The sequence below is a fragment of the Olea europaea genome, chromosome 6 (assembly GCF_002742605.1).
Source record: "Olea europaea var. sylvestris chromosome 6, O_europaea_v1, whole genome shotgun sequence".
Taxonomy (NCBI): domain Eukaryota; kingdom Viridiplantae; phylum Streptophyta; class Magnoliopsida; order Lamiales; family Oleaceae; genus Olea; species Olea europaea.
In genome coordinates, this window is record NC_036242.1 from 8,843,624 (window position 1) to 8,915,712 (window position 72,089).

The 72,089-nt window shown below is 32.7% G+C and overlaps 4 protein-coding genes across 6 annotated transcripts in view; 1 reads left to right on the forward strand and 3 right to left on the reverse strand.

The window, feature by feature from the left end:
- Positions 1–8,586: 8,586 nt before the first annotated feature.
- LOC111395113 (G-type lectin S-receptor-like serine/threonine-protein kinase At4g27290) lies at positions 8,587–11,995 on the reverse strand. Its single transcript, XM_023021123.1, has 5 exons — positions 11,349–11,995; positions 10,691–11,304; positions 10,247–10,494; positions 9,398–9,608; positions 8,587–9,048 (listed from the first exon to the last, which is right to left on the reverse strand). The coding sequence occupies exons 1-5, from the start codon at positions 11,963–11,965 to the stop codon at positions 8,810–8,812; spliced, it is 1,929 nt and encodes a 642-aa protein (XP_022876891.1). The 5' UTR covers positions 11,966–11,995; the 3' UTR covers positions 8,587–8,809.
- Positions 11,996–24,135: 12,140 nt separating this feature from the next.
- Positions 24,136–28,601, reverse strand: LOC111395724 (G-type lectin S-receptor-like serine/threonine-protein kinase At4g27290). 3 transcript variants are annotated; one of them, XM_023021859.1, is made up of 7 exons: positions 26,893–28,592; positions 26,623–26,754; positions 26,373–26,491; positions 25,521–25,731; positions 24,938–25,175; positions 24,708–24,858; positions 24,136–24,610 (listed from the first exon to the last, which is right to left on the reverse strand). In XM_023021859.1, the coding sequence occupies exons 1-7, from the start codon at positions 28,172–28,174 to the stop codon at positions 24,317–24,319; spliced, it is 2,427 nt and encodes an 808-aa protein (XP_022877627.1). In that variant the 5' UTR covers positions 28,175–28,592; the 3' UTR covers positions 24,136–24,316. The 3 variants fall into 3 exon arrangements, with proteins under 3 accessions (XP_022877627.1, XP_022877629.1, XP_022877628.1); XM_023021860.1 differs by lacking the exon at positions 24,136–24,610 and having other exon boundaries at positions 24,719–24,858; positions 25,035–25,175; positions 26,893–28,601; XM_023021861.1 differs by lacking the exons at positions 25,521–25,731; positions 26,373–26,491; positions 26,623–26,754; positions 26,893–28,592 and having other exon boundaries at positions 25,035–25,123.
- Positions 28,602–32,616: 4,015 nt separating this feature from the next.
- On the forward strand, positions 32,617–36,524 carry LOC111395114. Its single transcript, XM_023021124.1, has 5 exons — positions 32,617–33,054; positions 33,386–33,505; positions 33,614–33,835; positions 34,724–35,479; positions 36,216–36,524. Exons 1-5 carry the CDS (start codon positions 32,617–32,619, stop codon positions 36,522–36,524), a joined length of 1,845 nt encoding a protein of 614 aa, XP_022876892.1.
- A 34,260-nt stretch (positions 36,525–70,784) lies between these two features.
- The window catches only part of LOC111395115 (G-type lectin S-receptor-like serine/threonine-protein kinase At4g27290), a 13,074-nt gene continuing 11,769 nt past the window's right edge, over positions 70,785–72,089 (reverse strand). Inside the window, exons 12-14 of the mRNA XM_023021125.1 lie at positions 71,528–71,765; positions 71,296–71,446; positions 70,785–71,202 (exon numbers count right to left, since the gene is read on the reverse strand). Of these exons, the coding sequence (XP_022876893.1) occupies positions 70,909–71,202; positions 71,296–71,446; positions 71,528–71,765 (683 nt within the window). The 3' untranslated portion in view covers positions 70,785–70,908. The remainder of the gene's footprint in view (positions 71,203–71,295; positions 71,447–71,527; positions 71,766–72,089) is intronic.

Genomic DNA, 72,089 nt, shown 5'->3' on the forward strand with positions numbered 1-72,089 from the left:
TTTTTTTAAGTACTGTTTTGACAGACGAAAATATATGAGAAATTTTAAAATAAGTTTCAATACTTGTCCAAATATTCTTACATTATGAAATGAAACAAACTTAAAATTATTAACTAAACACAAATGCCAAAATTTTGAGTTTATAAGCTAAAAAATTTAATCAATACATGATTCGAGGAGGGATTTTTTTTTTTTTTTTTTTTTTGATCGGTATGATTTGAGGAGGGATTTATTTGGTTTTGTAGCAATATACTTTTGAGAGAATCCTATAAATTTAAAAAAGAAAAAGGAGATTTGTTAACCTCTTTATAATTAATTATTAAAGTACCGATATGACAACATAGAAATTTAGAACCAGATTAAATGTTGACAGTGATTTGACAAATATAAAGATTTTCAAAATTGTATTAGAAATATATTTATAGTGGGATGACTATAGAAAATTTGTATGGATCTATAATGTTTAAATGAATAAATTTAATAAGGACAATATTGAAATTTGACGTGGATGAAAATATTAATTTTTCATAATTTTAATATTTTAATAGAGATGTATATAGTGGGATGCATATATAAAAATTGTGGATGTAAATAATGGTACCCTTTATTTATGCAATAATTAATTAAAAATTATATTTCATTAATTAAATATAATAAAATCACAATTCTATACCTTTGATCACAAATTATTTCTCAATCACAAATAAAATTTTTTATAGATAAATTATTACATGATCATCTATCAACAATTTTATATGTCACAATTTATTCATCGATCATGAGTAAAAAAATTTTTAGGTCATAATTTAAAATTTTAAGTTGCATATTGTCTATTGGTCATAATTTATCTATTTCATTGGTCATACATTAACCAATCTGTTGGTCATAACCAAACAAACAATTTTTGAACACCATTTTACTTCTCCCTCCAATAGCACTGTAACCACCATCGCTGTCCCTAGACATACCACCACTACCTCTCGTAACAACACTGCATATTAAACAAACCAACACCAACCATTTTCAACTAAAAACCACCACTACCACTTTCAGATCCACCACCACTAGGACCACCATCAGATCCAACAAAACCCGTTCCTGCAACAAAGATCTATCGCCATCCCTACCAACAAAAATATAGACACCACCTGATCTAACAAAACCACCATCACCGCTAGATCCAAAAAAGCCATCGCCAACCAACCACCCCCAAAACATGGCGATTATCGCGATGAAGCATGTAGAACAATGTCTTACAGGAAAGCATGGTGAAACTACTGCTGCAATTAGATTAGTGTCTTTGGATCTGAAAAATCAAAGGCCCTCTACGCTACTACCATAGAGACATTCACTCCACCGCAGCTGCTTCATCTTTACGACGATGTCACAATGCCGGAACAGTGGATGGTTAGTCGTCGGAGGCAGAGCCAAAATGGGTGATATAGAGAAAAACGAGAGATGCCACTATCGTTTGGACACTTCTTCAACTGCGGTGGCATTATTGTCGTAGAGCTCTCACAGTGCCATCAACATAGGTAGTTTATCGATCGCCAGAGAAGAGATCAAAATGGGGAAAAGAAAGAGAATGATTTGGGGTGGATTGATATAATTAGTAATATATTCATTTAATACTCATTCGCTGCCATTTATATAAGCTGGCTTTTCTTATTTTTTGTTCCAATTATGCGGTCTCATTTCTTTATTGAGAATAATTTATTTTGTCTGTTTACAAATACATTCTTATTTAATTTGTGTAGTTATAATCAATTTTTTCTACTTAATCTAAAAATTTTACAAATATAAATAATGGTAGATTAGGAAAAATTTTGGCAAAAATTTCTTTTTTCAAAAAAATTAAATAAAATTTTTTAATCCATTTTAAAAAAAAAAAAAAAAAAAACAAGCCCATATAAATGGAGTGGAGGGAATACAATATTAAATCTTAATTATTATTTAAAATATGCTTTATTTAAAAAATAGGATACCCGGTAATTTCCACTATCAAATGACATTTATTAGGTCATATATTCATATGCCCGGATCTAACAAAACCACCATCACTGCCAAATCCAACAAAGCCATCACCAACCAACCATCCCCAAAACATGGCGATTGTTGCGATGAAGCATGTAGAACAGTGCCTTACAGGAAAGCATGGTGAAACTGCTGCTGCGATCAAATTAGTGTTGTTGGATCTGAAAAATCAAAGGCCCTCTGTGCTACTACCATAGAGACATTCACTCCACCGCGGCTTCTTCATCTTCACGACAATGTTGCACTGCCGGAATAGTGGATGATTAGTCGTCGAAGGCAGAGCCAAAGTGGGTGATATATAGAAAAATGAGAGATGCCGCTGACGTTTGGGTACACCTTCAACTGTGGCGGCGTCATTGTCGTAGAGCTCTCACAGTGCCGTCAACGTAGGTAGTTTATTGATCGCCAGAGAAGAGATCAAAATGGGGAAAAGAAAGATAATAATTTTGGGTGGATTGATATAATTAGTAATATATTCACTGAATACTCCTTCGGTGCCATTTATATAAGCTGGCTTTTCTTATTTTTTGTTCCAATTATGCAGTCTCGTTTCATTGAGAATAATTTATTTTGTCCACTCACTAACACAATCTTATTTAATTTGCTTAGTTATAATCAATTTTTCCCACTTAATCTAAAAATTGTACAAATATAAATAATGGTGGATTAGGAAAAATTTTGGTAAAAACTACTTTTTTCAATAACATTAGATTAGATTTCTTAATCCATTTGAAAAATAAAACAAGCCCATATAAATGGGATGGAGGGAATACAATATTAAATCTTAATTATTATTAAAATATGCTTTATTTAAAAATAGGATACCAGGTAATTTCCAATATCAAATGACATTTATTAGGCCATATATTCATATGCCCAGATCTAACAAAACTACCATCACCGCTAGATCCAAAAAAGCCATCGCCAACCAACCAACCCCAAAATGTAGCGATTGTCGCAATGAAGCATGTAGAATAGGGCCTTACAGGAAAGCATGGTGAAACTGCTGCTGCGATCAGATTAGTGTCGTTGGATCTGAAAAATCAAAGGCCCTCTATGCTACTACCATAGAGACATTCACTCCACCGTGGTTGCTTCATCTTCACGACGATGTCACAATGTCGGAACAGTGGATGGTTAGTCGTCGGAGGCAGAGCCAAAATGGGTGATATAGAGAAAAATGAGAGATGCTGCTATCGTTTGGACACTCCTTCAACTGTGGCGACGTTATGGTCGTATAGCTCTCACAGTGCCATCAATGTAGTTAGTTTATTGATCGACAGAGAAGAGATCAAAATGGGGAAAAGAAAGAGAATGATTTGGTGTGGATTGATATAATTAGTAATATATTCATTCAATACTCCTTCGGTGCCATTTATATAAGCTGGCTTTGCTTATTTTTTGTTCCAATTATGCAGTCTCGTTTCTTTATTGAGAATAAGTCATTTTGTCCGTTTACTAATACATTCTTATTTAATTTGCTTAGTTATAATCAATTTTTCCCACTTAATCCAAAAATTGCACAAATATAAATAATGGTAGATTGGGAAAAATTTGGGCAAAAATTGCTTTTTCAATAACATTAGATTAGATTTCTTAATCTACTTGAAAAACAAAACAAGCCCATATAAATGGGATGGAGGGAGTACAATATTAAATCTTAATTATTATTTAAAATATGCTTTATTTAACAATAGGATAAAAGGTAATTTCCACTATCAAATGACATTTATTAGGCCATACATATGCCCAGATCTAACAAAACCACCATCACCTCCAGATCCAACAAAGCCATCACCAACCAACCACTCCTAAAACATGGCAATTGTCGCGATGAAGCATGTAGAACAGGGCCTTACAGGAAAGCATGGTGAAACTGCTGTTGCGATCAGATTAGTGTGGTTGGATCTAAAAAATCAAAGGCCCTCTACGCTACTACCATAGAGACATTCACTCCACTGCGACTGCTTCATCTTCATGACGATGTCACAGTGCCAGAATAGTGGATGGTTAGTCGTCGGAGGCAGAGCCAAAATGGGTGATATAGAGAAAAACGAGAGATGCTGCTATCGTTTGGACACTCCTTCAACTGTGGCGGCTATATTGTCGTAGAGCTCTCATAATTCCATCAAAGTAGGTAGTTTATCGATTGCCAGAGAAGAGATCAAAATGGGCAAAAGAAAGAGAATGACTTGGGGTGGATTGATATAATTAGTAATATATTCATTTAATACTCTTTCAGTGCCATTTATATAAGCTGGATTTTCTTATTTTTTGTTCCAATTATGCAGTCTCATTTCTTTATTGAGAATGGCTTATTTTGTCTATTTTCTAATACATTCTTATTTAATTTGCTTATTTATAATCAATTTTTCCCACTTAATCTAAAAATTGTGCAAATATAAATAATGGTCGATTTGGAAAAAATTTGGCGAAATTTGCTTTTTCAATAACATCAGATTAGATTTCTTAATCCATTTGAAAAACAAAACAAGCCCATATAAATGGGATGGAGGGAATACAATATTAAATCTTAATTATTATTTAAAATATGCTTTATTTAAAAATAGGATACAAGGTAATTTCCACTATCAAATGACATTTATTAGGCCATATATTCATATGCCCATATCTAACAAAACCACCATCACAACTCGATCCAACAAAGCCATCGCCAAGCAACCACCCCCAAAACATGGCGATTGTCGCGATGAAGCATGTAGAACAATGCCTTATAGGAAAGCATGGTGAAACTGCTGCTGCGATCAGATTAGTGTCATTGGATCTGAAAAACCAAAGGCCCTCTACACTACTACCATAGAGACATTCACTCCACTGCGGTTGTTTCATCTTCATGACGACGTCACAGTGCCGGAACAGTGGATGGTTAGTCGTCGGAGGTAGAGCCAAAATGGGTGATATAGAGAAAAACGAGAGATGCTACTATCATTTAGACACTCCTTCAACTGTGGCGACGTTATTGTCGTAAAGCTCTCACAATGCCATCAACGTAGGTAGTTTATTGATCACTAGAGAGGAGATCAAAATGGGGAAAAGAAAGAGAATGATTTGGGGTGGATTGATATAATTAGTAATTTATTTATTCAATAATCCTTTGGTGCCATTTATATAAGCTAACTTTTCTTATTTTTTGTTCCAATTATGCAGTCTCGTTTCTTTATTGAGGATAATTTAGTGTGTCCGTTTACTAATACATTCTTATTTAATTTGCATAGTTATAATCAATTTTTCCCACTTAATCTAAAAATTGCACAAATATAAATAATGGTGATTAGGAAAAATTTTGGCAAAAATTGCTTTTTCAATAACATTAGATTAGATTTCTTAATCCATTTGAAAAACAAGACAAGCCCATATAAATGGGATGGAGGGAATACAATATTAAATCTTAATTATTATTTAAAATATGCTTTATTTAAAAATAGGATACAAGGTAATTTCCACTATCAAATGACATTTATTAGGCCATATATTCATATGCCTAGATCTAACAAAACCACCATCACCGCCAAATCCAACAAAGCCATCACCAACCAACCACTCCTAAAACATGGCGATTGTCGCAATGAAGCATGTAGAATAGGGCCTTACAGGAAATCATGGTGAAACTGCTGCTGCGATTAGATTAGTATTGTTGGATCTGAAAAATCAAAGGCCTTACCATAGAGACATTCACTCCATTGCGGCTACTTCATCTTCACGACGATGTCACAGTGCTAGAACAGTGGGTGGTTAGTCGTCGGAGGCATAGCCAAAATGGGTGATATAGAGAAAAACGAGAGATGCCGCTATCGTTTGGACACTCCTTCAACTGTGGCAGCATTATTGTCGTAGAGCTCTCATAGTACCATCAAAGTAGGTAGTTTATCGAGTGCCAGAGGAGATCAAAATGGGGAAAAGAAAGAGAATGATTTTGGGTGGATTGATATAATTAGTAATACATTCATTTAATACTCTTTTGGTGTCATTTATATAAGCTGGATTTTCTTATTTTTTGTTCCAATTATGCAGTCTCGTTTCTTTATTGAGAATGGTTTATTTTGTCCGTTTTATAATACATTCTTATTTAATTTGCTTATTTATAATCAATTTTTCCCACTTAATCTAAAAATTGTGCAAATATAAATAATGGTCGATTTGGAAAAATTCTGGCAAAATTTGCTTTTTCAATAACATTAGATTAGATTTCTTAATCCATTTGAAAAACAAAACAAGCCCATATAAATGGGATGGAGGGAATACAATATTAAATCTTAATTATTATTTAAAATATGCTTTATTTACAAATAGGGTACAAGGTAATTTCCACTATCAAATGACATTTATTAGGCCATATATTCATATGCCCAAATCTAACAAAACCACCATCATCGCTAGATCCAACAAAGCCATTGCCAGCCAACCACTCCCAAAATGTGGCGATTGTCGCGATGAAGCATGTAGAACAGCAACTTACAAGAAAGCATGGTGAAACTGCTGCTGCGATCAGATTTGTGTCGTTGGATCTGAAAAATCAAAGGCCCTCTACGCTACTACCATAGAGACATTCACTCCATTGCGGCTGCTTCATCTTCACAACGATGTCACAATGCCGGAATAGTGGATGGTTAGTCGTCGGAGGCAAAGCCAAAATGGGTGATATAGAGAAAAATGAGAGATGCTGCTATCGTTTGAACACTTCTTCAACTGTGGCGGTGCTATTGTCGTAGAGCTCTCACAGTGCCATCAACGTTGGTAGTTTATCGATCGCCAGAGGAGATCAAAATTGGGAAAAGAAAGAGAATGATTTGGGGTGGATTGATATAATTAGTAATATATTCATTTAATACTTCTTCGGTGCCATTTATATAAGTTGGCTTTTCTTATTTTTTGTTCCAATTATGCAGTCTCGTTTCTTTATTGAGAATAATTTATTTTGTTCATTTACTAATACATTCTTATTTAATTTGCTTAGTTATAATCAATTTTTCCCACTTAATCTAAAAAATATAAATAATGGTAGATTAGGAAAATTTTTGGCAAAAATTGCTTTTCCAATAACATTAGATAAGATTTCTTAATCCATTTGAAAAACAAAACAGGCCCATATAAATGGGATGGAGGGAATACAATGTTAAATCTTAATTATTATTTAAAATATGCTTTATTTAAAAATAGGATACCAGGTAATTTCCACTATCAAATGACATTTATTAGGCCATATATTCAATAATTTAAACAAGCGTGACAAATAAGTGGAAATCCAAAATTTGATCGTGGAGCAATGTAACCAGTAAGATTAATTTAATGTATTCGATCTGAAAATAAATTCATTATACTATATGTAAAAATAAATAAAATCCAAAGCTAAAGAGAAGTATCGTGAAAAGGAATCTTATGCTTTTCTTTCGGAGTAAATATTTTAATTTCACAAAATTTAGATATAGTACGCATCTCTTCAAGAGATTAGACAGCATAATGTTCTTTTAAAATTGTGCTTTTTCAAGAACAATAAATCCAATATTTTCTAAATTAAATTATATTCTTCTAAATATTTATGTAGCATTACTTTAAGGACATCTTATTCTTTTAAAATATTAAAATATTTATATATGAATATGATATTCCTTTTGAATATTGATATTTACAAAATGTATGCTTTTTAAGAAAAATAGTATAATGTGTGAGACAGATGCTAATGTTGATGATTGCTTTGCATGAGGACTACTTATAATATTCTTGATGTAATTGTAATGCAAAATGAATTAGGAAATTTTAGTATTTTACTATAAAATTTAAGATAATTATTTAAAAACAAATGAAAAAATTTTAGGGACGAAATGTATTGATGTCACTGATACTTTCACTTTTATTTTTCAAACAACATTTAAAAGATAGTGAGAAAATTACAACCATCGCTAAATCCATCGTTAATGTAGCATCATGCTTTGCTGAACTTACTAGTCAAATACAAGTGTCTTAAAGTCTCCATGATAAGTATGTACTTCAAATTTCTCAAACTAAATTTAAGGATTAGAAACTGATTCTACAATACTGAATTTTCAATACACAACATTGTGTTAGAAAAATCCCAAAATGGAGTTGAGGGGAAATATGTTCACGAGTTAATTAGTCAAGCACCAAAATAATATACGTTCATCGTGCTTCCAGTTGTGTAATGGTTACTTCATTGAATGAGGAGCTAGTTGTACTTTTAACTACAAATACATCTCTTTCTGTGAAAAATCCAGGTTGATTTGCTGGAGGCAATATAACTTCATTGTCCAACATTGCAACCACTGAAGCCATGCTTGGTCTATCATCTGGACATTGTTGCACACACAAAAGGCCCACATGGATTAATCGAAGTACTTCGGATGGATTAGCCAAGTCCAGTAGAAAAGGATCAATAAGTTCCAATGACCTTCCTCCCTTATAAAGTGTCCATGCCTGTATAAATATAACCATGTCAACCTACCCTGTCACCAGGTTCAGTGCAAAAATAATAAACGTAGATAAATGTTAACATATTTAAGACAAAAACTACATGTCAAAGAAGGTTGAGGTGTTGATCTTCACGGGAAAACCCACTATTTCTCTTGCCACTCACAATTTCCAGCACAAGAACACCAAAGCTAAACACATCTGATTTTGCTGAGAACCGACCATGCACTGCATATTCTGGTGACATGTAGCCGCTGTGTGAAAGTATTAGTTATATTATATTCTGACAAATGGAAGTATACAAAATATATGTTGTATTTTGAGTTTCTTACTATGTTCCAACCACTCGACTTGTCTTAACTTCAATTTCATTCTCTCGAAAACATTTAGCAATTCCAAAGTCTGATATTTTAGGTTTCATGTCGGTATCTAGCAATATGTTACTAGCTTTGAGGTCTCTATGGATAATTCTCAACTGGGAATCTTGATGAATATACATAAGTGCCCTAGCAACTCCGTTAACAACTTTGAGGCGCTTGGGCCAATCAAGTAATTTACTTCTTGTTTCATCTGCCAAAAAATTTTGCTAGTGTCAGTATACCATATCCAGCTTTACAAAGCTTGGACATCAGAAAATTGAATCCAAAATATGTTGTCAGCTGTGTCGAAAAATATATTGCAGAACTATACATGTTTAATACCGAATCAACATCACTTTCACATATTTATGCAATCACCTTGGATTCAATTTTTGACTAGAATGAATTTTCTATTCACTGCATGTGTTTTTATGATACTACTTACCACATAACAGTGACTTAAAAATATTAAATATTTATTATGGCTACATATTAAATTAATTCTCCAAAAAAATTTTACGTAATTTTGTGCTGACTGTACTAGAGTTAGAATTACTCACCAAATAAAAAAAAGTCCAGGCTTTTGTTGGGCATGTATTCATAAATCAACATCTTTTCCTCTCCTTGAATGCAGTATCCTAGAAGTTTCACAAGATTTCGATGCTGAAGTTTGGCAATACAGATAACTTCATTCTTGAATTCAATAATTCCTTGCGTGGAAGTTTTTGACAACCTTTTCACGGCAATCTCTTGCCCGTTTTCCAGCACTCCCTGAAATCATAAATTGTGCATTTGTAAAAGGATTACTTTATGAACTTGAATTAGTGCAGGCTTCCATTCTGTTTCTATTTATCTTTTACTCTGTTTTAACTTTTCTCCTAGGCAATAATAGATGCCATAACGATTGAGTTTAGGGACTCCCTTTTCTTATAAATGAGAACTGAGAATTTGAAATTCGCTACATATATGCGTATGAAGCTCAATTTGCGGAAGGAAAATGTTAAAAATCTTTTAGAAGTTCCAAGAGAAGACCACTTCTTTTCAGGTCTACCCGACATGGAGCAATTCTAATTTTTCAGAAGACATTGATCATCTTCTGCAAAAATTCTTTGAAAATATAAAAATAAGAAATATTATTTTGATGCACATAATGTATAGGCTTAAGAATTAAGGGTTATTTATGGTTCTAAATCCTCATTTCCGTAGATGATTTCACTTTGGGGCATCTCCTCTCAAATAAAGTTCACTAGTCATATCATTCTTCCAAAACTCCAGCATCTGTTCACAGATTAATAGGATAATATCAGGATTGCAAGCAATATTACTATCTAGAGACATCTATAACGTGTTTCTCTGATTTGCTCAAAAGTAATGTCTGAAAACTACATATAGATTTAGCATATATTTACCTTATAAACAGGCCCATATCCACCTTGTCCAAGCTTGTTGTTGGTTGAAAAGTTATTGGTAGCTCTTGAAACTGTAGATAAGTCGAACAATGGCAGTTCAAAGTCTTTGTTTTGGCCTCCTATTATCCCATTTGCGTAGTTTTTCTTCCTTTTCCAGTAATATAACATCAAGCAGAGGCCTAGCAGAACCATTCCCATCAATGAAGTCATACTCGAAATCAATATTTTTCTTCTCGTTCCTTTTGAATCTGCAAACAAGTTTTATCCAAAGAAAATAGATAGTCTTTTATAATAGGCACAATTTGGAAGTCACACAAAAGGTATACGTAATATTTTACTAGCTCATAAATTTTTTTGCCTACTGATGTAATGATAACAAAATAAGGTCTTTCTAAGTGAAGTAAGTATTAATGCTGACGTATTAATTGATATTCATATTCTTACCCAACTCAGAAGAAGCCATTCTAATGTAAATATCTTGTCCATCTACAGATAGATCTCTAATGTCATTCAATTCTTCAGACCAAAACAAGCATCCACTTCCCTTTATGCTGATATCTAATTGTGTGTATGCTACACAAGAGCAATTCTTTAAACACTTTACTTTGCATTCTTCAAGTGTCATATTCTTGTTAACCCAAGAATATCGTGAGTCTGGCATTTTAACTCCAGAATACTTCAAAAATACATCACCCTTTTCGCAATTCAAAGGTGTTCTTCGAATGCACCCATTTGACCAATCTGACCTAACCCAACCTTCTGGATCCTTCGGCACAAATCTATCGAGACATCCACATACAGGAGAATTTGCTATTTTGCAAATACCATAAGCACCACATAATTTATAAGTATCACAATAATCTGATGGTATATTCAGGTAAAGGACCCAGTCTTGGATACGATGGACCCATATCCAGCGCTGTGTGACACCATTCAGACTCAAAGTAACTCTTGAAATAACTGATCTGTCAATAGCTTCTTCCCTATATAATGTCTTGTTCTCATCCGTGATAAATTCAAAGGTGTATGTTGGATCCAGCCTTGAATTTGGTATCCCACTAAAGCGAAGACCATTCCAGGGTCCCATTCTGCACAGAATTACATTACCTCTTTTTCCTGTGGATATCCCGTTGGATCTATGTAATATTTATAATCTCCTGGAGCTGGATCATTATTGTTCATCCACGATGTTAGGTAGTTCTGGATACCTGTTGCAGAGTTCCAACCAAAATTCATGTCTGGCAGAAATGTATCGGTTAAATAATCAAAACTTTGCCAGAGAAAATTCTCTGGACGATCATCATTTGCTTCTCTAACGACAAGGTTTCCCGAGTCCAACAATTGCAAAACTGGAGTCTTAGCAACCCTTGATGTATTGGAAGACCATATGATGTTACCAGTGTCATTCTGAAGAACCAACACACCTGGCTCGAGGACCTTCAAGATGCCTGATGTATTCGTTACCGGAATTTCTCTATTAGCTACCCAAACTGCTTTGAAAATAGTTACGTTGGTGTACCATATTCCCACATACCGATTATTTGTGTTATTTGGGCTGAAAAATCCCAGTTCAAATCTCCCCCCAGATGAAACCAGGGTGTCGCCATCTCTGAGGATCTGAGTTGTACTGATGGTATCAATTGCAGTGCAAATCTTTATGACGGACAGTAAGGATGATAGGAGAAGAAGTAAGCATGCAACTTTAATTGATTTCATCATGTTTAATCTCTATCCTTGGTCTTGACTTTGTATCTTCAGCACTCAATGCAGGGGATTCAAACAGGAAGAAACAACATTCCCAGTTATTTATCATCTATTGTCTTAAAATTCGACACCGCTCGTTAACCCGACTTGCATGGGCTCTAGATGATTGAAATTTCATCATTTGATTCCACAATGTCAGGCTGCTAATGAAAAGTAAACTTTTCAATTGATTCCATAATTTAGTCAATATTTGACATAAGATAGTCACTTTTTACACCTATTTTGTAAGCGCAAACGGCTATTATTCTTATTGAACTAGTGCTTTCTTTAAGCGCAAACGGAATTTATTTATTACTGGTAGTCTTGTTGTTTCTACTGTTTTCAGATATAAGTCAGGTGGGAAAAGAGCAAGAAATTGTACTTCAATCATGCTTCATGTGAAGTTGCCAAGAAAAGACGTTCCTCCTTCCTAATGAATATTTATAGCAAACATTCCAAATGCTACTGAATCTAATATAATTGGTCACTGTTACATCGTTGATTAGGCCTATGAATGTTATTCGACGCAAACATGTAGACTAATCTTATTTTGCGGATAATCTATTATTTGATTTCAGTGGTCCAAGCTGACGGTGGGTCTGTTGAAGTTAAACATCCATGCAGCAGTTAGGGTGGAGACGGGGATTGTTGGGAATGGTGTTACGAGATCATAAAGGAATTGTGCGGTCTGCTCTTTACGAGACCTTGACTCTTCGTAAAAAATAAACTATCATGAATAAATTATATTCAAAATTTAACATTTATGGAAATACAGAATTTGGACTTACTCGAAAACTAATTTAGGAGATGGTGACCCGAATTATGTTTGGTCTGATTAAAAAAGGTAGCGGTACTATGACATGCCCAGGCTTGAATCACCCTAGTGGATTAGGAACGTGATGTACGCCGACGATAGATGCTGACTAGAATCCACCACCAAGGCTAACTATGACTTACTACAAAATATGCGCCAAAATCAAATGCTATGAAAAATATAATGAGATGGGCCCAAATTATTTACTTTATGCCTCGTCAATATGAGTTTATAATACTCAACATGTCATGTGGCTCTCATTCCGAAATCATTAGGCTCTTCCAGCTAAAAGAATCAATTGCTACCTGTAAGAAAATTTCGAAAAAATATATGAGTTTATAACTCAGTAAGTGGAAGAGTTCGAAAATAATTATACTTTTTTCTTTAAATATTTTTATCAAACATTCAGTTCATATCCTTTAATATTCACATGATAGACTCATACAATTATAGCAAAAAGTAAGTCATTCTTATAACATTGTGAATATCATCTCATAATCACGATATAGTCATCAGCTGATATCTATACCATCATCTCATCACATCACATGTGATCCACAAAAAATGTACCCTCTGACTAAAATCTGTAATCCGCCCTTCGGGCTAAGAACTTTCGTCACGGGCTTTTGGCGACACGACACGTCCCGAATCACCCTAGTGGACTCGAAACGTGACATGCGTCGATAATAGATGCTGACTAGATGTTAAATCTATCACCAAGACTGACTATGAGTTATTTAAAAAATGCAACAAAATCAAATGGTTATGTAAAATATAATGCGTGGGTCCAAATTATTTACTTCGTGCTTCATCAATATGAATTATAACACTCAACATGTCGTGTGACTCTCACTCCGAAATCATTAGGCTCTTCCAGCTAAAAAGAATCAATTTTCCACTTGTAGATAAATTACAGAAAAATATATGAGTTGATAGCTCAGTGAGTGGAGAAGTTCGAAAATAATTATACTTTTTTATTTATACATTTTTATCGAAAATCAAATTCATATCATTTAATAATTCACAAACTACCATGATGTAGTTATAGCCAAAAAGTGAAATATTCATGTAAGGTCATAAAAATATCATCTTAAAATCATGATATAACATCAGCTGATAACCATGTTATAATCTCATCACATCAAACGTGCTGAAAAATCCACCAAATATGTACCCTCTGACTGAAATATGTAATCCGCTTCTCGAGTTAAGAACTTTCGCCACGAGCCTTTGGCCCCTCCGTGAACGAAAGCCGGTCTCAAAGACCTCTCATAATCAATTCTAGAGCACTGCTAAGACTCCTCTGTGAACTATATGTACACGATCAAGACCAATATCAGGTCAAGACTCTCCGTGTAGGATAGAACACAGCTAAGGCCCATTTGTGAATTAGAAGAAGTATATAATCATGGGTACTTTTCTGACCGATCTCAATATTGCATGTCTCACATACCAAACAAATCTCAATATCACATGTCTTACATAGCAAGTCGCAAATATGCCATAAATAATTTTCGATATTCCACATATATCATAATAAAAGAGATTTCCATAATAATCATATAATTTGAACGCATAATTACACATATTTTGATAATATACTTAATTTATAAATATTTTAAAAATATTTATATTTTTCCACTCATAGTATAATGTTCGCAAAATCAACCCGATTGGTAAGCTGTTCTGATATCAGTATCGTCGCCTGAAATACGATATAATTTTTAAATAAACAATTAATTATTTTAAATAATTTCAATAATTAAATAGGCGATACCCAAATTTAATCATTTCACGTTTGAGCGATTTCTACAATCTCTTTAATCACTAAAACTAGTTTTTCTTTCATCTTACTCAATTTCATAGTTCATTACACTTAACCCCTTCAATAAAATTGAATTTAATCTAACAATCTAACAACTATAAAATCAAACATAACTTCATAATAATTAACTTTTTACTTACCTTTCAAAATTGAGAAATTCAAGCCTAATAATATAGACAACTTAATTCCTAACACGTTGGTAATTTTTTTCTTCTTCTTTTTCCTTTCTCTTTTTTCTTCCTCTTCCTCTTTCTCTTTTTCTCTTTCGTTCTCCTCTGCATCGTTTCTTTGTGTGTGTAAAATGGATTGATATAGATTTATAATGAATTTGTTTGGGTTTTCCACCGCCCGCCACTTTTGTCTTATCTTTTTTTTTTTTTTTTGTATGACACGGTCAATTCTAGAATACGGTCAAGACCCCTTCATCTCCAATCCAAGACCCCTTAGTGTAGTATAGAACACGGCCAAGGCTCCTCAGTGCACTAGAAGAAATATATAATCACGGGTGCTTTTCTGGCCGATCTCAAAATCATACCTTATGTTCCAATTGACAATGTACCATATACAATCTTTAAAATCCATATGCATCAAATAAAAGATATTTCCATAATAACCATATAATTCAAACACATAATTGCATATAATTGCACATTCTTTAACAATATACTTAATTTATAAATACTTTAAAAATATTTATATTTTTTCACTCACAATACTATGTTCGCAAAATCAATCCGGTTGGTAAGCTGTTCTAATGTCAATATCATCGCCTAAAATACGATATAATTTTTAAATAAATAAATAATTATTTTAAATAATTTCAATAATTAAATAAGCGATACCCAAACTTAATCATTTCATGTTTAATTGGTTTCTACAGTCTATTTAATCACTAAAACTAGTTTTTCTTTCATTTTACTCAATTTGTAGTTTAGTATACTTAACCCCTTCAATAAAATTTAATTTAATCTAACAATCTACCAACTATAAAATCAAACATAATTTGACAATAAGAAACTTTTTACTTACTTTTCAAAATTGAGGAATTCAAGCCTAATAATATAGACCACTTAATTCCTAACACGTTGGCAAAAATTTTCTATTTTCTATTTTCTTCTTCTTCTTCTTCATTTTTTTTTTAAAGTATGGCATGATATGTTTGACTCTCTTTTATATATATACATATTTAATATTTAAGGTATTACAAAACTTACCTCCTTCAAAGAATTTCGTCCTCGAAATTCAATTGGCTAAGATTTGCACATATAAATATGTAGAGAACACATTTGATTATCACTTGCCATAATGCTTCTTCTATTGAATGATTTCTCCCACGAACTTTTAGTCCCAAAATTTAATCTTTCTTATCATACTTTTAATAACTTCCTACGAGTCAATATTTGATATTCTCATCATTTTTTTTTTCCAAAACCTTAGGAAAATTCAATTATTTTTCCAATTTGATGTTCAAAATAATACTTTTCATGTTCTCCAAATCTTCATCTTATGTCCTAATTTAAACTATTCTCTAATCAAACTCTTTTCAATAACAATGGTTACATATTAAGATCGAACAACATTCTTTCGCCCATTTCGTCATATGTTCTTAGAATATTTCAATAGTATATATAACCTCAATTATAGTCACTTGTGTCTAGCTCTTATATGTCAATTCCATGAAAATAAATAATTATCCAAGTCTCCTTTAATTAACCAACCATAGTTGATAGTCTTTCTTTTGAACTTGTCTTCATAGTGTCTAACATTCTATCAAAAGAAGATGCACAATGTAATTTAATTATATAATTTCTTACAACTAACCAAAGATAAATACTCCAATTCCACCATGCAATTAACAATATCGTCTAAATGTAATTTTATAAATATATCCTATGAATTGTCTATATCATTTAAAAAGAATCTTTGTACCACCAAAATTGCACATGTTAATTTTTCAATCTCAGTAAATTCCAGCTTTACCATTCTCTACTCCTTTTTATTTCTCAATTCACATAAACATACCTAAATACACATACCCATTTAATTATATTTTTTAAGCAAAAAATAACCACATAATCAGTAATCATGATGAAGTTCATCCCTATTATTCTCACATTCCTTATAATCAAATAACTCATAAATAATCGAAATAATTGGAATTATCGTTAATTTCTTCGATGCCTAAAATACACGATAACGTATTGTTATCTATCAATCCATAAATCATCATTTTGTCTTCCACAATTTCTTATCATATAGCATAAATATAAACCATTATGATTTCTATTATCATCCCATATAAGTGGCCACAAATCACCACAAAATTTTGATAACACTAATGACCATTTGGCTCCAAAATAATTAAAATTCCACGCTGATTGTAAAATTTATAACTTCAAATGTCCATCAAAATCTGTTCAAATCTTACTAGATTACGTACACACATAGTTCCAACCCAACAACTAATAACATTTCCAACCATAATATCATTGCAACTATCATACTTACATACTAGTTTTTCCTAGATCTGTTAAAAATATCTTTCTATCATTTTTGGTTCTATGCATTTGAGCTAGAGAGCCTGTGATTTCTGTTACCACGATATGTAATTATATCCACTAAACATGCATGAACCATAAAAATTTTCAAAACCATGCTCTGATACTACTTTGACACGCCCCGTCTCGAATCACCTTAGTGGACTAGGAACGTGACGTGTGCCGATGATAGATGCTGACTAAATGTCAGATCTACCACCAAGGCTGACTATGACTTACTACAAAATATACGCCAAAATCCAATGCTATGAAAAATATAATGAGATGGGCCCAAATTATTTACTTTATGCCTCATCAATATGAGTTTATAATACTCAACATGTCGTATGACTCTCATTCCGAATCATTATGCTCTTCCAACTAAAAGAATCAATTGCTACCTGTAAGAAGATTTCAAAAAATATGAGTTTATAGCTCAGTGAGTGGAAGAGTTCGAAAATAATTATACTTTCTCCTTTAAACATTTTTACCAAACATTCAGTTCATATCCTTTAATATTCACATGATAGACTCATATAATTATAGCAAAAAGTAAGTCATTCTTATAACACTGTGAATATCATCTCATAATCACGATATAGTTATCAGCTGATATCTATACCATCATCTCATCACATCACATGTGATCCACAAAAAATGTACCCTCTCACTAAAATCTGTAATCCGCCCCTTGTGCTAAGAACTTTCGCCATGGGCCATTGGCCCCTTCGTGAACGAAAATCTGTCTCAAAGACCTGTCATAATCAATTCTAGAACACGGTCAAGACTCCTCAGTGAACTATATGTACACGGTCGAGACCCCTTCATCCCCGGTCCAAGAACCCTCAGTGTAGTATAGAACACGACCAAGGCCTTTCAGTGAACTAGAATAAATATATAATCACGAGTGCTTTTCTGGTCGATCTCAAAATCATACCTCATATTCCAATTCACAATGTACCGTATACAATCTTTAAAATCCACATGTATCATAATAAAAAATATTTCCATAATAACCATATAATTCAAACACATAATTGCATATAATTGCACATACTTTAACAATATACTTAATTTATAAATACTATAAAAATATTTATATTTTTTCACTCACAATACTATGTTCGCAAAATCAACTCGGTTGGTAAGCTGTTCTGATATCAGTATCGTCGCCTGAAATACGATATAATTTTTAAATAAACAATTAATTATTTTAAATAATTTCAATAATTGAATAGACGATACCCAAACATAATTATTTCACGTTTAAGCGATTTCTAAAATCTCTTAAATCACTAAAACTAGTTTTTCTTTCATCTTACTCAATTTCGTTGTTTATTATAGTTAACCCCTTCAATAAAATTGAATTTAGTCTAACAATCTAACAACTATAAAATCAAATATAATTTGACAATAAGAAACTTTTTACTTACATTTCAAAATTGAGGAATTCAAGCCTAAATGTAGATCACTTAATTCCTACCACATTAGCAAAAAAATTCTATTTTTTTCCCTTCTTCTTCTTCCCTCTTTTTTTTTTTTTTTTCTCTCTCTCTCCATTTTTGTTCTCTGCTTCCAGTGTATACATAAAAATGGGTTTGAATTATATATATATATATATATAATTTTTTTGTCTTTTTGTATCTCTCTCCTTTTTTTTCTTTTTTTTCTTTTTAAGTATGGCATGATATGTTTGACTCTCTTTTATATATATACATATTTTATATTTAAGGTATTACATACTATATATATGATGAAACTAATTATGAGAAACTTTTAGGGTTTTGTTATATTTTTTGGATTAACCGTCCAAAGCCCTCATCTCTTTTGCTCATCTTTGATATAGTGGACTTTCTCCTCTACCTATATTTTTCTGTCTATGACGTAAATCTGTGTTCTTGCATTACAACAAAAATAGCATTTTGCAACGTTCAAAAAATGTTGACGAATACATTTTGCAATGTTCGGATGTATGTTGCAAACCTTGGTATTACCATATAGTTGAAGGATATAACAACATGTTTTGAATGTTGCCAATAATATTTTTGCAAGGTTTTTTAGTGTTGCCAACAACATTTTTGCAATGTTTTTCTAGTGTTGCCAATAACCATTTTGCGACTTTTTTTAGTGTTGCCAAATGATCAAAGATACAAAATCACGATAAAGTTTATATGATCAATTTGTTCAAACCAAACCCATCTAATTTCTCTTCTAAAATTATTCTCCATTACCTAGGTTTAAAAAAATCATTCAATGGACAAGTCCCCCTTCATTGTTTCTTAATTTTGACACTAGAAGTCCATTGATCTTTATCTTACGGCTTTGAAATCGACTTCAGTAGGTGGCATGACACCTTGTGCTCTCCTGAAGAAGATAAAGGAGCTAGCAATTGCAAATTTTCAGGCTCAATGTGCTTGAAGGTAAGTCACCTGATTTTTTTAAAATACTTCATATCTTATACCTCAATGATTTGAATAGTTAAATTAACAATAAACCATCCAGTTGGTAAACCTAATGATCTTCCAAAATCAAATGGTTTTTTGTAGCATATCTAGAGATGGCAATTTGAACCGTCAAAATCGAAAGCCGCGGTTAACCAAACCGAATGGGGCGAAAAAATCGAACCGATGGTGCAATGGGGCGGATATGGTTTTTATTTTAATGAACTGGTTTGTGGCGGTGCGGGTATGGTATTTATACCGTCGAACCGAAATCGAACCGATTACCTGCTAAAAAAAAAACAATTGAATTGATTATTGGGATTTACACTACTTTTCTATCTAGTCCAAAACAAAATCCCCCCCCCCCCATTACATCTACATGACTCAGCCGGCCAACCCACTTATCATTACCCCATAATAATAGCATTAGTATGACAGTATATAAATGCAAACTCTACTCTTCACAAACCACAAACTCATGCATGACTCCTTTTATTGTTAATTTTTTTCTATTGTGTGTAAAAAAATTTACTTCATCATACTCTAGAGCTTGTGCAACGTTTAACGAGAAGGAAGCTAACGAAGAGGTAAATTTTTTTATTTAAATCTTAGTTAAGACCATTTTGGAATAGATAGTATCGTTGTATTCTCTACTTATATTTCTTATTTACTATATAGAAATCAACTTTGAGAGTTGATCTATGCTAGTAAGACTTGTGGGGAAGAATGAATCAAGTAACTTCGATGTACAATAATTAAGAATGAAGAAAAAGTTTGGTATTGTTATATTTATAATATTGTTTGTTAAATTTGTATTTTACAATTGAAAATTGGGATAATGTTTGCATTTTCATTTGGAATATTGTTTGATAATGTTTACATTTTCGTTTAGAATATTGTGTTTTTGTTTTCATTGACTTTTTTCATAAATTGTTTTATATCAATTTGATGGATGAATCTATAAAAAATAATTTATTTTCGTGGTTATTAACTGAATTGAACCGTACCGAACCGAAATACGAACCGATCGAACCGATTTACATGGTTATGGTGCGGTTATGATTTTGGCCGAACCGACCCATAACCGAACCGTTGCCAATCCTAGCATATCTGTTGTACACATAAGACTCCGAAATTCCACCTCTACCTTAATAATATATAAATAAGCTCAGTGTTTCAATCCATAGTTAGTTCTTTTATGAGTAGCTAATACTTGATCATGAAGAAGATGTTGTTTAATTGATCTCAGTTTTCCCTTCAAATCATACTAGCAATAACATAAATAAAATCATCATGAAACTTTATATCATAAGATAAAAATTCAGCTCCATCTTCAACCGCATTAACTTATACAATCATATGCATCCTTCTTTTATAGAAGAAAATAACAAAAATATAAAGGCTGAAGATGAAAATAAGAGAGTTTAATATGCATTTGTTTCTCATTTTTGTAAAAATGAGAATGAAAAATATAGCCGTTATAAACTCCACACAAAAAATAGAAATTCAAATTTGATGATTTGATGTGATGGATAATAAATTTTTCATTTTAATGGGAAAGAATGGGAAAACGAGGGCTTAAACTTTTTATAATGTTCGTCATGAGCTAAATTTGATATTATGAGCATTCAGCATTACTACAGAACACCAGTATGCATGTATGGAAGTTAAAGTTAGAAATTAGAGACATAATTTTACCATTAGAAACTCAGTACATTTGGCAATTCTAGATCCTGTATCTATAATCCAAATGCAATATGATTACGTACAAAATACAAATCAAGATAGTCAAGTTGCAAATCTTCTGATGTTCCACTTAAATGGTATCGTAAGTGTGTGGATAAAAAAGTGGTTTTATAAAGTGTTTATAAACACTTTCCAAACGTACTCTAAATTTGTCCCCATAAGAAATGGCCCATGGACACCCAATAGGAGTACAAATCACCCCCTAAGAGTAAGCCAATAAACTGATGCATATAAATTCCATCAAATACAATGTAAATAGTATTTGCTTTCACAATATTGTTAGCGTACTTCATGACTATCGATAATGCAATACCATTGCATTAACATCAAAATAGATTTAGAGAAAGCTTACCATAGATGGAAATGGGCATTCTTGAAGTCAGTTCTTAAGGAGGTTGGTCTTCCTAATACATGGGTTAAACTTATAATGTTCATGGAAAAATCCACTTCCTTTGCAACTTTATGCAATTGAGAGTGTCTTCTTTATTACAATCCAACCGGGGGAATACGTCAACGTGACCCTCTCTCACCTTACTTATTTGTATTGTGCTTTGAGAAGCTGTCTAATTTGATTAATAATGAAGTCAAAAAATGAAGATGGAAACCTTTCATGATTACTCGGCATGGACCTGCTCCTACGCCTGTCTATTTTACGGATGATTTAATGTTATTTGGAGTTGCCACTCAGAAACAGATATAGGTGATGATGAATGTGATGAAATAATTTTGTGATGCCTCAGGAGAAAAGGTAAGCCTTAGCAAATCAAGGCTTCTAGTGTTTTCAAATATATCCCATGATCAAGCAATGAGACTGAGCAACTTTTGTCCTAAACGAGGACTTTGGAAAATATTTGGGAGCACCTATGATTCATGGTCGAATCACCAAGAAGATATATGGAGATATCATCAGCAAAATTCAAAGATGCCTATTAGCATGGGAGAACAAAAGTCTATCCATGGTAGGTAGACCGACTCTTATGCATTCGGTACTTTCTACAATGCCAAGTTATTTGATGCAGACAACTTATCTGCTGGACCATGCTGTTGATGAAATAGACAACCTAATTCGCAAATTCGTTTGGGGAGAGATGAATGGGATTAGAAAGCTCCACATAGCGAATTGGGAAAAGATTTTCTTGCCTGAGGAAAATGGAGGTTTGAACATGAAGGACACTAGGAAAACAAATCTTGCTTATTTGGCAAAGCTAGGATGGCTTATTATGAATGACTCTGATAGTCTTTGGGTTGAAGTTTTGAAAGCCAAATATATGAAATGAACGGACTTTCTTTCGATTAGTTTGAGAAGTGTTTCATCTTACACTTGGGAGAAGCATCTTGAAGGGCAGGGATGTCCTCAAAAAGGGTTTGGGAATGATGTGTCCTATGGGAAAAAATACAACATTTTGGTTGGATCATTGGCTTTCTTGTAGTACCCTACTATCCTATGCTTTACAGGCCATTACTAATATTGAAGCGGAGCTATCTATTGCAGATTATTTTTTGGAGGATGGTAGTTGGGACTTTGCTACTTTATCCAATGATTTACCAGAGGAAAATATTTTAATGTTAGCAGCTAAATAGATCCAGCCTCACAGCACCACGGATGATTCAATTTTTTGGTTGATAATTCATGATGGTCAATTTTCGATAAAGTTAGCCTATGAATTGCAGATCCCAACTCCTTCTTCCAATAAGGATTGGGGTAAGATTTGATCCTTAAAGTGTCCTATTAAGTTGAAGTTGTTCCTTTGGAAAATCATGCATGAAACTATTCCTTCAAAATCATTCCTAGCAGCTCTGCACTTATCAGTTACTGAAACTTGCCATAGATGCTCTAGTGGCAAAGAAGATATCCTGCATGCTTTGAGAGATTGCTAACAATTGAAGGATATTTGGTGTAGGATACTACCTAGCAACAGAGTAATTTCTTTATATTGCCTTTGAATGCTTGGCTAATGATAAATATCACTAGTAGTGCAAATTTATATGGTGTTCCTTGGTCCATTATATTTATGTTTACCATCTTGCTATTATGGTATTGGCGCAATTTTTATATTCATGAGGACAACTTTTAGTGGCCACTTAGCCTGACAAAAATTATAATGGGGAGGGCTAAGGAAGCATGGGATGTGATGGGAAAGTTTCAAACAAGTCTCAGGTTTGAAGCCCTTATTTGTTGGACTAGACCTCATGTACATTTTGTGAAGGTTAATGTGGATGGAAGTGCAAGAGGTCAACCAGGTCAAGAAGCTGCTGGAGGTGTCTTAAGGGATGATGGTGGTTCATGGATTAATGGTTTTACTTTTAGAGTTGGAATATCGTGCATCTTAGCATCACAGCTTTGGGGTGATTTATCATGGTCTCCTACTTTGTTGGGAGCAGGGATATATATTGGTTGAGCTGGAGTCAGATTCTCTAGTTGCGATTGAAAAGATCAATCATCATACCATTCGGTTAGATCCTCATTTACATTTGATCGATGCGATTGAAGACCTTCAAAACCGTAATTGGGTCTGCACCATAAGACATATTCATGGGGAGGCTAACTACTGCGTGGATTGGATGGCCACTCATTTCGAACATTTAAGCTTAGGCGTACATATTGTTAGTTCTCCTCTATGTGATTTATCTTCTTATTTACTAGTTGATGCTGTTGATATAGCTTGGCCAAGATTTATGTAATTTGAGACTCCTTCATTCCATAGTATAAAAAAACAAAAACAAAAGAAGAAGAAAGATAATAAGCTAGAGCCCAATCATTCAAAACTCTGAAGTAACAGAAGTGTCTAAAAGTCTCCATGATAAGTATATACTTCAAATTTCTTCAACTAAATTTAAGGATCAGAAATTGATTCTACAATATTGAATTCTCAATACGCAACATTGTGTTACAAAAATCCCAAAATGGAGTTGGGGGGAAATATGTTCACGAGTTAAATAGTCGAGCACCAAAATAATAAACGTTCATCGTGCTTCCAACTGTGTAATGGTTACTTCATTGGATGAGGAGCTAGTTGTACTTTTAACTACAAATACATCTCTTTCTGTGAAAAAACCAGGTTGATTTGCTGGAGGCAACATAACTTCATTGTCCAACATTGCAACCACTGAAGCCATGCTTGGTCTATCATCTGGACATTGTTGCACACACAAAAGGCCCACATGGATTAATCGAAGCACTTCAGATGGATTAGCGAACTCAAGTAGAAAAGGGTCAATAAGTTCCAATGACCTTTCTTCCTTATAAAGTGTCCACGCCTGTATAAATTTAACCATGTCAACCTACTCTGTCTCCAGGTTTATCACAAAAACAATAAACATAGATAAATGTTAAAATATTTAAGACAGAAATTACATGTCCAAGAAGGTTGAGGTGCTGATTTTCACGGAAAAACCCACTATTTCTCTTTCCACTCACAATCTCCAGCACAAGAACGCCAAAGCTAAATACATCTGACTTTATTGAGAATCGACCATGCACTGCATATTCTGGTGACATGTAACCACTGTGTGGAAGTATTAGTTAGAATATATAGTGAAAAATGGAAGTATACTAAATATATGTTGTGTCTTTGAGTTTCTTACTATGTTCCAACCACTCGACTTGTCTTATCTTCAGTTTCATTTTCTCGAAAACTTTTAGCAATTCCAAAGTCAGATATTTTAGGTTTCATGTCGGTACCTAGCAATATGTTGCTAGCTTTGAGGTCTCTATGGATAATTCTCAACTGGGAATCTTGATGAATATATATAAGTCCCCTAGCAACTCCATTAACAACTTTGAGGCGCTTGGGCCAATCAAGTAATTTACTTCTTGTTTCATCTGCCAAAGAATTTTGCTAATGTCAGTATACCATATCCAGTTTTACAAAGCTTGGACATCAGAAATTGATTCCAAAATCTGTTATCAGCTGTGTCGTGGAAAATATATTGCAGAATTATACACGTGTAATATACTGAAAGAACTTCACTTTCACATATTCATGCAATCACCTTGGATTCGATTTTTGACTAGAATGAATTTTCTATTCACTGCATGTGTTTTTATGATACTTACCATATAACAGTGACTTAAACATATTAAATATTTATTATGGCTACATATTAAATTAATTCTCCAAAATTGAGGTAATTTTGTGCTGACTGTACTAGAGTTAGAAATACTCACCAAATAAAAACAAGTCCAGGCTTTTGTTGGGCATGTATTCATAAATCAACATCTTTTCCTCTCCTTGAATGCAGCATCCTAGAAGTTTCACAAGATTACGATGCTGAAGTTTGGCGATACAGATAACTTCATTCTTGAATTCAATAATTCCTTGCATGGAAGTTTTTGACAACCTTTTCACAGCAATCTCTTCCCCGTTTTCCAGCATTCCCTAAAATAATAAATTGTACATTTGAAAAAGGATTCACTTTATGAACTTGAATTAGTGCAGGCTTCCTTTTGTTTCTATTATCTTTTACTCTCCTTTAACTTTTCTCCTAGGCTATCATAGATGCCATAATGATTGAATTTGGGGACTCCTTCTCATTTAAAATGGGAACTGGGAACTTGAACTTTGCTACATATATGTGTATGAAGCTTAATTTGCGGAAGGAAAACTTTAAAAATCTTTTAGAAGTTCCAAGAAAAGACCACTTCTTTTCAGGTCTACACAATATGGAGCAAGTCTAGTTTTTCAGAAGACATTGATCATCTTCTGCAAAATTTCTTTGAAATAAGAAAATAAGAACGATTAATATTATTTTGATGGACAAAGTGTCGATGGCATAAGAACTAAGCGTTATTCATGGTTCTAAGTCCACATTTCAGTGTATGATTTCACTTTGGGGGCATCTCATCTCAAATAAAGTTCACTAGTCATATCATTCTTCTAAAACTCTACCAGCTGTTCACTGTTAAATAGGATATCATCAGGATTGCATACAATATCATTAAAGAAACATCTACAAGGTTTTGCTCTAATTTGCTCAAAAGTAATGTCAGAAACCACATACAGATTTAGCATATATTCACCTTATAAACAGGCCCATATCCTCCTTGTCCAAGCTTGTTGTTGGTTGAAAAGTTATTGGTGGCTTTTGAAACTGTAGACAAGTCGAACAATGGCAGTTCAAAGTCTTTGTTTTGGCCACCTGAAAATTGAATGGTTTGAGGATATAATTTAGCAGATAGAAGTTGAAAAGTGAAATTGTTGCCCAGTAAAATATGTTTGACTATGTTTTTGTTAATTAGTCTTCATCGTTAAATAACACAGGTTGCTCACCTCCTATTCTCCCATTTGCATAGTTTTTCTTCCTTTTCCAGTAATACAACATCAAGCTGAGGCCTAGCAGAACCATTCCCATCAATGAAGTCATACTAGAAATCAATATTTTTCTTCTCGATCCTTTCGAATCTGCAAACGAGTTTTATCCAAAGCAAATAGATAGTCTTTATGATAGGCACAATTTGAAACTCACACAAAAGGTATACATAAAATTTTTTCTAATTGAAGTATTAATACTGAAGTATCGATTGATATTAATATTCTTACCCCACTCAGAAGAAGCCATTCTAATGTAAATATCTTGTCCATCTACAGATAGATCTCTGATGTCAATCAAGTCTCCCGACCAAAACAAGCATCCGCTTCCCTCTATGTTGATATTTAATTGTGTATATGCTATACAAGAGCAATTCTTTAAACACTTTACTTTGCATTCTTCAAGTGTCATATTCTTGTTAACCCAAGAATATCGTGAGTCTGGCATTTTAACCCCAGAATACTTCAAAAATACATCACCCTTTTCGCAATTCAAAGGTGTTCTTCGAATGCACCCATTTGACCAATCTGACCTAACCCAACCTTCTGGATCCTTTGGCACAAATCTGTCGAGACATCCACATACAGGAGAATTTGCTATTTTGCAAATACCATAAGCACCACATAATTTATAAGTATCACAATAATCAGATGGTATATTCAGGTAAAGGACCCAGTCTTGGATACGATGGACCCATATCCAGCGCTGTGTGACACCATTCAGACTCAAAGTAACTCTTGAAATAACTGATCTGTCAATAGGTTCTTCCCTATAGAATGTCTTGTTCTCATCCGAGATAAATTCAAAGGTGTATGTTGGATCCTGCCTTGAATTTGGTATCCCACTAAAGCGAAGACCATTCCAGGGTCCCATTCTGCACAGAATTACGTTACCTCTTTTTAAGATGTTCTGTGGATATCCCGTCAGATCCATGTAATATGTATAATCTCCTGGAGCTGGATCATTATTGTTCGTCCACGATGTTAGGTAGTTCTGTATACCTGTTGCAGAGTTCCCACCAAAATTCATGTCTGGCAGAAATGTATCGGTTAAATAATCAAAACTTTGCCAGAGAAAATTCTCTGGACGATCATCATTTGCTTCTCTAACGACAAGGTTTCCTGAGTCCAACAATTGCAAAACTGGAGTCTTAGCAACCCTTGATGTATTGGAAGACCATATGATGTTACTAGTGTCATTCTGAAGAACCAACACACCTGGCTCGAGGACCTTCAAGATGCCTGATGTACTCGTTACCGGAATTTCTCTGTTAGCTACCCAAACTGCTTTGAAAATAGTTACGTTGGTGTACCATATTCCCACATACCGATTATTTGTGTTATCTGGGCTGAAAAATCCCAGTTCAAATCTCCCCCCAGATGAAACCAGGGTGTCGCCATCTCTGAGGATCTGAGTTGTACTGATGATATCAATTGCAGTGCAAAACTTTAGGATGGACGGTAAGGATGATAGGAGAAGAAGAAAGCATGCAACTTCAATTGATTTCATCATGTTTAATCTCTATCTTTTGTCTTGACCTTGTATCTTCAGCTCTCGATGCAGGGGATTCAAACAGGAAGAAAACAATATTCCCAGTTGTTCATTATCTACTGTCTCAAAATTCTACACGGCTCGTTAACCTGACTTGCATGGGCTCTAGATGATTAAAATTTCATCATTTGGTTCCACAATGTCAGGCTGCTAATGAAAAGTAAACTTTTCAATTGATTCCATAATATATTCAATATTTGACATAAGATAGTCACTTTTTACACCTATTTTGTAAGCGCAAACGGCTATGCTTGACCTAAAACAATATATTATTCTTATTGAACTAGTGCTTTCTTTAAGTTATCAATAATAGCGGAATTTATTTATTACTGGTATTGACTTGTTGTTTCTACTGTTTTCAGATATAAATCAGGTGGGAAAGAGCAAGAAATTGTACTTCAATCATGCTTCATGTGAAGTTGCCAAGAAAAGACGTTCCTCCTTCCTAATGAATATTTATAGCAAATATTCCAAATGCAACAGAATTTAGGTAGTGTTTGATTGGAACCAATTGCATAGAAAATGGAACAAATTTTTCATCTTTTACTCAATTAATGGTGTTTGATACCATTTATTTTCCATAAAATTGGTTTTTTGCTTTTGTTGCCACATGGACATTTTCCATCTAATTGAGTGAGAATTCATTTTCCTGGTTACTGTAGTGTTTTTTTAATTTTTTTCGTTTTTTTTTGTTGGTAATGAAGACAAATTCTAAGAATTATTGTAAAAAAATATTTTCCTTTAATTGACAATTTTCATGTAAAATAAAGCCAAACGAACATAAAAAGATAGATGATTTTCTTGAAATTTTTATTTTTTTGTTTTGTTTTGGCAATGGAAACAAATTTTATCCTCAATACCAGTAAATTCTATCCCTTTAATTGACAATTTTCATGTAAAACAAAGTCAAACGGACATCAAAAAATACTTTAATTTAAACATTTTCCACGTGAAAAATTATACCGATCAAACACAATAATTTACAATTTTCAGGAAAATAATTTCCCATCAATTCAATTCCCTGGAATTCGTTTTCTTTCCACCCAAATTTCACCTTTGTAATCAAACGGACTCTTAATATAATTGGTCACTGTTACATCGTTGATTAGGTCTATGAATGTTATTCGACGCAAACATGTAGACTAGTCTTATTAAAGGAATTGTGAGGTCTGGTCTTTATAAGACCTTGACTCTTCGTAAAAAATAAACTATCATGAATAAATTATATTCAAAACTTAACATTTATGTTCCACACAGAATTTGGACTTACTTGAAAACTAATTTAGGAGAACATTGTTAGAGTATGGTGACCCGAATTATGTTTGGTCTGATTAAAAAAGGTGGCGGTACTATATATATGATGAAACTAAGGCTCTGTTTGGCACCAATTTTTATCAAAATGCATTTTTCTCTCTCTTCTTTTCAACCACACATTCTTTATTAAAATAATATTACACGTAAATCAAAAACTTTTTCTTATTTTTCAACCACACAATTCCCATTAATTTACTATTCAAAAATTTATTTTCACATAAAAATTCCTACCAAACACCCTCTAATTATGAGAAGCTTTTAGGGTTTTGATATATTTTTTGGATTAACCGTCCAAAGCCTTCATTTCTTTTGCTCATCTTTGATACAGTGGTCTTTCACCTCTACCCATATTCAAAGTAAATTATAACAAGTCAGTCAAACCTAAAACTAAATTATTTAAACCCAGTCAAATATGTCATGCTATGTAAAAAGAAAATTTGAATGAAAACTAAAAAAAAGTGAAAACGGCAGGCGGTGGCTTAGAATAGATATAAACCAATTTTAATTACACACCAACCCATTTCATTTCACACAATACACAAAAGAGAGGGAGAAACAAGAGCATGGAGAAAGAGAGAGAGAAAAGAGAAAAAAGAGAAGAAGAAAATAAATAAATAAATAAATAAAAAGAGAAAGAAGAAAGAAAACGATAAAAATTTTTCACCAACATGTTACAAATAAGTTCTTCTACTATTAGGCTTGAATTCTTCAAAGTTAAAGGTATGTGAAAAGTTACTTATTGAAAGGTTATGTTTAATTTTATAATTGTTAAATTGTTAGATTAAATTCAATTTTATTGAAATGGTTAAGTATAATAAGTTATGAAATTGAGTTAAATGAAAGAAAAAATTAGTTTTAGTGGTTAAAGAGACTTTAAAAATCGCTGAAACGTGAAATAATTAAGTTTGGGAATTGCTTATTTAATTGTTAAAATTACTTAAAATAATTAATTGTTGATTTAAAAATTATATCATATTTCAGGCGGCGATACGAATGTCGGGACAATTTGGCGTATCTAGTTTTGTGAGTGGAAAAATATAAATATTTTTAAAATATTTATAAATTAAGTATATTATCAAAATATGTGTAATTATTTGTTCAATTTTATGATTATTACAGAAATCCCTTTTATTATGATACATGTGAATCTCAAAGATTATTTATAGCACATTTGTGGCTTGGTATGTAAGATATGTGATATTGAGATTTATATGGTATGTGAGACATGTAATATTGAGATCGGCCAAAAAAGTACCCATGATTTTATATTTCTTCTAGCTCACAAAGAGGCATTGGCCTTGTTTTATCCTACGAGTAGGGGTCTTGACCTGACACTGGTCTTGATCGTGTACATATAGTTCACAGAGGAGCTTTGACCGTGTTCTAGAATTGATTGCCAGAGATTTAGAGACCGACTTTCGTTCACGAAGGGGGCCAAAAGCCTGTGGTGAAAGTTTTTAGCCCGAGGGACGGATTACAGATTTTAGTCAGATGGTATATTTTTTATGGATTTTTCCAGTGCATTTGATGTGATGAGATTATAGTATGGTTATCAGCTTTTGTTATATCATGATTTGAGATGATATTTTATGATGTTATGTGGATGTCTCACGTTTTTGCTATAATTATATAATGTTATCTTGTGAATTATTCAATGATATGAATTTAATTTATGATAAAAATGTAAAATGGAAAAAGAATATTTATTTTTGAACTTTTTCACTCACTGAGCTATCAACTTATATATTTTTCCACATTTTTTCTTATCAGACAGCAGTTGAGTCTCTGAGTATCTTTTGAAGTTGAGCCTTGATTTTGGAGTTAGAGCCACACGACAGAGGTTGTTAGTATGACTCACTTCATAGAGCATGTAGTCAGTATTTTGGGACGCATGTTCATGTCTAGATGTGATTTTGCATAACTTGTAAATGGTTAGGGGACTTACTATATATTTTGTATCTACATGTTATTTCTTGGTAAAAGTTGAGATTTCTACTTATCTCTATTGTGTTGTGTTATAATTTGAAATTTATGTGTAATTGATTACAAATTGGTTAGTCCTATTTATAGGGGAGATAATGTCGAAATTCTATTAGAAAAATGATGTATAAAAAGTGATTTATTGTATTTGTAGTAGCCTTGATGGTGGGTCCGACTTTTAGTTGGTATCTATCATCGGCGCATGCCACGTCCAGGACCAGTAATGTTACACGGGACGGGGGTGTGTCAGTTTGGTATCAGAGCATGCATTAGAGTTCATAAGTTTGCATTGTACATACATACATTCTGATGTTTAACATACCATGCATAACTGTAGGTGAGTCATGCCTTGTGGTGGCAGAACTCGAAAGCTCCAAGATATGTTGCCCCAATTTCACATTGCTCCTGATAGAGATGAATTGAGAGAAGCTGAGAGAGTAGATGAACCAGTTCACCAACCCCTTGAACAACTGGGTATGGCTGTTGAAAGAATTACTATTGTTGTTGCATCTGCTATGCGTAATATTGATAGAGATTTCAGTATTGAGAAGGCTACAAAATTGGAGGCTAAAGTTTTCACTGGCGTAACCGATCCTGTAGTTGTTCAAGCATGGATGACCAAGATAAAGAGGATATTTGATGTTATGGGTTGCTCAGACGATCGAAAGTTGTGTCTTGCCACTTTCTTATTAGAGGAGGGTACTTATGATTGGGGGTAGTAGGTATGGAGCACATATCTAAACCCTTCTATCATCACTTGGACAGATTTTCGACGTATTTTTTACGATGTTTATTACCCTCGGTCCTATAAAGATGCAAAACAGGAAGAATTTTTGAAGTTAGTACAAGGGTAGATGACCATTGCAAAATATCAGGTGATATTTATTGAACTTTCGAAGTATGCCCAACTTCTGGTAAGCAACGAAATTGGTAAATGTAGGAGATTTGAAAATAGGTTAAGGGAACAGATTCCATCGATAGTAACAGCTGCAGGCTAGAATCAATTTGGAAAATTGGTGGAATCAGCTTTGAGAGTAGAAAAGAGCATTTTCGATAGGCCAAGTGGTAGATAACAGACAATATTCAGAGCAAGAAATAGTTAGACAATTATGAGTGCTTTTAGCTATAGACTACCACGCAGGGATGGTAAAGGATTTAGACCTGGTGTGTCCAGTTTACTTCAATTCAAATCTCGATTCCGAGGAAGACAGGGTCTTAGATTCAGTCCCAGTATTGTACAGCAGCCATTGGCCAGTCGTACTTATACTCAGGGTTCTTCCCAGAGATTATTTACTCTGAGACAGGGAGAGAGTTCTACCAGTGCCAGATTTCCTTCTTGCCAGTTATGTGAAAAATCTCATCTTGGAGAGTGCTTAAAGTTCAAGGGAGTTGGTGTTTACTATCGCTGTGGCCAAGAAGGACACTTGAAAATGAACTGCCCAGTTGTATTCCAAAAGAGTGGCATGGCAAAGAAGATGTTTCCTCAGCAGAGTGCTGGTAGTACAAGACAGAATCAGACTCAAAGAGATGATTCAGCAACAGAGCAGGTGCAAACAATGCGGCCCAGTCTAATATCACAAGCGGTAGTGGTACAAAATCAAAAGGTTAGGCAGGACGATCGAAGACCCAGGGCAAAGTTTTTGCTATAACTCAGCAGGCAGCAGAGGAGTCACCAGATGTTATCATGGTTATGTTGTCTATTTTTGACAGAAATGCTCATATTTTGATTGATCCTGGACTACACTTTTCTTTATGTCATTTGTATTTGCTTTATATGCGAATCAAAAGCCAAAACCTCTAGGCAATTGTTAGGTAGTGAGTACACTAGTAGGAGAATCACTATTAGCAAATAGTATATATCGAGATTGTGGTATTAAGGTAAAGGAGAACGAGTTGCAGGCAAATTTGATACATCTTGACATACATGATTTCGATGTTATCTTGGGTATGGACTTTCTGGCAACAAATCGAGTTTCAGTTGATTACTTCCGAAAGGAGGTTGTGTTTAGACAGCCATGACAACCTGAAGTTATATTCAATGGACAATGCATAATTTTATCGTCTTGTGTGATTTCTGTTATTGACACTCGAAAATTACTCAACAAGGGCTTCTATGTATGTTTGGCTCATGTGATTGATACGAGTGCTACCAAATTAAAACTTGAAGACATCCCAGTGGTCAAGGACTTTCCTGATGTATTTCCAAAAGAATTACCAGGCTTACCATCAGACAGGGTTATGAAGTTCACTATAGATCTGATTTCGGGAACTGCACCTATTTCACGGGCACCATATAGGATGGCACTAGTAGAATTGAAAGAGCTAAAGGTTTAGTTGCAAAAGTTGATAGACAAGGGTTTCATTAGAACTAGTGTATCTCCATGGGGAGCACCAGTCCTATTTGTGAAGAAGAAAGACAACACCATGCGACTGTGCATAGATTATAGACATCTGAACAAAGTGACAATTTGCAATAAATATCCTTTACCACGTATTAATGATCTGTTTGATTAGCTCTGCGGTGCTGTAGTATTTTCAAAGATTGATTTGCGTTCTAAATATCATCAATTTAAAATCAGGGACAATGATGTGCTAAAAATTGTTTTCAGGACAAAGTATGATTATCATGTGTTCCTTGTGATTCCATTTGGGTTGACCAACACACCAGTAGGATTTATGGATATGATAAATAGAGTGTTTCGCCCGTATTTAGACAGATTTGTGATTGCATTCATCGATGATATTTTAGTATACTCTCAGAATCACGATGAGCATACAGAGCATCTTAGAATCATCTTGTAGACTCTACATGATAAGCAATTGTATGTTAAATTCAGTAAATGTGAATTCTGGTTTGATAGAGTTGTATTTTTGGGACATTTCATATCAGTAGAAGAAATTTATGTTGACCCGTATAAAACTAAGGCAGTGATCAAATATGAAAGGCATACTAATGTGACAGAAATACGAAGTTTTCTTGGCTTAATAGGTTATTATCGTTGTTTTGTAGAGGGATTTTCTAAGATTGCTCTTCCTTTGACCAGTTTGACTAGAAAGAATGCTAAATTTATTTGGAATGAAGATTGTGAAAGAAATTTTCTCAAATTAAAGAATCGATTAGTGTCAGCTCTAGTTCTTACCCTTCCGTCTCTCGGTGAAAAGTTTGTGATATATAGTGATGTTTCATGTCAAGGTCTTGGTTGTGTTTTAATGTAGAATGGGAAAGTTATAGCGTATGCTTCCAGGCAGTTGAAGAAACATGAACTGAGTTATCCTACATATGACTTAGAGCTAGCTACAGTTGTCCTAACCTTAAAGATTTGGGGACGTTACTTGTATAGCGAGAGATGTCAGATATATACAGATCATAAAAGCTTAAAGTATATTTTCGATCAGAAAGAGTTGAATCTGAAACAAAGAAGATGGTTAGAATTGATAAAAGATTACGACTGCAATATTGATTATCATCTAGGGAAGGCTAATGTAGTTGCTGATGCTCTCAGTCGGAAGATATCGAGTCCTATAACCCAGACTAATGCAGTATGTTCTTCTTTGTTTGGTAAGTTCAGAGCTTCTCCTACCCAATTATCAGTTACCAATGTAAGAGCATTGTTTGTCAACTTCCAAGTGAGGCCGACTTTGATTGACACGGTTGGAGAAGCTCAAACTCAAGATCAAGTGTTGAGCAAATTGAAAGAAGAAGCTAATAAAGGTAAGCATACAGATTATACCATTCGAGATGACAGAGCTTTAGTTATGGGAAACAGATTATGTGTTACAAATGATTTGAAATTGAAAAGAAAAATTCTAGAAGAGGCACATAGTTCAGCTTACGCGATGTATCCATGTAGTACTAAAATGTATCGTATACTTAAAGAACACTATTGGTGGCATGGAATGAAGCGAAAAATAGCTGAGTTTGTATCCAGATGTCTCATTTGCCAGCAAATGAAATCAGATCGTCAGAAAACAGTAAGATTGTTACAAACGTTGCCTATTCATGAGTGAAAATGGGAGCACATTACTATGGATTTCTTATTTGGACTTCCATGGACTCGAAGTGGACATGATGGCATATGGATCATTGGGACAGATTGGCAAAGACTACAGAATTTTTGCCTATTAAAGTCACATACTCGTTAGATAAATTGACAAAACTATATGTTGATGAGATAATCAGTTTGTATGGGGCACCAGTATCTATTGTTTCAGATAGAAATTATCGTTTCATTTCTAAATTTTAGCCCAATTTGTAGAAAGCTATGGCTATTAAACTTTATTTTAGTACAACTTTTCATCCACAAACAGATGGTTGGTCAGACAGAACTATTCAGACTTTGGAAGACATGTTATAAGATCGTGTACTACAGTTTAAAGTGAAATGGGATATTCATCTTTCTTTGATGGAGATTGCTTATAATAACAGTTACCATTCTAGTATAGAAATGGCTCCTTTTAAGCGCTATATGGTAGGAAATGCAGAACTCCAGTATGCTAGGATGAAGTAAGCGAAAGAAAGTTATTGGGTCCTGAATATGTCCAAATTATTGCTGAGAAAGTAAAGATAATTAAAGAAAAGTTAAAAATAGTCCAAGATAGACAGAAGAACTATGCAGATAGACGCAGAAGAAACCTTGAATTTGATGTTGGGGATAGAGTTTTCCTGCGATTATTGCCCTGGAAAGGTGTTATTAGATTTCATAAACAGGGTAAATTGAGTCCAAGTTATATTGGCCCATATGAGATTATTGAACGCATCGGTCCAGTTGCTTATCGATTGGCTTTGCCAATAGAATTGTCCAAAATTCACGATGTATTCCATGTTTCGATGCTTCGTAAGTATATTCCAAATTCATCTCATGTTTTGGAATCACAACCAGTAAAACTGAAAGAAAATCTTACATATGAAGAAGAACCAGTTCAGATATTGGACAGAAAAGAACATGTCTTGCGTAGTAAGACTATTTCTTTGGTTAAAGTCTTGTGGAGGAATCATGCTATGGAAGAAGCGACATAGGAATGTGAAGAGCATATGTGTTCTCAATATCCAAGACTTTTTTTTACTTAGTCAATTGAATTTCGAGGACGAAATTCTTTTAAAAGAGTGAGTTTTGTAAAGTAAATTATAACAAGTCAGTCAAACCTAAAACTAAATTAGTTAAACCCAGTCGAAGATGTCATGGTATGTATAAAATAAAAAAAATAAAAAATAAAAATTGAATGAAAACTAAATAAAAGGAAAAAAAATGAAAACGGCAAGCGATGGGTTAGGATAGATGTAAACCAATTTTAATTACACACCAACCCATTTCATTTCACACAATACACAGAAGAGAGGGAAAAATGAGAGCAAGGAGAAAAAGAGAAAGAGGAAAGAGGAAAAAGGAAAAAGAGAAGGAAAAAAAAAGAGGAAAAAGAAAGAAAAAAAAAGAAAATTTTCGCCAACATGTTAGAAATAAGTTGTTCTACTATTATGCTTGGATTCTTTAAAGTTGAAAGATTATTTTTAATTTTATAGTTGTTAGATTGTTAGATTAAATTCAATTTTATTGAAAGAATTAAGTATAATAAGTTATGAAATTGAGTAAAATAAAAGAAAAAAATTAGTTTTAGTGGTTAAAAAGACTTTAAAAATCGCTTAAACATGAAATGATTAAATTTGGGTATCGCCTATTTAATTATTAAAATTACTTAAAATAATTAATTGTTGGTTTAAAAATTATATCATATTTTAGGTGGCGATACAAATATCGAGACAGCTTATCAAACGAGTTAATTTTGGCGTATATAGTTCTATGAGTGGAAAAATGTAAATATTTTTAAAATATTTTTAAATTAAGTATATTATCAAAGTATGTACAATTATTTGTTTGATTTTATGATTATTACATAAATCTCTTTTATTATGATACATGTGAATCTCAAAGATTATTTATGGCACATTTTGAAAGCCCAAGATTGAATAACCAAGAGGAGGGTGAATTTGTTTTTAAGACTTTTTCGAAAATTAATTCTAGATATATCTATTGCACAAATACGAAAACGGATATATTCCTCCTATCTTTTGCACATCAGTGATCATATATTGAAATATTCCCCTTTAATCATACACATTATGCATAATCAACCATAACACTATTTATTCCATTTTTGTATATATTTGCATAATCATTATAGTGAGACATTCCCCCTTAATCATGCATAATCATCCACATATCATTTGCCTAATCATCCACATATCACTTCCTCCTTTTGTCATAAGCAAAAAGAAGCCAACCATAGATTGCAAGAACATAAGTGAAATATATTTGTATAATAACGATGCATAAATGTTAAGCATAACATGAAGCTTAAAACATAAAGAGAAGTGTAATAGTGCAATGTTTATAAAGACAAGCATAATAAATAAACAAAGCCACTGGAGGGAATCAAGAGTAAAAATCTGCAAAGAAAGCAGCTTATTGTGCTTGCATTTCCGCCTGCCAGTCTTGGATAGCTGTTTGTTGTGCTTGAAGCTGAAGAAGTAAGCTTCCAAAACTATCAATGGTGGAAGTGAAAGAGTCGATATGCCCGTTGAGGATTTTAAATTGATCCTCGGTCATGCTATGCCTGCTACTCGATGCTTGAAGGCCACTCGAACCCAAAAAGTCGGAAGGAGGAAGTTGAGCGTCTTCGAAATCATCCTCATTATCTCCTTTGAAAGCCAAAGTGGATGGACCTGAGGTAGAATCGAACCCCTTGGTGTGTGCTACCTAATGAACATTTTCCTTGGTGATTTTAATTCGTGCAAGTGTTTTGATGTTGATTGTGTCGGTTGGGTGTAATTTGATAAAAGGCTCATTTTCCAAAGGCATATTAAATTGTTTGAAAATTTTGGTTAGAAACATGCCGTATGGAGGTGCTTTGGTTTGTTGTGAGGTATGCACACGTTTCGTAGTTCCAATAGTTAAAGTTGGAAAATCTAATCTTCGTTTCACAAGAAAAGAGTCGAGAATAAATAGATCGAGGAAATTGACTTCGTCCCGATGCCTTTTTCGGGAAAGTATGATATGGACGATAATATGTTGTAAAACCTTGCATGGTAGACTCAAGTGATGTGTACTAATTTTATTCACATTTTCAAAGTCTTTTCTGGTTACACGTCGACAAGTATCACTCGGGTTATAACCTTCGATCGACGGATGTGCTTTATGATGATAAATTTGTGTTTCACAGATGTCAAGCCTAAGAATTTCACGAATGAGGTCTCTGGAAATTTTGATATTCACATTGTTAAGAAAACGAGAGATTGTGTCCGATCAAGCGATAACCATTGAGTGATAAAATTCCCTCATTAACCTAGGATATGCATACTCTTCCATCTCAACTAGGGGGTCCAACCCATGTTTTCTAGGTATTTCTCAACGTGAAATGCAGGTGCTTGTAGTGTAAAATTAGAAAGATCAACGTTCTTACCTATCAGAATGGTGATTTCTCAAATGGGTTCACGGCCAGCTCGGGTTCCTCATCCATTTCTTCATCAAAGTAGCTTGGTGGAAGACGTCTAGCAGCATCCTTAAGGCGTCTACCAGCCCTCTTTCTTCCAATAAATGTGTAACAATTCAAAAAAAAAGAAGAAGAAGAAGAATAACCTAGGGTTTGAAAACAGCGACTTTGGGGATTTTAGGAAAGAAATCTTAAAATTTTCGAGTAATAATGAATGTAGAAGTCATGGGAAGTTAAGTAATTTACAAATGGGTTATGATTTTGGATTAACGGAAAAGAGATTTAGGGAGAGAGATACGAAAAATGGTGGAAGAAATGAAAGAAGAAGAAGACAGGTTCCATATTTGTAAAACTAAGATCCGGTGTACTGGACGTCCAGTACATTTTATCAAATGATCCGGTAAGACAGAGGAATTTCTGTAAAATTGAGCTTGTGTATCGGACCATCCTATAGAGGTATCCGATATTCCGGACGGTCTGATATGTCCCTTTTTTAATAAAATATTATTAAAAATTTTTCACGTAAAACTTGAGAAAATGTTATAAAGGCCCATGCAAGAAGATTTAAAATGATTTGTAAACCTATTCTATTTCATTTTCATCAAGAATGCCTAAACCTCTTCGAATATGAGAAAAAGGGTCATGCGCTAGAGATTTGGTAAAAATATCGACCAATTAATCCTCGATTTTTATAAATTCTAACACAATATCTCCTTTTTGTGCATAATCATGAAGAAAGCGGGGTGTTGAATCTCAATATGCTTAGTTCGTGAATGCAAGACGGGATTCTTAGATAAATTAATGACACTAGTATTATCACACAAAATAGGCACGTAATTGTAAGTCAAATGATAATCACATAGAGCAAATTTCATCCAAAGTGTTTGTGTATAACAACTTGCAGCCGAACTGTATTCCGCCTAGGTGGTGGATAGTGCAATGGAATTTCGTTTCTTACTAGACCAAGACACAAGTGCAAAGCCTAGAAAGTGAAAATTTTCGCTAGTGCTTTTAGGATCAACATTATATCCGGCCCAATCGGCATCCAAGTAATTAATTAAATCAATGTGAGTGTCTTTTGAATACCAAAGTCCTAAAGTTCTAGTTCCACTTAGATAATGAAAATTTCTTTTAACGAAACTTAAGTGAGATTCTTTAGGATTATATTGAAATCTAGCACATAAGCAAACACTAAACATAATATCGGGCCTAATAGCAGTTAAATAAGGAAGAGGTCCAATCATACCTTGATATTTTGTGACGTCCACGGATGTGCCTTGATCATCTTTATCAAGCTTTACGGACGTGCTCATTGGAGTGTTCATAGGCTTGATGTCAACATATCAAATTTTTTAAGCATGTCTAATATGTATTTATTTTGATTTATGAAAATTCCTTCTTTTGTTTGTTTAATTTGAAGACCAAGAAAGAATTTTGATTCACCCATCATGCTCATTTCAAATTTTTTACTCATACAATTTGAAAATTCTTCACAAAGATGAATATTTGTAGCACCGAAAATAATATCGTCAACATAAATTTGAACAATGAGCATATCCTCCTCATGAGTTTTTATAAAAAGTATAGCATTTGCTTTTCAAATTTAAAAACCATTTCAGCGAAGAAAATTGCTCAACGATTCGTACCAAGCTCTAGGAGTTTGTTTCAAACCGTAAAGAGCTTTTCTAAATTTAAATACATGTTCCGGATACTTGTGATCTTTAAAATCGGAAGGTTGCTCAACAAAAACTTCTTCTTGAATAAAACTATTTAAAAATGCACTTTTAACATCTATTTGATAAAGTGTAAAGCCTTTGTAACATGCAAATGTAAGAAGCATACGAATAGATTCTAATCTTGTTACGAGTGCAAATATTTCTTCAAAATCGATACTTTTTTCTTGATTTTAACCTTAGGCTACTAATCTAGCCTTGTTATGCACAATTATTTCCTCTTTTCTTTCTAAAGACCTACTTTGTTCCGATAATGGTTTGATTGTTTGGTCTAGCGACTAAATCCCTAATATGGTTTCTTTCAAATTGATTTAATTCTTCTTGCATCGCTAGAATCCAAAACTCATTAAACTCGACTTCTTTGAAATTATTAGGTTAAATTTGAGAAATAAATGCACAACTACCAAAGTAATTTTTATTAGAAGTTTTAGTAGTAATACCTTTTGATGGATTGCCAATTATTAGCTCCTTAGGATGAGATGGAACAAATCTCCATTCCTTTGGTAATGGGAGATCACTTTGTTTTTTGGGTTGTCTTTCTTCATTTTCTTGTACATTTGATTCCTTATTTTGTGCCTCCTTATTTTGATCTTGACTTTTCATTTGTTCAAAAGGAGCTTCCAACCCTACATCATTATCACTACCTTTCTCTCAATCAAGAGAATTAGTTTCATCAAATGTGACATGCATGGATTCTTCAACAACTAGAGTTCTTTTGTTAAATACTCTATAAACTTTGCTAGTTGATGAATATCCTAGAAAAATTTCAGCATCAGATTTTGAATCAAACTTTTCCAAGTTATCTTTAGTGTTTAAAATAAAGCATTCGCACCCAAAAACTCTAAAGTAACCAATGTTTGGAATTCTATTTTTTCAAAGTTCATACGGAGTTTTGTTTTTCTTTTTACTTACATGTACTCTATTTACATTATAGCAAGCGGTATAAACGGCTTCGGCCCAAAAATATTTTGGCATGTTATTTTCATTTAGCGTGGTCCTAGCCATTTCTTGCAATGTTCGATTCTTTCTTTCTACTACCCCATTATTTGAGAAGTTCTATTAGCCGAGAAATTATGATTATATCTATTTTCATTACAAAAGTTATCAAAAACTATATTGTCAAATTCTCCACCATGATCACTCCTTATAGAAGTGATAGAGTATCATTTTTCATTTTGAACCTTTTCACAAAAATGCTTAAAAATATGTAAAGCCTCTTCTATGTGACTTAAGAATAGAACCCAAGTGAATCTAGAAAAATCATCCACAATGACAAAAGTATAATGTTTTCCTCCCAAACTTGTGGTTCTAGAGGGTCCAAAAAGGTCAATGTAAAGTAGTTGTAAGTTTTTTGATGTTGAAGAGTGTTGTTTAGTTTTGAAAGAACCTTTCACTTGCTTGCCAAATTGACAAGCATCACAAACTTTGTCTTTTCAAATTTCAAATTTGGTAATTCTTTAACAAAACAATTTTTTGAAATTTTGAAAGGAAATCCATGCTAGCATGGCCTAATCTCCTATGCCATAACCATGTATCTTCCTTGAGGCTTAGTAAACATTTTTCATCATTTTCAAACTCAATATTTAGGATATAAGTATTTTTACTCGGCTACCTACATTGCTTCCTTTGAAGTAGCATCTTTTATAAGGCATTTGAAGAATCGAATTTAATATGATAACCTTTATCACATAATTGACTAATGCTAAGCAAGTTATGTTGGAGGTTATCAACTAGTAAGACATTTTCAATTTTAGGAGAGGAATGATCACCAATATCTCCGATTCCAATGATTCTTCCTTTAGCATTGTCACCGAATGTCACGTGACCTTAGCATTGTCACCGAATGTTACATGACCTCCATTCTTTTCTTTGAAGTTTGTTAGTAGCTTTCTATCTCCGGTCATGTGTCTTGAACATCCACTATCCGAGAACCATTTGCTTTTTACTTTCTTTGATACCTACAAAAGTAACTCAATTTTTTATTTTTGTTACCCATACAAACTTGGGTCCTTGGTAGTTATTATTTGTGGATTCTTGAATCCACATATATTTTCTTTCGAAGTATAACTTCTTTTTGGTTAAGCAATTGAATGCAACTTGTCCATTTTTATTGCAAAAACTACATGTAATTTTTGAAGTGGAAGAATTTGAATATTTAACAAATATATTTTTAAAAGACTTTTGCTTCAAGGAGGGTTTGTTTTCAATTCCTCATTTATCAAAAACACATTTTTGATTGACAAGCATTAAATCAAAATTTTTCTTTCCTTGGGAAAATTTGTAAATAATTTTTGTCAAGCCCTCAACCTTTTCTTTTAAAAAAGAGTTTTCTTTGATCAATAAATTGTAATTTTTTTTCCCTAAATTTTCTTTATTTCTTCTTTCAATGAAGAATTTTTCTTTTTAAGAATAGAGCGACTTAATGCAAGTTTTCAAAAATTTCAAGCATTTCATAGTAAGAAATTGATAATTTATCATATGAACATTTATCAAAAGAATTTACCACATCTTCAATGGCCATCAAGCACATGTTGGCAATTTCATCCTGGCTATCATTTTTGTTTTGATCATCATCACTTTCATCCCATGTAGCTTGTAATGCCTTTTTCTTGATGTTCTTCATTTTGTTTGGGCATTCGGTTCTCTTGTGATCGGGTTTGTCACAACCGTAGCATATGATTTTCTTGCTTTTCTTTTCAACTTTTTCATCCTTCTTTTGAAATTTTCGATTGTTTCGGAAGCTCCTCCATTTTTAACAAGAAGAACCAAATCATCAAGATCTTCATCACTCATGTTGTCACTTGTTGTTCCCTCTTCAGTTACCAACTTTAAAGCTATTTGACATTTAGAGGATTCTTTTGCTTCCTCTTTACTTTTTTTTGTCTTCTCCTTGACCTCGGCATTGTTGAGCTCATAAGTCATCAATGTTCCATAGAGTTCTTCCAAAGGATATATATTTATATCTTTGGTATTCTCTATTACAATTCTCAATGGACTCCAATCTTCGGATAGAGAACTAAGCATTTTGCTCACAAGTTCACCGTTAGTATATTTTCGATCAAATCTTTTTAAACCATTTACAATGTCGGTAAAACGAGTAATAATATCAACAATAGGTTCGTTTTGTTTCATGACGAAATTTTTGAATTCCTTAACCAAAAGATTAATTTTGGTTTCTTTCACTTTGTTAGTACCGACATGGGTAACTTTTAATGCATGCCAATTATCAAATGCGGAATCACATGTACTAATACGATTAAACTCATTTATATCTAATGCACAATAAAGTAAGTTCTTAGCTTTGGCATTTAATGACACTTTTCTTTTGTCTTCATCATCATATTCCTCTCTAGATTTTGGAATAGTTTGGTCTGGTCTTCTATCAACCTTGATAGTTTTGGTAGGCATATAAGGACCATATTCGATGATTTCCCAAATTTTATAATCAATGGATTGAATATAAATCATCATCCTAGCCTTCCAATAATTATTGTGTGTTCCATTAAAGAAAGAAGGTCGGTTTGTGGAATGCCCCTTAAGATTTTGAAACACAGGGTTAGCCATTTCTCAAGATTTTCAAATCTTTAAAAGGAGTACCTTGCTCTGATACCAATTGAAAGCCTAAGATTGACTAACCAAGAGGGGGTGAATTGGTTTTTAAGACTTTTTTGAAAATTAATTTTAGATATATCAATTGCCCAATTACGAAAATGAATAATGAAGATGATGTAAAGCTAATAAATAAAAGGGATAGAGAATGCAAACGATTTAATAGGAGGTTCAATCCAACTCAACCAATCTACGGCCTTCGTTATCAAGCTCTCCATCACAAATAAGGTATTTTTCACTATATTGATTGACTTATGGTACAATCCAACCCTTTTACAAAACTTTCGGTGACTTACAAACAAAAAGCACTGATCCTTTTACAATGTTGATCTTTGCAGGACTTCAACATGACCCACAAGTTTAAAATTACAATTTGAAACTTTTCTCTCAATAAATAATATATCAAAGTTGAGTATAATGAGAGAAAAATAGGCTAACACGTTAATGGATAGGAAAGAAGGTAGCTCAAGTGTTTTGATTGAAAAACTTTAATTGAGATAAACGATTCACTAAAAAAAAGGTTTTTCAATAAATGAATGATTTGGTCTTTTAAAATAGTAGAAAAATGAGGTTGGAAAGATCAATAAATACTTCACTTAATGCTCATGAATAGTTGTTGAAATATAAAAGAGAAGGTGGTATTTATAGCACTCAAAGATCTTCCAAACAGTAAAAAAATTGCCCTACTGGAAAAGCATACCAGATGTCTGCTAGGTACCGGATAAGTTTACTAGCCGTTGGTGAGTGAAGTGACAAAATGTCCCAATTTTTGACCATTGGGTAAAAATCTTCACCGAATGTCCACTACACTACTGGACCGTCCGATAGCTCAAAAAAAAAAAATTCTTCCTTCCAAAAATGATTTTGCTTTGAATGATTTTTTTTGGCTTCCAAGACTTCAATGCTAAATACCAAAGCATTTTACCTTTACATATAAATTTGAAAATTCTAATCTAATTTTCTTCAATATGCTCGATCATTAATGTTCATGGTTTCGATCTTGATTCCGCGTGGCATTGGCATTCGTATCGTTCTTCATGAGTGCATTTGTCTTGTCCTATGAGTCTTCATTTTGATTTCAACTATCATGACTCAAAGGTAGGTGTTTGTTAGAACCAAAAATAAATCTTGTTTGTTATAATCAAAACATAGGCCAAAGTCAACACATTTGTGACTTGGTATGTAAGACATGTGATATTGAAATTTGTTTGGTATGTGAGATATGTAATATTGAGATTGGCCAGAAAAGTATCCATGATTTTATACTTTTTCTAGTTCACAAAGTGGCCTTGGCCGTGTTCTATCCTACACGAAGGGGTCTTGACCTGACATTAGTCTTGATCGTGTACGTATAGTTCACAGAATGGGTCTTGACCATATTCTAGAATTGATTACCAGAGGCCTTGAGACCGGCTTTCGTTTACGGAGGGGGCCAAAGGCCCATGGCGAAAGTTCATAGTTCAAGGGGCGGATTACAGATTTCATTCAAATGGTACATTTTTTGTGAATTTTTCTAGTACATTTGATGTGATGAGATTATAGTATGATTATCAGCTTATGTTTATATCATGATTTGAGATGATATTTTACGACGTTATGTAGATGTTTCACGTTTTGGCTATAATTATATAATGTTATCTTGTGAATTATTCAATGATATGAATTTGATTTCCGATAAAAATGTAAAATGGAAAAAGTATATATATTTTTGAACTTCTCCAGTCACTGAGCTGTTAACTCATATATTTTCCCACATTTTTTCTTGTCAGGCAGCAATTGAATTTTTGGGCATCTTTTGAAGTTGAGACTTGATTTTGGAGTCAAAGCCACACAATAGAGGTTGTTAGTATGACTCACTTCATAGAACATGTAGTCAGTATTTTGGGACGCATGTTCATATTTGGATGTGATTTTGCATCACTTGTAAATGGTTAGGGGACTCATTATGTATTTTGTATCTACATGTACATTTCATGTTATTTCTTGGTAAAAGTTGAGATTTTGGCTTATCTCTATTGTGTTGTGTTATAGTTTGGGATTTGTGTATAATTGATCACATGCTGGTTAGTCCTATTTACAGGAGAGATACTGCCGAAATTCTGTTAGAAAAATGATGTATAAAAGGTGATATATTGTATTTGTAGTAGCGTTGATGGCAAGTCCGACTTTTAGTTAATATCTATCATCGACGCATGCCACGTTCGAGTCTGATAGTGTTACACGGGGTGGGGTGTGCCATTATATTTTTCTGTCTATGACATAAATCTGCGTGTTCTTGCATTATAACAAAGACAACATTTTCCAACATTCAAAAAACGTTGCTGAATACATTTTCCAACGTTCGGATGCATGTTGCAAACCTCAGTATTGTTGTAGAGTAGAAGGATATGACAACATTTTTTGAATGTTGCCAATAACAATTTTCCAACATTTTTCAGTGTTGTCAACAACATTTTTGCAATGTTTTTCCAGTGTTGCCAATAACCTTTTTGTGACTTTTTTTAGTGTTGCCAAATGATCAAAGATACAAAATCACGATAAAGTTTATATGATCAATTTGTTGAAACTCAACTCATCTAATTTCTCTCTAAAATTATTCTCCATTTCCTAGGTTTAAAAAAATCATTCAATGGACAAGTTCCCCTTCATTGTTTCTTAATTTTGCCACTAGGAGTCCATTGATTTTTATCTTGCGAGTTTGAAATCGACTTCAGTAGGCGGTATGACACCCTGTACTCTCCTGAAGAAGATAGAGGAGCTAGCAATTGCAAATTTTCAGGCTCAATGTGCTTGAAACTGCCTATCCACTTGATTTTTTCAAAATTCTTCATATCCTCAGTAATTTGAGTAGTTAAATTAACAATGAACCATCCAATTGGTAAACCCAATGACTTACCAAAATCAAATGGTTTTTTTGCAACATATCTGTTGTACACGTAAGACTCCAAAATTCCACCTCTACCCTAATAATATTTAAATAAGCTCTGTGTTTCAATCCACAGTTAGTTCTTTTATGAGTAGCTAATACTTGATCATGAAGAAGATATTGTTTAATTGATCTCAATATTCCCTTCAAATCATACTAGCAATAACATAAATAAAATCCTCAAGGAACTTTATATCATAAGATAAAAAAACCAGCTCCATCTTCAACCACATTAACATATTTAATCATATGAATCCTTTTTTGATAAAAGAAAATAACAAAAATATAAAGGTTGAAGATGAAAATAAGAGAGTTTAAACTTTTTATAATGTTCGCCATGAGCTAAATTTGATATTATGAGCATTCAACATTACTACAGAATACCGGTATGCATATTTGGAAGTTAGAAATTAGAGACATAATTTTACCATTAGAAACTCAATATTGACAATACATTTGGCAATTCAGATCCTGTATCTATTATCCAAATGCAATATGATTACATACAAAATACAAATGAAGATAGTCAAGTTGCAAATCTTCTGATGTTCCATTTAAATGGTATTGTAAGTGTGTGGATAAAAAGTGATTTTATAAAGTGTTTATAAACATTGTCCAAATGTACTCTAAATTTGTCCCCATAAGAAATGGCCCATGGACACCCAATAGGAGTACAAATCGCTACCTAAGAGTAAGTCAATAACCTGATGCATATAAATTCCATCAAATACAAGGTAAATAGTCTTTGCCTTCACAATATTGTCAGCGTACTTCATGACCTGATACTGTAATACCATTGTATTGACATCAAGTATATTAGTTCACATAAGCCTCTTTAAGAAAAACTGTGAAGAAGTAAGTTGCTTCACCAATTTCTCATGCTGAAAATAAATAATAAATTCAATGTTTATGTTAAGAGCAGGTTCAACTAGTTTAATTAATTTTACAACAAAATTACAGAAAATAAATGTGCATAAATATAAAGAAACAGAAAGAACACAGAGATTTTTCTCCCTAAGGCAAGGGGTTCAGAGCAAGCTCTTAATCCCCTTTCGTGCTTCCACCATCGGAAGAATTACTGCATTAAACCAGAACCAATGAACCATCCAAATATACAAATTCAAGATTCAAGCTAGAAAACACTCAAATTTACAGAAAACCCTCACAATCGCCTGGATAGTTCACTCAAGAATCCAGACATGAAATCAATCAGAATACAAATCACTCAAGACAAATGATACATGATTTTCACTTGAAGATTTAATGTCTTCAAGTTCTAAACACAAAATATCACAACGAAAATCTCCAAAACTGTAGAGAGAAAACTCAAGGGATGAAGAAATGAACAGTCTGAAACCCTAGAAGCCAAGAGACGTGTGTATATGAGAAGTCTCTAGAAGATCACCATCCAACGGCAGTGATGGTGACACATGGCATGATCCAGATCATTTGCATCATTAACAAAGGCGTGTTTTGTGAACACGTTTTATCTCCAATTTAATTTAGTCAACCGAGTTAACAGTCAAAATAAAACCATCCAGTCAACAAAATTGATCGACATCATTGTGCCATTTCCTCACAATCTCCACCTTGGTACAGTTTACATACAGTAATATCTCCAGACATGGTATCATTTGCACTTATTACATGATACACAAATCAGAAAGTGTTAATATTCAACAGATTTAAACAATCCAAAAATTTGTTTAAAGGCAAAACCTTTGTGCCAACATCAGCTGGATTAAACTGGGTTGAAATCTTTTCCAGTTTTACAACACCTTGTGAAATAACATCTCTTATAAAATGAAATCTAACATCAATATGTTTAGATCTATTATGCAAAACAAGATTTTTACTTAAATGAATGGCAGATTGACTATCTGAATAAAGAAAAACTTCTTTAATAAACCCAAATTCATTTAACAAGCCCTTTAACCATATCCTTTCTTTTATGGCATCTATGGCAGCTATGTATTCTACCTCAGTAGAAGATAAAGCAACAATCTTTTGTAGCTGAGATTTCCAGCTTATGCAAGAATTACACAATGTATACATGTAGGCAGAAGTAGACTTTCTATTGTCCCTATCACCAGCGTAATCGGAATCAATATAGCCTCTCAACACAACACCTTCAGGTTTTTTTTTAATAGAATTCCTAAATCAATGAGCTTAACCAGGATTTGACATATATCTACACAAAACACTTATAGAATATGCTAAATCTAGTCTAGAACAAACCATAAGTTAATTACAAATCCAACTGCATTAGAAGAAGACACTCTTGCCATTCTTTTAAATTCTTCTTGTGATTTAGGACATTGGTCATTAGAAAGTTTGAGATGATTAGCCAAAGGTAAACTCACGCTTCTTGAATCAGACATAGCAAATTTATCTAACAATTTCAGCATGTATGATTTTTGGCTAAGACTTAGTGTGCCTTCCCTCCTATTCTTTTAACTTCAATACCCAAAATTCTTCTTATCGGACCTAAGTCCTTCATTTCAAATTTTGACTTCAGTTTGTTTTTTATATCTTCTATCTCTTTTATGTCATGACTTGTCAATAGCATGTCATTTACATAAAGGAGCAAGTAAAGTGAATTTTCTCCACCATTTCCTTTACAATACAGGCAGGTATCAAAGTTACTCCTCTTAAAACCAAGTCCAAGGATAAAATTGTCAAATTTTTTATACCATTGTCTTGGAGCTTGTTTTAAGCCATATAGGGACTTTTTAAGAAGGCAAACAAAGTCAGCTTTCTGATTTATTTCAAAGCCTTTGGGTTGCTTCATGTACATAGTTTCATCTAGGTCACTGTTCAAAAAAGTTGTATTGACATCCAATTGATTTAGTTCCCAATTAAACTGAGTGGCTAAGGTTAGAATAACCCTAACAGTTGTAAATTTCACAATTGGAGAGAATATTTCATTGAAATCATTTCCTTCTTTTTGTGTAAAACCTTTTGCCACTAGCCTAGCTTTATACCTGATGTCATTTTCACTTTGTTCCCCCCTTTTAATCTTGAAGATCCATTTACAATCAACTATCCTTTTGCCTTTAGGTCTTTTCACCAAAACCCATGTTTTATTCTTTTTAAGTGATTACATTTCATCTTGCATTGCTGCAAGCTATTGTTTAAAGTCTTTGTTATTTATAGCTTTCTCAAAAGACTTAGGCTCATTTTCGATCATACTTTGATAGGATAGCAAGGAAACATCTTCATCAAACCTAATTGGAGGTCTTATCTATCTTCTTTATCTAACTCTAGCCAATTGATAGCTATCTAAGGTCTGATTAGTTTCTAAATCAGCTTCAATTTTATCATTTTGAACACTATAACCAGGTATTTCCTCATTTTCCTCATCAACTTGAGCATTGGTCTAATGAGTTTCATGATCAAACTGCTCCACCTCAATTTCAACTCCTCTTTCCACATTTTCAGTCTGACTTAAAGCCACTATTTGATTTTTAGATTTAAGACATGGCAGATCATCCTCATTAAATACCACATTTCTACTAATTATGATCTTATAGCCTTTGTTTTCCCTTATCCATAGTCTATACCCCTTCACCATAGCCCACAAAAACACATTTAAGGGCCATTGGTTCTAATTTGCCTTCAAATTGATGTGCAAAGGCTACACGTCCAAAAATTCTCAAGTTACTGAAGTCTACAGGTTTTTCACTCCACATTTCTTCAGGGGTTTTAAAATGTATAGTACTAGAATGGCTTCTATTGATCAAATAACTAGTAATTTTAACAGCTTTCCCCCAAAAATCTTAGGTAGGCCAGAACTCAAGAGCATGCATCTCACTTTTTCAAAAATAGTTCTATTCATTCTTTTAGCCAAATCATTTTGTTGTGGGGTGTATGCTACTGTTCTATGTCTTAACATGCTAGAAGATTTGCACAACTCATGAATTCAAAATTGTAGAATTCCAAACCATTATCAATTCTTAAGACCTTAATCTTTTTCTCAGTTTGGTTTTCTATCAAAGTTTTCCAATTTTTAAAAACATTAAAAATGTCAGATTTTGATTTTAAAAGAAAAGTCCAATTTTTTCTAGAAAAATCATCAATAATTATAGAAAATGTTAAAAACCAGAATGAGTTGTTACAGAAGCTGGTCCCTAAAGATCAGCATGCAGATATTCAAGTATAGACACAGATCTATGCATTCTAGGCAAGAAAGGTAATCTATTATGTTTTCCAAGAATGCAATAGTCACAAAAACTAAGTTTTTCTATGTTATCTTTCCCAAAGGCACCCTGTTTTATCAAAATATGTAGCCCTTTGTCACTAATATGGCACAATCTTTAATGCCATATTTGTGACTTAATATTTTGGACTTAGATTGCTGCTGATGTGGAGTCCAAAAAATTTTCAATTTGTAAAATGTATAGGCCAGGTCTCTTAAGGGCTTCAACAATTATTTGTGAACCCCTTAAGATTTTAATATATCCCTTGTTAATCAATATATCATAGTTTAGGCAATCTAGAACCCCTAAGGAAATTAGATTTCTTTGTAAATCAGGAACATATCTAGTATTTTCCAAAATCAGTTCATTATTTCCTTTAACCTTCAAGGTAATAGTTCATATTCCTTTAACCTGACATGTCATATGATTACCCATTAAAACCTCACCACCGCTTACATTTTCAAAATCAGTGAACCATTCTTTATTTGGGCACATATGATAGGTGCAGCCTGAGTCAAGAATCCACTCTGACAAGGTGGGTAGTTTACAGCTACATAAACTTCATCAATTAAAGTCTCATTGTTATAGGCTAAGGCTGCACCACCATCCTCTTTGGATTTATTTTTTAAATCACCAAGTCTTTTAGGACAATTTTTAATAAAATAACCCTCACCAAGGCAATAGAAACACTTCTTTCCTTTGGCCTTTATTTTCATTATATCCTTAAAATTTCTCTTTTTCTTGTGTCCAAGTTTCTTATTGAAGTTCACAATTTTTGGGTTAGGTTTAGACTTAACCATCAAATTTTCTCCATTGATAGATTCCTTCCTTTCAGATTTTAACTCTAACTCTTTATTTCTTAAGGCATTGATTATAATATCTGTAGTTAGAGTTTCTCTCCCATATTCAATGGTACTTTTAACATTTTTATACATATCACCAATTGAGTTTAACAATATCATAGCCAACTGATATTTTGAGAGTTTCTCATCACAGTCGGCTATGTCACGGGATAATCTATTAAATCTATCAATATTAGCCTCAAGATCAAGTGATGGGTCAAGTTTAAAACCAAAGAATTGTTTTAGAAGATACACTTTATTTGGCATAGATTTATTCAAATATGTATCTTCTAACTTTTACCACAACTCAACAGCAGTCTTAGTCTCACCAATTTCTCTTAATACATTGTCAGACAAATGTAAGAATATTGAGCTCCAGGCAGTTTCATCAAGTTCTATTTTCTTTGTTTCTTCTAAAGCATTTGGCCATGTCTCATCAATAGCCTTGGCACATTATTGTTGTAATAAAATTGCCTTCATTTTCTGGCGCCAGAGACTGAAGTCTCCTCTGCCATTAAAAATATCCAATTCAAATTTTGTAGTTGTCATTAAAAAAATTTGGATGCTATCACAATATATGCATATCAGTGAGACACTTCAGAGGGTATATACAATATACAGTACTTCAGGTATCTATACGCAAGAGACCAATTGAATATACAATATCACTTATTGCTGATAATTTCAATAATTTCACAGTGTTTGATTCACAATAATGCACTTTCAGAGGGTTCCAAATCATACAAATCAAGTACAAATAATCACAATATGCACTATACAACAATAGAAGTCACAGACACGCAATTAAACGTAAGATCTTTAACTTAATCAAGATAACCCTCAGATTCCAAGCAACTCAAAAGATTTTTGGACAAAGGAATTGCCAAGAGAGTATCAGATCTGAAGTTTTTTAGTCACGATTACAAGTAACTCAAAGTATAAGCAAGCACTTTGTATGAGAAATCATAAAATTGGAACGAACTCACCAAACCCCTTAGATAGGGTTTCACGAAATAACAAATAGATCATTGAACAAGTGTTTACTCTTTCAAATCTGCTGAAATCAAGGCCAAGAACCATAGCTTAACCGCTCTGATACCAGTGTTAAGAGTAGGTTCAACTAGTTAATTAATTTTACAACAAAATTACAGAAAATAGATGTGCAAAAACATAAAGAAACAAAAAGAACGCTCATATTTTTCGCCCTAAGGTAAGAGGTTCAGAGTAAGCTTCTAATCCCCTTTTATGCTTCCCCTTCTAAACCAGTACCAATGAACCATCCAAATATATAAATTCAAGACTCAAGCCACAAAATACTCAAGTTTACAGAAAACCCTCACAATCGCCTGGATAGTTCACTTAAGAACCCAGACATGAAATCAATTAATATACAAGTCATTCAAGACAAATGATATAGGATTTCCACTTGAAGATTTAAGATCTTCAAGTTCTTAACACAAAATATGAGGGAAAGATTCATGGCACTCAGAAAAATCTCGAAGTGTAAGATGAAAATCTCCAAAACAGTAGAGAGAAAACTCAAGGGACGAAGAAGTAAGCAGTCTAAAACCCTAGAAGCCAAGAGACGTATATATGAGAAGTCTCTAGAAGATCACCACCCAACGGCAGTGATGATGACACATGGCATCATCCAAATCATTTGCACCATAAACAAAGGCGTGTTTTGTGAACATGTTTTATCTCCAATTTAATTGAGTTAGACAAGTCAACAGTCAAAATAAAACCATCCTATCAGCAAAATTGATCCACATCATTGTGCCATCTCCTCACAGTTTAGTTTAAAAAGAATCTTGCTTGGCATACTCTTAACCAAATCAAACATATTAGATAATGCATACTGGTCAATCTCCGATTCAACACCTTATTTCACTTTCATGTTTACTATCAAGCTCGCATATGGCTCATAATGTACACAACGAATACGATGTCTCATAACGTAAACAAGCAGCCTATTTTATCATGTCTACTTGATTCTACACGACCAGATCCATTCTATCTATTGGATACAGATTGATGCAACAAACAAATCAACAAATAAAATAAATCTACATTTGCCCTCCCCAAATTATAACTTCCTAGAACATTTTTTCGAATTGAAGACAATTAATGGGAGGAAACGTGGTAAGGAGACAGAACATGGTTGGTCTAGTTTTGGTTTCGACAAGATAGAACATGTTGATATTTCTACTATTCAGCGCCTATCTGAATTTCATTTCAGACTAATCATATGCACGTACACATCTAACAAATGAAATTCTATTATAAGATAATGGGCAGAAAAAATTGAATAAGATAACTCATATACAGCACTTCAATCATTTATACAATTGATTTATATAAGTTAGATATTATGGCTTCAAGAAAGGAAAAGACTTTGGTAACCACTCAATATTGACAATCATCTAGGAAATTAAATATTTCATTTTATGCTATACGCAATTATTCATGTAACTCAAATCAAATGTTACCACCTAAACCTATTGTTGCTCACCTATGTTTAGACAGGATTTATTCTTGTCCCGTCATTCACCCAAACTTCTCAAGGTTTTTCAGATTTTGACCTCTCATGGGGTGGCCGAGTTGTTGTAGTAAGTGAGCGTGGAGGTCTTTGGTCATGAGTTCAACCCCCCCAACAAATATTTTCTCGATCGAATCTGTCGCACCGAGCTTGCCTAGTGCGGTTTATCTGGCTGGCGTGGTTTGCAAGCTTTTGCATCAGTCCGAGAGTTTACCCAGTGCGCAGCCGAAGGGTAGCGACTGAGGGTTCCCTCATCATATTATATTATATTATATTATATATATAGAAGAGGATGATTTTATTTGTTAAGGTATTAGACAATAATTTTATATAATTGGACAATTTTGAGAGAAGATACAATGTTGCCCAATTTTCCTGAAAATCTTATTACCATTTAAATACAATCAAAAATAGGAATCCTATGATTATGATTCTCAAAATCCTCTGCTTTGTTTATGTCCCTCTTGGAATTGAAATTACAAATCATTTCAAGAAAATGACAAATAAAAAGTATAGTGTTAATTGGAAAAAGGGTAGTAAAACAGTAAAACTAAAAGCACGTGTTTTAGTTAAAAAAAAAGTGATGGACAATGGAAGTGTGTGGAGAAAAATTCTTTTCGAGTGCAAGATTTTTAACCCTCCTCTATTAATTGATTTGAGTGCTCTAAAATTTTATCTCAAAATTAAAAATCATAAGTTTAGTGATAAAGAAATTAATATGCAAAAGTGTTTAAAAATATACCTAAGTCGTAGAATGCATCAAAGTAACCCACAGCGCTTTCACCACACAATATGGTTTGGTTCGTTTGCTAGGAATAGCATTTTTCGTGAAAATATTGTAAATTGAAAGTTAATAAGATTGTGAGCAAGCAAACATTAAAAAAACAGGTAGAAATGACATTGAAATTACTTCAAACGTACAACCCACCTCTTATCAAGACCAAGACATGAAAGAGATATTGTGAATTGAAGAAAGAGAAGAAGAGGAAGATGGAAGGAGACGACACATATGAGATGAAATGGGAAATGAGGTTAGGGTTTTTGGAATCCTTGAATATGATATGTATGGTAGAAAATGTGTTGGATAAAGAGGGAAAATGAATATTTTACAAGTAGATATTGGAAAATGAAATCTTTTATAACTTTCAAAGAACGTTGTGAAAGGTCAACTTTTTGCAACAGTCAATAAACATTGCAAAAGGTTGTATATTAAAAGTTTCAACAACACACATTAAACGTTGCTATAGAACCCAATTTTAACAACATTCAATAAAATGTTGCAACAGTCAATGAACATTGCAAAAGGCAACGTTAGCAACATTTATTTAAAAAATATTACCAAAGCTCAACTATGTTAACCAATGACAACATTCACTTATTAGAATGTTGTGATAGACCTGTTTAGCAACACTCAATTAACAAATGTTGCATCTAGCATGATGCAAAAAGTCATTTTTGTTGTTGTCTTGTTCTTCATTTTTCTATTGCATATTGTCATTTTTTGTAACAAACATAATGTAGAGAAATTGAAATGGTTGAGACAACAGTTCAATTTTTTCTTCTTAAGACAATTGTTCGGCACTCTTCTTCTAAAATACAACAATCTCAACTTGTAACAAAGGTACTCCAAATTATAAGAACAACGGACCAACTAACATTTTGATCCCTCTAAACCATAAAGAGGGGCGTAAAATATGCAAAATATAATATTCGGAACTAAAATGGGAAAGATGAAATAGGGTATGAAGGAAATGAATCAAATTTTGTAGAAGAAGATTTGAAGTGAATGGAATCCATGATTTGTGGACTTCTATATAGAGGTTGAAAAGTTGTCTATCAAATGACACAACTATTGAACATAATTATAAAATCTGACCTACCAGCCAGTTGGGCCGGAGACCGATGACCCGAGCACTTGATTGGGCCGGGTAGAACATTTTCATAGAAATGCAATTGACTCGTTCAAAACCGAGTTGACTAAGTTAACTGGACGATTTTTATATTAATTCGGCCGATTGACTAGTTTAACCAAGATTTGAAAGTTTGTCCATAATTTTTTTACTTTTAAAAGATTTGAACCTTGGACCTCTAGAACTAAAGATCAATTGTTTATTGTTGTATGTTTGCAATAAATATGTATATGTAAATTATTTATAGTTTGTTAAAAATATCTTTAAAAAATCATAGTAATTATTTTAATTAAAATGAGTTGAATATTTAACAAAATAATATTTAAATATATAAATAATTAATCACAGATAATTTAATTTTTTTTATTTTATCTAAAAGAAAAACTTTATACTTTATTAAATATTTTATAATTATTAAGCATTAACCCATCGGTCTAACCACTATCCCACCGATTCAACCAGTAACTCGAGACTTGGTGCCTTGATCAGGTCGATGGTCGAGTTGGGTTTAGTAACTATGCTATTGAAAGTTGTGTCAAAAGATTCAATAGCTGAAAAGTTATTTCTTGAAAGGACAGAATCCATTTGGATAATAATTATTCACACGAGTTTGTAACTCTGAGATTCGAGAAACTTGAATGCGTGTCACATATAGATAATTTCAAAAGGTTATAAATAATATAATAGCTGAAAAGTTATTTTTTTAAACATATACAATCCATCTGGACAATAATTGTTCACGCTAGTTTGCAACTCTCAAATTCTAGAAGCGTAAACAAGCATTGCACAGATATAATTTTGAAAGGTTACAAATAATATAATAAAAATAAATTTTATTATTTATAACAATAAAATTTAGCCCCTGGCTCCATTTTAATGAAAATTTGGGAAAAATGCATTTTGAAATAATATTTTTTGGAAAATGTGTGGTTAAAAATATGAAAAAATTAGACTACATGTAATATTATTTAACGGAAAAATGTGTTTGAAAATGATATAATGGGCACTGGTGCTTAGGTTATGTTAAGCACCGATGATATGACTCACAAATTAAGTGGTAAATCATTAAATTCATAGGACCTACCATTAACATATTCACCAATCAATTGGTATGTCATGTAATCGATGCTTAACATAAACTAAACACCGATACCCATTATATAATTTCCCTATATATATATTATTAAAAAAATACAGTCCAAAGATTTGGATATTATTTAATTTAATTAAAGAGGAAATTACAGCATGGGCGGCTTTTAATATTCTACTTTCAGAAATCAAGGATTAAATTTCATATTTCAATAATCAAGTTTTAATTAATATTTTATTATCCTGTAAATAAATATTTATTCAACATAATCACTACCGACATTTACGTTAGACCGGAGAGAGAGTTTTTAAATTTGTAAACACTATCTCTTAAAAATTGATTCATAACTGAATCCTCAAATATCTCCCCTTAATTTCATTCACGATTGAACTCCATCTTCCATTACTGTATACACTCTCTTTGTTATCAAGATTTAGCATAAGTGTTTTGACGTTGAATTGGTGGCCAAAACCTTGATCGGCCATCTGGAAGGGCCATTTCTTAAACAACCTATTGTGTCAATCTTTCTCAACTCCATGAACTTGTGCTTTGCTGAATCAGAGAGCTCTGAAATTATCTCTTTTGAATTCTTGCCTTCGATTCCCATTTCACGAAGTTCCACATCCAACCACCTGTGGATGTGAAAAATGAAGAAGGTGGAAAGTCACTAAGGGAGCTCATGTAGAAACCCCCAAAGCTCCGACTGACACGTAAAAACCTAAATCGAAGGTGGTAAGTTTATTTTGTTGTCCTTTGAGACTATGGGTAATTTATTTTTCAAATTTATTGGGTAAGTATGACCAGCTAACTGTAAATTTGGTTAGAAATTTCTCCGATTCAAGAAATATGGTTATATTGCTAAATGTTATGCACATCTATTACCGTCTAAAAAATAACGTGTTTCACTTTCGTCTGTGACCTATTAATATGATCATTGTGATCAATATGTTTTATGACTTTATGGTGGTTGTGTCCAATATGGACTGATACCCGGTTGTATGAAAAATAGGGTGTTTCCTTTTTTTACCTGGGTTGTATAAGTAATAGACAGAGATGAAAAATCAGGCAATCTTTCATGGTGGGTCCTAAACAATTACATTGTCTACTATTAATTTCAAATGTATGAAATGTGTATTGTGACCAACAATATGAACTATGTTGAGACTGTAAGATGTTTTAGTAATGATTTTTAGATAGCATAATGTGTTTCCTTTTAGACAAGAGTGTGTACAAACGTGAATGTAGTACAACCCATTTGATTGAATACAATGTGTGTAATGTGAAGAGATTGTGTCCATTTTTGCGTACTATTAAGATTCTGTAATGTTTTAGTTACAAATTCTTAGATAGTCTAATGTAATTTCTATTAGACGATTGTGTGTACGTGCACAAGATATTTCTCAGATTTTAGTTCATACTTTATTTAATGTGATGCAGGAATGGAAATATATGATTCCACAAGATGTATGGTTATCAAGTAATGACATGAATCCATGCTGATGACGTTTGATGCTAGTCGAGTTAGGTTGAACATTGCTACATTATTCTTTAAACATGAGGAGATCAAGAAGCCGACAAAGCCAATGAAGCCAAAGGGAGAGAGCATTGAAATAGAGTGATTGTAGAATCCCAGTTTAATGATTAGTAGACGTGCTATGTATACGAATGTTGAAAATAGGGTGCATGTATATTTTGAATCATTTAGATTCATGAAATAGATTGGAATTGTGGTTGCTCATGTGTATTCAGATAGTTTTGCATTTCTACTATTGTTTGAATGTTCAATACAATTTATACTTTATCAGGTCACAGGTCTTTTATTAGCATGTAGATGCTATAAGGCAATTGTTAATAACAGGTCCAAGGTCACAAATTTGTTTGCCCAGGTCACAGGTCACATATTATCATGAATATATTCTAATTCAATTCTTAATCAAAAGTCACATATTTTTTTGCCCATGTCACAACAAAATGGTTTTGTGTACATAGGTGACATGGTCACAAATCTCAAATTTATGATAAAATGTCAGAGGTCACATATTTGTGTACACAGGCCAGGGTCATGGGTTTGTGTGCATAGGTTACAATTCACATTTGCGTGCTTACGTCAAAAGTCACAGTTTTAGTACGGCACCAATATGTGTAGATCAAAAAATAATGTAATGATATTGTCGGCAGGTCACAATTCTCTTATTTTTAAGCATACGATATAAATCTTTGGTCATGGATAATATTGCAACCAACATCTAAAGGTCACAATCTACGTATGATATGATTAGTATGTCACAAATACCTTATTTCAATCTCGCAATGTCAGATTAATAGGTCACAGATACCACGACGAAAAATTTCATAAGTCACAAATGATTTAATAACATTGCATGTATGTCTCAATTACTGTACACTTTAGATGTTGGGTATCAACAGCAAATCCCAATACTGAGGTTAGCATCCCACTATCTAATTTAACATGTACAATATTCCATCTCAGGGTCCTAATTTCACAAGAAACGGTTATACATAACAATAAATGTTATATTTCAATTATGCATCTATATTTTTCCACTGGTCACAAATGGATGATAAATTTCCAAAACTGTAATCATCAATGTCACAAGCTTCACATAACAGTAGTTATGGTCGAGCAACACCAATGATGAATGTGCTCCATATAGCAAGCATGTCTGAACATATCCCACTTTTGCAATAGTGCACAAAAAGTTTTTAGTCAAAAATGTCATTCTCAGTCACAATTCGTTTAGATGTAGGTTACAGAGATAATGGAGATTTGTTGACGCAAAGAAGAATTATGATCACAAACACAAAACATGGTCACAAAGATAAATTTTAGTCACGGAGAGTTTCTGGTATGTTTTTCATAACTTGGAATGCGTAACAAAGGAATTTTAACTTCACAGACAGAAACTCTTGCCACATACACACACATTTTATGCTACAGATTATGGAACTGTGACCAATATCACATTGCCACGGCTTCTGGTCACACACCCACATTTACAATGCGCTATGCAATTTTTAATTTTGATTCATCTGTAATACGTGATTGTGACCACTGTAACATCAATACGAATAAAGAATGAAAGTATTCGTTGTGTGCAATCCATTCTTTTATTGAAATAAAACACACATTAAATCACATACAGATGATAATGCAAATTGTAAAAGCACACATTGATGACTGATTGTGTTCTCTTGATTCGATTACCTATTATCTCTGTAAACAAATAATTTTCAATTGTAGTTTTTGTAGGTGGGAGTCGAATTGAATTGCGTCGTTTTAATATTTTTGGCTTTTTTACAGAGAGGACGATGCGGTTTTTTGGAAGATTCTTTTGAAATGGTAACTGACTCCTTGATTTCGGGAACTATAATTACTCGTACCATGTTAATATATATCCTCTATGTATATAACATATAACATATAATATATATTATATATCAATTTATAAATTGATTTCTGAATATTGGAAATATGTTTCTTAGATTTGAAATTGTGCATACTAAAGATTTGAATTGTGTATTGTTCCCGATAATATAATTAAATTTACCATCTTGTTGTCAAACCCACGGCCCTTGTCCTGTGCTAGGCCCAACACAATTGACGGCATGTGTGGACTTCTGTCAACCCACTAACAGGTAGGTCATCTTGCTTTCAAAGACAATTGGAATCTTTCGAGGTCCAAATTCAAGTATCAAACTTGAGCTTTATAAAGTGACTTTATCTTTGAGGAAATTAGACATAGCGCTCTAAAAAAAGAATAAATTGATGAGTATACTTAAATCAAATTAAAGTTTTAATAACTTTATTAATTATATCAATTAAAAACATACAACATTTGAAAGTCAACATAATCATTCCAGAGGAAAACGGCCGCACTCCCCAATTTGATATTTTCAATTTTTTAACATTTTTATTATTAAGAAATTTTCATTTGATACGGTATTTTATGCTACGATTATCCATTTTGAGTGATTCAAAATCTGTTAGAAAGCTTGCAATGTAGCCATCATAAATATGTTATGGACGAAATCTAAATATCGAAAACTATTTGTCATTAAATATTGAACGCAAAATAAACCATAATTATTAAGTGCATTTCTTGCGGACATTTTTGAATTATTATTATGACCTCATTGTTTATCAATTTTTTCATTTAAAAGATATATTTCAAAGTTTTTCATAAATACTTCAAAACAATAACAAAAATCTCACCTGAAGAGTGAAGAAATATAGCCCGTAAATAAGTTAAAAGAGGTAACGCCAAAACAAAAATTAAAAGGGAAAAAAAGTAATTCTATTATTTTTCACATTCTCATTTCTCAAACACATTGGATGTATCAATTGATTTGATTCAAATAAATATGAATTAAATGCAAGATTTAAAAAAAAAGTTTGAATTCTTATATTTAAATTTTCGAAAATACACTCGTATGCATCTAGTTAATTGCTCCAATGAGATGCTGTGACTTTTTCATATCACATTTTTTTTTTTTGTAACATTGGATGCATCAATTTAATTGATTCAAATAAATATGAATTGAATGCAAGATTAAAACAAGTTTTGAATTTGTATATTTAAATTTTGAAAAACAAACATGTATGCATCTATTTAATTATTGCAATGAGATACTGCAAATATTTTTATATAATGTCACTTTTCATGTTCTAATTTTTGCAAACATGCATAAATTGAATTGATTCAAATAAATATGAATTGAATGTAAGATTAAAAACAACGTTTGAACTCGTATATTTTTAAATTTTAAAAAATACACATATATACATCTAGTTAATTGCTCCTATAAGATACTGTGACTTTTTTCATAGAAAAGTAACATTCTTATTTTCGCAAAGACTTTAGATGTATCAATTGAATTATTTAAAGAAATATGAATTGAATACAAGATTAAAAATAAAGTCTGGGTTTATATATTTAAATTTTCAAGAACACATACATATGCATCTAGCTAATTGCTCCAATGAGATATTGCGATTCTTTCATAAAAAGTGGCAGAATGTCAATTTTTTTACATTTTCATTTTTGCATACACTTGGATGCATCAATTGAATTGTCCAATTTATTAAAACAGTGTTTGAATTCATATATTTAAACTTCAAAATACATACACATATGCATCTAGTTAATTGCTCCAATTAGATACTGCGATTTTTTCAAAGAAAAGTTCACATTCTCATTTTGTACACTTTGAATGTATCAATAAAATTGTTATACGAAATGTGGTGACAATTCTAGATTTCTTAATATCTATAAAATTCAGACCAAAAATGCAATAGAATGAAAATCCCAATTGCAAGCATTCCATTGATACTGAGCTATTTTTCACACAATCAGGTTCAAACCCAAAATCTAACTAGATATGAAGCATGATCATGTAAATATGCATATAATTCAGGCACAGAAAATGGTGCAATCTTCAAAAGGAAATGCATACATATATAATTAAAATGCTAAATCTATCCAAATTCGATAACTATAACATAAGATCAACCAACAACAAATGAAAATCACGAAAGGAACCTTTAGATTTATGGAAGAAAACTTTGAGAATAGGTAGTTGAAGCAACCATTGATGTACTTGATTTTGTGGAAGATTTTCTCTTTTCCCTTTGATTTCCCTTGATTTCTCAAGCTTGGTTGTACTAAATTTTAATTGCTTACTTTTTGTCATTTAATCTAAGTTTATCATGTATTTTCAAAATGAGCCCAAAATATTTATCTTTTTAGTGTCTAATGTGAGATGAACAAACACTTCACATTTTTCCACCAATTTTAATTCCAATTTTTATAGCTTCAAGTTGCTTTTTATGTCTTAATTTCTCATTAAACTGAAATTGTTTTCATAAACAAATATACTACGTTAATCTATGCACGAAGCAGCATACATTTGAACAAAGGGATCTTATGTTCAACTATCAAGATCAACTCAAATAATTCAACTATAGTAATATTACCAATTTCCAACATTGACTAAACTTTTATCCTAGGAAGATGCTAAAGTAATTTCTCTTGGGAAAGGCCGCCTGTTTGCTAAAAGTTAGACCATGGAGATAAGTGAAGCGGAATGCTATGTCTTGATTGTGTTTAACTCGTTGAGATATTGTAGGTTTGCTTCGCAAAGTCAGATGTGGTTCGTGTTGCTTTATTTCGGACAATTTAGTGCCTTTGTTACTTATGCCCCGTTTATTTAATTCTTGGTTGATCACATAACTTTATTTATTTATTTTTTTTATTGCATTTTTTCTTCGTATATGATGATTCCATTTAGCTTTAAAAAAAATAATATTATAATGACCATCATAATTGAAAACAAAATAAAGTTATTTTCAAAAATAAAAATTAAAACGAAGTTGACATTGAAGAAGATTCAAAGTTCAATGTTTAAATATCATTTTTATTTTCTCTTTATTTTAAAATTTTTTGTCAATCATTTCTATAGTTTTGCAAATTTGTTTGGAGCAATGCTTTCGTTTAAATCATTATTGATTATTTTTTCATTTTTTACGTAATATATGTTAATATATTTTTATACTTGAATAAGTCTCCCATCTCAATCAAAAAATTTGAAATATCAACATCATTGTCATAAAACCCTTGTTCTTGTCATGTCTAAATAGTTACTATTGCTTACATGAAACATCGTAGTGCCTTTGATATATGGTAAAAAAATTTGTTCTACCTGATACCCGTGGCCCCACTCCTAATAGGGTTAGGATTACCCGCTTAATCGAGTGAACGAAGTGGGGGAGGGGCAGGGGTCATTGCCCCAAAGAGGGTATGGGAAACGGGGTCCTCATTTTGCTATCTATCCTATTTAAAGTTAATTTTAAATTTAAATTTTTTATCAAACAAAAAGAAAAGATTTATCATCATTTTTAAAGAAAACGTGAGTTGTACTTAAAAAATAGAAAAAAAAATTCACTCATTAGAGATATATAAAAAAAATTAAATAAAATAACAAAACAATAATAAACGGGACGAAGTAGGGCATGGGAACTACCCTGCCCTATCCTGCCTTAATCGAGTATGGAGGCGGGGCAATGTAATAAAAATACGTGACAGGTCAAGGGAAGAAAATGGTCAACTCACCCAATACTCGTTCTGTTGCCATCCTTTCTAGGAAATGGAGATGAAGATGATGAACATTGAAGTTGGAGAGACCTTGTAAACTTGAAACTTATACATGAAGATATCTCTTGCACATTCTTGATTGGAACCACTTCAAGGCATGTTATTGCATTATTTTCTTTAAAACGTTATTTGTCTCCTCTATGATGCAATGTACCAGAGCAAATGAAAGTGAATTCACGGTACAATGGTATAAGATAAGTGCATTGTGCATAAGCAAGATAGCCTCAAACACAAAGAATGAATGATTTATATAAGAAAGATGTTATATTCTGTCTTTGTAGATTGCAGAATAAAACCAATATTTTGAGAAATAATGAATGCAAGAAACAATTTTCTAAGGAAGATGAGAATTTTAATAAACTTATTTTTTTATTTGTATTTCATAAATTCTTCAACGAAGAAACCAAATCTATTTATAAATATCATTTACAACTCTTTGAAAAGTTACAACCTTCCAATGATGGCTTTAAATTATGAATTTTAAAAAATTCTAACGATTTGTTACATATATTTGTTAGTTTGATGCCCATTCTTCGAGTAATGTTCTGTAAAATCACATTATGAATTTACGTTCGTTTATTTGCGTGTTATAATTTGAAGTGATTGTCTAAGGTTACATGATCATATAGGATGTTATTTGTGATATGATCAAAATTATGTCGTTCACAATCGATTCATAAAGTTGGGCGCTTTATGTTGATAAGATTGTATTGTTCTTATTAAGATTTGTCTAGATCTTGAAATATGAACAATAATGTGTTTCGATGCACATTGAATGGGACCGCGTAGATGACTCATTTGTGACCGTTTGAAATGAGACTCTACTTGATTATCAAACATGTTACCTAAATCCTGAGTAAGTAATGTACCTTTGATTGCTAGTTCAAGTTCTTTAAGGTACCAATGAGTGAAGTCTTAAATGGAAGATTGATCTCGGTGCTTTGGGAATTGGGTCGAAATAATTAGAGATCATATACTTACAATAATGGAATCCATTAATCATTAAGATGAGACAATCGTCACTCTAAAGTATTTTCCTGGGCAAATTGAATCTGATCTGAGTTCAGTAGGTCGACGATGAGATCGTTGGACTTTACATTGTGATTTGATCACAACGAATTTGCCGTATGAAAATGGGACTTAGAGGATAATACGTATTGAAGGGTAAAACGATCATTTTGACAGTTTCAACATATTGACGGTCAAATGGGGTTTGACTTGTGGAACGATAATCAGAAGATATTGCTACTGGATCATAATTTGCTTCTATAACTATCACTCGACTCAAGAGTGCAATCTCGATTTTTTGGTAGAATAAGTTGGGATTAATAGATGTATCTCAATTGGTCAAGAGTTGACCCAATTGAAAACATCTATTGGATCTTGGGTCATGTGAGTCCAATTAGGTTCCTTTCTTGGCTCCAATAAAAGGTGTGTGACTTAATTGGCCTACTATAATAAAGTCTAAGGAAATTTGTGCAATTTTCAAACCATAATAGATCATTATAAATATGCACTTTATTGGCATATTTTGTATGAAATTTAGGGTTAGTCACTTTTCACCTCAAAAAGGAATAACAACTAATGGAGAACAAGGGAGAAGTTCTAAGGGAGGAAGCAATTGGCTAGGTCATTTAATAGCTCCTTCAAAAAGGTTATCATCTCCCCTTTCTATACATGTGAGGATTTTATAATCCAATGATCTCAAGGTCAATTAAATCCTCATTTACATGATTTTAATCTTCAAAGGAAAATTAATTTCCTATTGTGATGATTAAAATTCATTAACCAACAATACTATATATAGATCTCTATTATTGGCTTGTTTCAAGATGAAGAAATAAAAATTTAAAAGAAAAATACATAAACGTATCCGAGGTTTATGACAATTACAGAAACACGCCTTCCTTTTTAAAAATTTCAGAAATCTCCCTTGAGATTTATATTTTGTAACAGATTCCCCATGTGAGCTAAAAATAAATGAATTTTCCATTTCACCCTTCTATTCTATTTTAAAATTTTATTATTATATTAAAATTATATATTTTCCTTTTCTTATTTATTAAGATATACTTTTTCATGTTTTTCGTTTAGATAATATCATTTAGTTACAAAAATAACGATATAATCTTATAATAAAATTTAATTATTAAACAATATTTTCTTGGCAAATACAAATAACAAATAATTAATGATTTAAGATAAACAAATTTTAGAATAATTTAATAAAACAAGTTGAGAATTTTAATTAAATCATAATATTGTTTATATAATTGATAATATTATTATTATTTTTTTCAAATATGATTGATAAATAATTAGCAAATTACCATATATAAATATTTTAGAATAGTTTAATAAAGCTAGTTGAAAGTTTTAATGAATTTTAATACCATTATAAATATAATTCTAAAGTTATTAAAATATGATTTAGCCCCAATTTGGCTGAAATTTTAATTTTGAGTCAAAGTCAAAAAATCAATTCTAATAATATCTTTCATGTATCACATAACTTTTCAGTCACACATTTTAAAAATTTCTAACAAAATCTACTTTTAATCCTCACTAAACACCCTCTTAGTTTTCAAATGCGATTGACAAATAAATATTTAAAAATATTCACTATTAAAAAACATTTTTTCACCTAAGTAAAATTACCAACGGATTGCAATTAGAAACAGATTATTCGTTGGTAAAAGTTATTCACTTTCAGTTACGATAATCAGCAACAGATTTTTCGTTGGTAATGATGATATTTCTTTACCAACGGATATTCTGTGCCTCATATGACCGTTTAACATTTGAATCTTTCACCTACAGAATATCCGAAGGTGACGTACCGAATATTATCAACGGATGCAATCCATTGGTAATTAGAAATGGATTATCCGTTGGTAATGATAATTCACTTTCAACTATGATAATCAGCTACGGATTTTCCAATGATAACGATGGTATGTTTTTACCAATGGATATTCCGAGCCTCATGTAATCGTTTAACATTTGGATCTTTCACCTACGAATATTCTGTTGGTAATTAGAAACGGATTATCCGTTGGTAAAAGTAATTCAGTTATCCCACATCGAAAGTTCACAACAAAGTTTTCGTAGTTGCCCTCTATAAAATAATTTGTAGTCCAATGAATTGTTAAATAATATTTTGGCCTTTCAATCCGGTTGGCTAAAAGTTTAAAAAAAAAATTAGAATTATTAAATAAATAATAATAACAATTAAAATATATATATTATGATTATTATTTTTACTATGCCTCACACCTATACGGCTATTTACAACATTAATTTTTACTAATTGTAATGGTAGACATTTACCAACGGAAAGTCAGTTGGTATTGGTTAAGATTTTTACCAATGAAAATTTCGTAGGTAAAAGATTCACACTTTATCAACGAAAAATTCGTTGGTAAAATGTTTACTCATTCCCTACAGCAAGATCCGATGGTAACTATCAGCGACCCTCAAATTGGCAACAGATTTGTGGTTGCAAATATTCCGATAGTAAAGAGTACTAGCAATGGATGTCGATGTTTCAAAAACGGAAAATCCGTGCCTGAAGCCATGATTTTTAGTAGTGATTTTAATAAGCTAGTGGAAAATTCATCAAATTTTTTATATTGCTTGATTTAGTAGCATTTTCTCAAATTTTTGTATGTTTTGAAAATGCAAAAAAAGTTGACATCAAAGTACATTATGCTCTTGTTCGATCCCTATTCTTTTGCTAAAAATGAAGTTTTAAATAATATATTGATGGGAAATGTGTGGTTGAAAAATAATGAAAAATTTTGAATTTACGTGTAATATTATTTTATTGAAAAATATGTAATTGAAATGATGTCAAAATTGTTTAAGAATGAATTTTTTTTTTTCAAAAAATGGCAATCAAACAAGGGCTATATCAATTTTAGTTTTAGCATTTTTTAAAAAATGAGAAATCAATGTTCAAAAAATACGATGAAGAATAAATAACTTTATACAGAAAAAAACTTTCAAAATAAAAAAAAATAAAAAAAATTGTCCGAATTAAAATTATAAAAAATATTAAGAAAGCAAATTTTGCTACATTGCAAATCCATGTGACATGAAATAAATTTCACGAGGATGTCAGAATGAATTTATGTGTAAAAACAAGCCACGTAACCAATTAGAACGATGTTACTACATAACAAGGCTTCGATTGTCTTTGCCACACCACATTGACCTGGCTAAAGCAGATCTATTTGACAATTTCTCCCTAATTTTCGAACTTCTAGTGGCCGAGATCAACCCATACGCATACGAGGAAAGCAAGTTTAGTGAAGCTTACAAAGAGCAACTTCCTCAGTGAATCCACCAGCAAATGTAATGTTCAAAACATGGAGAATATATAAATTCTTGTAAACAAACAAGTTTCTTAGCCACGGGTCAAGGCAAGGAAAGCTCCATATGGCAAAAACATTTAGAATAGTGTGTGAAATGTGATCTAGAGAATCTTGTGAAGTAAAAAAGTAAAAAAGACCCAAAAATCCCTTTACCTTGAGAAATCCACAAATACCTCCACCCCCACCAGAAAATCATAAGGAAATTAAGTATTATTAGAAACTCTAGTCAAATTCTTGTTCCTCATCTTTTAAGTCCCTAGTGGTAGCAACTTAATTTCACCATGAAGTTGCTTCTCTAGAGCTCCGATAACAAGACAAGGGCTTAGAAAGATGATCAATCAGTTAGGCGACCCATGGATTTGTTGGCTTTCATTTTCCGAGGTCAACAAATATAGCTCATATTTGGTAGTGATTTCAATTTAAATCAAATTCAACAATTAATTTTAATCATAAATTTTATGGATTCACAGCTTTTCAACCATACATTTCTTCAATTTTTATCAAATTCTACTAAAAATCTGATTTTAATCCCCATTAAATATAGGCATAGTATGCATAAATATAACATAAGCGAGAATGATGAAAAAAAGAAAAAGAAAAAAAAAAGAAATTTTTTGATAAGAGAGAGGGACAATGTAACGAGAAAACTACGAACAACAACAACAATAATAATAATAACAACAAATTTTTTTGTCCCTCATGAGGTGGTCGAGTTGGTGGAATAGATGAGTGCGGAGAGACCTTTGATTACGAGTTCAATTCCCCATATCAACACTTTCTTAGTCAAGTCTGTCGTATCGGGTTTGTCTAGTGCGATTTACCTGACTAGCGTGGCTTACAAGCTATTGCGTTAGCCCGAGAGTTTATCCAGTACATACCCAAAAAATAGCGACTGCGATTTCGCCCGTCATAATAATAATAATAATAATAATAATAATAATAATAATAATAATAATAATAATAACATGTACTCTCTAACCAAAGAGCAAAGTAATAACAAGAACCTTATAACCTTGATGATATCATTATATGAATACTCTTTACTATGAATTCGAAGATAAATTTGATTTCAACACTATTCAAAAAATTTATTCAGTTCAATTTCATGTAATTCAATTTTGTTTCAGAGAGAACCTATCATAAATTGAAGAAAAAGTTCAATGTAAAACTTGGCATATAGGGAAACTAGGATGAGCTTATGTGGTTCAGACTTATGCCTACTAAAACTGGATTCAATATGGCCGAGGATCATCTGTTTTCCAGGTAATTATCGTTAAACCACTATTTTTTGGGATCCAACTTCATATCTGTTTATTTTGATAACCTAAAATTATCTACTACCTGTTCGATGTTTTGCCACAGTTATGCTTTCTAATTTCATAATCAACATTTCACACTTTGAAACTGATTCTAGAATAGCAAATTTAGTTGCGCATTTTTGTTGTGCAAAAGTGCTAATACAGAGTTCAAAAGAGATAAGTGAACTAGTAATCAATGGGCCAAGAAAATATTCTTTCCTTTCATCTTGGTTCCAGCTGGGTAATGGTGGTCCCACATAATGAATTGCTAGCTATACTTTCAGTTAAAAATGCATCTCTTTCTGTGAAAAAACCGGGCTGATTTGCCGGAGGTAATGCAATTTCATTGTCCAACATTGCAACCACAGTAGTCATGCTTGGTCTATCATCTGGACACTGTTGAACGCATAAAAGACCCATGTGGATTAATCGTAGAACTTCAGATGGATTAGCCGAGTCACGTAGATAAGGGTCAACTAGTTCAAATGACCTTCCATCCTTATAAAGTGTCCATGCCTGTAGAAGTTTGACCACAGTAACAGGCCTTGTCATCAGGTTTAGTAGAATGTAAATAAACATGTATGTTAACATATCTAAGATAATAATTACATGTCCAAGAAGGTTGAGGTGTTGATCTTCAGCAGAAAATCCACTATTTCTCTTGCCACTCACAATTTCTAGCACCGAAACACCAAAGCTAAATACATCTGATTTTACTGAGAACCGACCATGCACTGCATATTCAGGTGACATGTAGCCGCTGCATGAGAATTTTAGTCAGAAAATATTGTTACAAGCAATAAAAATGCATGCCTTGTGTTTATGTTGTTGAGAATCTTACTATGTTCCAACCACTTTGCTTGTTAAAACTTCGTTCTCATTCTCTCGAAAAGTTCTAGCAATTCCGAAATCTGATATCTTTGGATCCATGTCAATATCTAGTAATATGTTGCTTGCTTTGAGGTCTCTATGAATAATTCTCAACCGGGAATCTTGATGAATATACATAAGTCCTCGAGCAACTCCATTAACAACTTGGAGGCGCTTAGGCCAATTAAGTAATGTACATCTTGTTTGATCTGCCAAAATATATGGGAGTCATTATATACCTCATCCAGTTGTCTTATGCTTGGAGAATAGATATTAATTCCAAAATCTTAAGTTTATTCTGGGAAGCCATAATGCAGAAGGGTACATGTATCAAAAGAGCAATGCTTTCCTATAATTATGCAATCACCTAGGTTTCAGTTCTGTACTAGCATTAATCTTCAATTACTAGCATGTTTATGAAGATGCCACTGACCATATTGTTCAAACAATGAGTTAAAAGTGGTAGATATTCATTTTGTCTCTATATTAAATTAATACTCCAAATTTAAGGTAATTTTGAACTGATTGTACTA

What these genes read in the sequence shown, in the direction of transcription:
- LOC111395114 (XM_023021124.1), top strand. Translation starts at nt 32,617, where the DNA reads ATGAGTGCTTTTAGCTATAGACTACCACGCAGGGATGGTAAAGGATTT. An exon ending in ATGATTCAGCAACAGAGCAG is followed by an intron (nt 33,055 to 33,385) that starts GTGCAAACAATG and finishes TGTGGTATTAAG; the next exon opens with GTAAAGGAGAACGAGTTGCA. An exon ending in TAGAATTGAAAGAGCTAAAG is followed by an intron (nt 33,836 to 34,723) that starts GTTTAGTTGCAA and finishes GTTTTAATGTAG; the next exon opens with AATGGGAAAGTTATAGCGTA.
- LOC111395113 (XM_023021123.1), bottom strand. Translation starts at nt 11,965, where the DNA reads ATGATGAAATCAATTAAAGTTGCATGCTTACTTCTTCTCCTATCATCC. An exon ending in CCACAGGAAAAAGAGGTAAT is followed by an intron (nt 11,305 to 11,348) that starts GTAATTCTGTGC and finishes TCTTCGCTTTAG; the next exon opens with TGGGATACCAAATTCAAGGC. An exon ending in CCTGGACTTTTTTTTATTTG is followed by an intron (nt 9,049 to 9,397) that starts GTGAGTAATTCT and finishes ATTTTTTGGCAG; the next exon opens with ATGAAACAAGAAGTAAATTA.
- LOC111395724 (XM_023021859.1), bottom strand. Translation starts at nt 28,174, where the DNA reads ATGATGAAATCAATTGAAGTTGCATGCTTTCTTCTTCTCCTATCATCC. An exon ending in AGTCGAGTGGTTGGAACATA is followed by an intron (nt 24,859 to 24,937) that starts GTAAGAAACTCA and finishes ACTTCCACACAG; the next exon opens with TGGTTACATGTCACCAGAAT. An exon ending in ACCTCAACCTTCTTGGACAT is followed by an intron (nt 24,611 to 24,707) that starts GTAATTTCTGTC and finishes AAATTTATACAG; the next exon opens with GCGTGGACACTTTATAAGGA.